This window comes from Amblyomma maculatum, chromosome 1, assembly GCF_055883805.1.
Source record: "Amblyomma maculatum isolate TAMU_Amacu chromosome 1, ASM5588380v1, whole genome shotgun sequence".
Classification (NCBI taxonomy): Eukaryota; Metazoa; Arthropoda; class Arachnida; order Ixodida; family Ixodidae; genus Amblyomma; species Amblyomma maculatum.
The window spans coordinates 259,370,296-259,442,384 of record NC_139344.1 but is presented as its reverse complement, the minus strand read 5'-3'; the positions used below and the strand labels follow the sequence as shown (position 1 = coordinate 259,442,384).

The 72,089-nt window shown below is 44.7% G+C and overlaps 2 protein-coding genes across 3 annotated transcripts in view; both read right to left on the bottom strand.

The window, feature by feature from the left end:
• Sec15 (exocyst complex component Sec15) overlaps positions 1-17,748 on the bottom strand; it is a 27,093-nt gene extending 9,345 nt beyond the window's left edge. The window contains exons 1-15 of the mRNA XM_084591020.1: positions 17,505-17,748; positions 16,880-17,045; positions 10,305-10,877; positions 7,166-7,212; positions 6,928-7,048; positions 6,787-6,858; positions 6,507-6,710; positions 6,331-6,440; positions 6,132-6,243; positions 5,987-6,066; positions 5,857-5,914; positions 5,725-5,797; positions 5,555-5,661; positions 5,106-5,247; positions 4,969-5,042 (exon numbers count right to left, since the gene is read on the bottom strand). Coding sequence (XP_084447146.1) covers positions 4,969-5,042; positions 5,106-5,247; positions 5,555-5,661; positions 5,725-5,797; positions 5,857-5,914; positions 5,987-6,066; positions 6,132-6,243; positions 6,331-6,440; positions 6,507-6,710; positions 6,787-6,858; positions 6,928-7,048; positions 7,166-7,212; positions 10,305-10,877; positions 16,880-17,045; positions 17,505-17,623 — 2,058 coding nt within the window. The 5' untranslated portion in view covers positions 17,624-17,748. The remainder of the gene's footprint in view (positions 1-4,968; positions 5,043-5,105; positions 5,248-5,554; positions 5,662-5,724; positions 5,798-5,856; positions 5,915-5,986; positions 6,067-6,131; positions 6,244-6,330; positions 6,441-6,506; positions 6,711-6,786; positions 6,859-6,927; positions 7,049-7,165; positions 7,213-10,304; positions 10,878-16,879; positions 17,046-17,504) is intronic.
• Positions 17,749-22,118: 4,370 nt separating this feature from the next.
• LOC146206342 (UV-stimulated scaffold protein A-like) lies at positions 22,119-57,047 on the bottom strand. Of its 2 annotated transcripts, XM_084591015.1 has the most exons (10): positions 56,747-57,047; positions 56,006-56,216; positions 55,811-55,930; positions 54,903-55,473; positions 54,666-54,816; positions 53,378-53,416; positions 53,129-53,306; positions 49,477-49,593; positions 40,383-40,618; positions 22,119-23,837 (listed from the first exon to the last, which is right to left on the bottom strand). In XM_084591015.1, the coding sequence occupies exons 1-10, from the start codon at positions 56,866-56,868 to the stop codon at positions 23,738-23,740; spliced, it is 1,845 nt and encodes a 614-aa protein (XP_084447141.1). In that variant the 5' UTR covers positions 56,869-57,047; the 3' UTR covers positions 22,119-23,737. The 2 variants fall into 2 exon arrangements, with proteins under 2 accessions (XP_084447141.1, XP_084447143.1); XM_084591017.1 differs by lacking the exon at positions 56,006-56,216.
• Positions 57,048-72,089: the final 15,042 nt, after the last annotated feature.

Here is a 72,089-nt window from a genome sequence, read left to right as displayed (position 1 = left end):
AGTATGTATGCACATATAAGCATCCTCCTCCTGTTTGCAAGGGGTGGTTTATTAGTTTCTACATAGATGCTTTTAATGGTTTGGTTTGTGGGGTTTAACATCCTAAAGCGACTGTTCTGTATGCACCATTAGAAAGACATAAACCAAGGTTATGTATTGGGTCTAGTCACTTTAGATATGATGGTCTCGCAGAGCCATACACCAATATAACCATAATCTAAACTGGAGCGTACAGCAAAGCGGTAGATGTGCAACAGGCATGTTTGATCAGATCCCCAGTGCTTCCTTGAGAGAAACGAGCATGTTGAGGGATTTAGAAGCTTTCTTTAAGGTTATATATATCAGGCAGGAATGTTAGTTTTTTATCAAAAGTGATACCTAAAAATTTGTTTAAAGGCAAAATATTCTAGTTTTCGTGAGAACATCACTGCCACCGTTTTCTGAGGGGAAAACTGGAATCCATTTTTACCTGCCCAACATAGCTTGTTGGGCAGCTTGTTTATAGTTAACTATTTGTCGCTGACATGTTGAAATGTTGGAGGATGTAAAAGCTATCTGAAAATCGTCAACGTAAACTGAATACATAATAGATTTTGGAATTATTTTGCAATTAAATTCATTTTCACAACAAAAAGTGTTGCGCTTAAAATACAGCCCTGGGGTACCCCGTTCTCTAGAACAAAGCTTCTCGAAGGTGTTGCGCCTAGGCGTACCTGAAAAAAAGCGGCTAGACATAGAATCTTCAGACAGTTCAACATTCTACCACGTACGGCTAGCTCTGCTAGGTCACGAAGAATTCCATACCTCCAAGTAGTATCATATGCCTTGTCAAGGTCAAAAAAGACAGCAAGACATTGTTGTCTGTGTACAAATGCCTTCTGGACGGCATTTTCAAGGCGAACCAGATGGCCAACTGCCGCGGATTATTTTTTTTAACCCGCACTGATGAACGTCAAGGTGTTTGCATGATTCTAGTAAAAAAATTTAATCGAATATTTAAAATACTTTCGAAGGACTTGGAGAGGCAACTTGTTAGAGCTATAGGCCGATAACTGCTGGGAGAGGTTGGCGGTTTACCCAGTTTAAGCAACAGAACAATAATGGCTGTTTTCCATGCTTGTGGTAGCTTTTCTAATACCCATATCTTATTGAAAAGTTTAAGGAATGCTTTAAAAGCTATTTTCAGAGGGGTGAGCCAGCATTTCATAATGCACTTCATCAGCCCCTGGTGCAGTGTTTTCTGGCAGAGAGTACTGTATGCATTTCTTGAGTGATTACACTATTATAAGGTTCATTTACACTCACTTGTGGGCAGTTTTTGTTTTTCAGCTATATTTTTGTACTTTAAAAAAGTGTCGGTGTAATGTGAGGAACTGGATACCATGGAAAAATGTTTGCCTAATATGTCTGCTTGTTCTTCTATGCTTGACTGACTACCAGGGCTGTCAACAGAGGAACTGTAAATGGGGAGCAGCTTCAGTCTGTAAATTTGCTCCCACATTTTTTTAGACTTCATCGTGCTATTTAGAGTGATGTCACATACCTCTGGACAAAACTTTTTTTCGGCATTTCGACAAATAAACCGTACTTTTGCTAGTTTTTTTAAATGCTATGAGCTTTTCATGTGTTGAGTACCTGCGGAAAGTTCCCCAGGCCTTATTTTGTTTCCTTTTTGCATCCCGGCATTCTCCTGTATACCATATCTTATGATCATGATGCACAACTCCCAAGGATTGTGGGATAGCTAAGCAGGCTGCATTTATTATACAATTTGTAAGTCTCATTTAATTCTTCTACAATCAGCTCTTCTGAAAATACTCTCCAGGCTGGCTTCAGACTGAAGAAGCGACCAGTCGGCTAAGTGGAGCTTCCACCGCCGTGGTTTGTTCGGGATGATTTTTGGTGATGACAAGCTGATTAGTACTGCTAGGTGACCACTCCCATATGGATTATCTAAAAGTCCCCACTTAACGTCATTAAAAACAGAAGGTGACCAAAAAAAAAATAGATCTAAAACACTAAATTTTCCCGTGCTCGGAGAGCAGTAGGTCGATCTACCGGTGTTCAGTAAGCAAACATTATTAGATAAATAAGATCTATAATTTGGCCTCGTGCATAAATTTTCTCGCTTTGCCAAAAAGGGAGAATGTGCATTAAAATCACCAACTACCACATAAGGTTCCGGTAGTTGATTTAAAAGGTCTTCGAAATCACTGAGGGTTATTTTTTGGTGTGGCTCAATATACACGCAGCACACTGTGAGTGTTTTGAATGTAATCAAAGTGGCTGCCACGGCTTCAAACGAAGTGTTAAGTCTGTGTTCAGTTGCTGGAATGTCATTTGTAACAATTATAGCAACACCACCGGAGAGCTTGCTGGCTTGCTCTCGGTCGCACCGGAAAACTTTATATTTTTTCAGTAGATTTGAATGTTGCGGGCCGAGATTGGTTTCCTGTAGACAGCGCTACAGGCGAGAGTCAAGCAAGAATATCTTTTATATCGCTGTAGTTTTTTAGAAGTCCTCTACAGTTCCATTGGACTAAGAATGCCATCTTTAGAGGACGGTAGAGAGTCTAGGTTTTTTCTAGCTCGGTGATTCGGGCCTTTTCCTTTCTATTTCGCTCCGAGAAGCTCCAACGCCTGTCCGGTGTTGACGGCCCCGGATGATCATTGTTCGTTGTGTCCATTGAACCCTCGGACGTGCTGAACGATTGTGCAGAACACACAGACACATTTGTGTTAGGCCTCGCAGTGATTGGAGAGACCTTAGGGCCGGCTGACCTTGCGGTTCGCACAGCCTGTTTTGGGGGTGGTAGAGCAGCCCCAGCTACTTCCACCTGAGGCGTAGAGGTCCCTACCTGAGGAGTACCATGTGCGGCCTGGGCAGGTTCCAAAGACTGCTGTGATGCCGCCCCCTTTTGAGTCACAATAGAATAAGTATTCTGAGTCTATGCGAGTTTCTTACGTGCTTCCCTGTAAGTTAAGTTTTCTTTGACTTTCAGTGTGATATCTTTTCCTTGTTTCCAGGTTGGACAGGTGTGTGAGTAGGCAGCGTGGTTGCCCTCACAATTGATGCAGTGATATGTTTCGGATTCACAGTTTTCGGCAGGATGCTCATGGGAGGCACATTTGTGCATGTCAGTTGCCCTCGGCAAGTCTGCAAGCTGTGGCCATACCTTTGACACTTGAAACAAAGACGCAGATTAGGTAAGTATGGTTTCAGTTTTAACTTTGTGTACCCCACCTACACAGCTTCGGGCAATGTGCTCAATTTGAAGGTTAAGACTATGTGCCTGGTTGGTATCTCCTTGCTTTCCCGTCTGATTTTGATCCTGAAGACGTTTATGACATTCTGTGCTTTGAGTCCGTCGAGGAGCTCTTCTTCACTCAGGTACTTAATATAGTCATCTGGAATAACTCCTTTTACCATGCTCAGTGAGCGGTGTTTACTTATTCTTACTGGGCATTGTACAAAGCTGGTTACAGTTGAAAGTTTTTCGTACTGGCGGTTACACAAGATTTTCAGAAAAGGGTCACCATTTGGGAGTTTCTTTACTTTGTAGCCTGGACCTATTGCTTCTGTCAGAGTCTTTGTCACAATGAAAGGTGAGGTATGTCGAGCTATTTTTTCAGCATCTTCACTGTGCACAAAATGGAATCTGTTTCCATTTTTCAAAAAGAACTGTGAAGTTTCGTCGGTGCGCCACCTTTTTCGGGAACGATCGTTGGAGAGCAAAAAAGAAGCCATAAGATAAGTTTGTTGTTCGGCCGGGGTGGCAGCGACCCACCACGGAGCCCCACCAGGGGACGGGACAGGAACTTGCAAAGCTGTCCTGCCCATGCCAGCCGTACACAGCACGCAAATATTTTTGTACAGGGAACCTGCGCTGCCCAGGGGGCGCGCTTAAAATCAGACACCCAGCGCCGCCCGGTTTCAAAATGAGCAAGCGTATAGTAGGACGGAGCACGCCGCTCGTCGTGCCGTGGCTGCGCCCAACGGCGGATTGTGAGCTTTATATTTCGTGCATAATGCTTTTATCGCAGATTTACGGGGTAGTCCACTGTCCAAAATTTTTTGGAGTGGTATTTAGTAATTGTCAAATATTTGGAAACTTCAAATATTAGTTTTTTGAATATGCACTGAATAACAAACATTCGATTCGCATTCGGAATTTATAATATTTGCACAACCCCCGTACATAACCAAAAAAATTGGCAGCTATGCTGCTTTAATTAACAAGATTAGTAAACAATAAATGATTAAAAACAATTCACAGCTAATACAGCAAGCCACTGACCACTGAATGGGCAGTTGTCAGCAACTTCTTTCTGACAAGCTCAGAATGTTAGTTCCTTTCTAACCTAGAGTCCTAATACTATCCACAAGCACTAAACGACAGCTGGAAAGAAGGTGACCATGTTCTATGACATTTGTAAGAATTGTTCACAAAGCTAAACATTAAGCCATCATAATAATTTGTGAGCTTAAAACATCAATTAAGCTAAATGTGCTTACACCTCTTTACATCTCAAAGAGTTTGTTGCAACATTCTACAGCTAGGCTCTGCTTTGCAACATTTGTCTATATTTAAAAACTATCTACACTTGCTGCTTCTCTCATAGCCTTAGTCTCCAAATACTCCAAATAAGTTTCCAAATACTTGGAAACTTATCCTTCATAAAATTTACCAATTATTCATGCTACTGACGCCACCGTTAAAGAATTTTAAAATGGGAACAGCAGTCATCACCAAAAGCTACCAATAAAGTTGCAGAGAAGCAGACACATTCACAGGATGACCTTGTTACAGCAACAGCACTGTAGCTGCTCGAGTGAGCAGCTATCTCGTAATCGTGTTGTTCTTACAAGTGAATGCAACAACTGAAAAAGCTGTAACAACAATTATGACATGCTTTGAACAGCACAATGGCCACAATAGCAAATGCATGCTTAAACTGTTTCCATACCTGACGTAGTTCCACAAAGAACATCTGCAGCACGCCCTCTTTGAAGCCTTTTACTGGTTCTGAACTGGCGAACTCTGGAAGGTATATAATGGAACTGTCAGCCTTAATTCCATCGCTGCAAAGCATTTGCTACCCACGTTCACACTGGATGACGTCCAAATTAAACTGCTGCAAGGCGCCCATTGAGATGTACTTGACATCTTCTGAAGTGAGGATATTCAGCAGAGACGTGGCAAGGTGCTGACAGGCAGTCATACAGGCAGTCTGAGCCACCTTGTCCTATGTTCAAGAAGGCAAAGTTGCAGGTTCATAACTTTCACTTTTGCACATCGTCGTAGATGGCCACACTAAATGTGCCGCAATCTTGGAAGTCATTTTCAGCACCTTCAAAAATTTAGTATTTAAGCACACAAAGCTTAGAAAGCTGACATCAGGTATGCATGCATCAAATTTACATAAAGATAGATATGCAAAGTAACTTTGAACCATTTTATCTAGCTCAGGGCTAGCTTTAACAATTTTTTCTTCCCTCAACACCTTCAATAATATTTTTTATCAGTGTAGCACAACACCTACTGACACCTACTGGCAAGTTTGTGAATGCCTGGAACACATTGTTCAAGAATGCAATCAGGTCCATCATGTAGTTACTTGCTTGACCTTCAGGTTCAACCAAAAGCCAGTCATAATGAGCTGAAAGTAAAAGAAGATAACATTTAGCAATGCCAATGCCATTAGCATATTAACCTTGCTCACCAAGTTCCAGAAACTCCCCGATTTTGGCCTTTAGCTGTTCATAAATTTGGTCCTCAGCGTCTTTTCGGGCATCCTGCATTGAAATTTACAATGCCTTCTCATTTAAGCATGAATATTCATGATAACACTCACCTTAAACATTGTCCTGCCTTGGAGTTTAGCTACATGATGACTGTCACCACAATAGCGACTGGAAAAGATGTGTGAAACTTGCACACATTTCCATATATACATACATCTACACTTCTAGTCATGTACTCACTTGAAGATAGAGGAGATGAACTGCTCCAAGTACACACTGGCATCTTCAAGGTAGTTTGTGTTTATTGTGATCTGTATTAGCTATTTGAGAAGGTGTAAAAGTTATTCTCTCGATGAGACCTAACAAAAAAGAATTTTGACCTTACCTGCAGTAGACCAACATTTGGCTTTTTTATGAGTGATGAAAGGCAACCACCCAACGTTCGAGTCAGTAGCAGGTTGGTGGCTTTCCGCACCATATCCTCAACTTCTGTCTGACTGCAAGTTCATCAACAAAAGAGAAGCAATATCCACACCTAATGCTGGAATTTCTTTTTTTTTTTTTTTTTTTCATTTCGCACAAACCTGACATTAAGGTCTTCAGAGAACTTCAGACATTCACGAATAAACTCCTTGACTTCATCAAAGATCCCTGGCACAAACCGTGAAAATGGAAACTTCTTTGGGAAAGGTGCCTAGAAAGCAATAACTTACAGCAATAGATACTAAAAGATAAAAAAAAAAAAATGGATCACACATACTTGCTCCAAGGCCTCATCTCGAAATGGAAAAATGGCCACTACTTTCTGATACTCTTGTTCTGTTGCAACTTCAATAGGGTGATAAGAGTCATCATCAAATATGCTGCGAAAAGTCTGAACACAGTGCTTCATGAGAATTTCGTTGTAATGCTCTTGGATCTCAAGCAGCAAGTTGTGCACTGGGTCCACATGGTATCCGTAACTCTGCAAAAATAAAAAAACCAAACTGTGAGACTAAAGTTTTTCCACGGAAGTCAGTGTTCCTCTAGGTGAGCCTCACCCGTAGTGTTTCACTGAAGAGAAGAATGAGCTTCTTAACTTCAAGCATCAAGTTGGCTTCTGTGCAGTAGGCCTGTAAGCAAACAATTATCGAACGCACTGTCTCAAACTAAACAAAAACAAATAACAATATGTTACTCACTGAGTGTGTCCTTAATGCAACTGTTATCTTTGACAAGGCATTCTCCCAAACTTGGTCTAAGTATGCTTGATTCACAAGGCCACTTGCTGTGTTGAAAACATGGTCTTCAACCACAAAAAACCTGAAGGAAATAAAAGATCAAAGGATTATCATTAGCTTAGTTACTACTGAAATACAGGACCAGTACTAGTTATTGAATATACGACAGCAGAGAATTTTTGAGGCTAAAAAAACTCACCCAACAATCTCAGCAAAATATTTACGATATCCATCACTTGTTTCATGCTGAAAATGATGCAAATAGAGCCAATGAAATCGGGCATATCAGGGCAGAGGAGTGACTCAGTAAACAATTACCAAATCAGCCCAAAATAAAATTCATCACACAATCTACTAACAAAAAAAAAATCATAATTACAACACTAATGTGAAGCACTGCTAACAGGCACAAATATAAATTATTCTCTTACATGAAGCTATGGCATTAATTTTTGGATACTGTTCACAGCTCCACAAGTAATGTTACCTAGTTTGTAAAAGCAAATAAAAACTAAGTTGCGTGCAGCAAAACCTAGCCAAGTGCCAAGATACCATATCAGCAAACTGTAGTGCCACCATATAAAGATGACAGCTGTTCTTTAACCTTTCTTGCACTCTGTTGGCAATACAGTTTGGTGTGTGCCACTATATAGATGGCATTTACAAACACAGGTAGATGCAAGAGCACAATGAATTCGGTTCTTCTGTTAAATCCCATCCATGAATAACTGAGTATTTCCAATCTTTTTGGATAAACCAGGCCAGTGCTGTCCCAGACATGGCACATTGAAGAAAATCCAATGCCAGAACTCCCTACTGCCTGAAATTTTCACACTAATAAACAAATGAGAGCTGAAGAAGTGTACAGTAGTGGGCAAAAGTGGTATACAACACTCAGCCAGTGGCAGAGCTCGAGAAAACTGCATCCCAACTTTATCTAGCAACAGCTATCTAAGATCGAGACAATAGTGGCGGTGCCCCATTTTGTCCACATGCATATATCGATGTCGCTGTCCCTTACGCTGTCGCTAGATGGCATTTTTATGCAGTTTTCCTGAGCTCTGTCACTGCCCGAATGTTGTATACCACTTTTGCTTACTGTACATCACTACTCACAACAGTGATACAAGGATATGTAAAACAGCATTTCTATGATATCTGAACAAATTACATTCACAATTTTCATTACTTATATGAAAGAGCGATAATAAGCACTTGTAGCATTGTGCAGAAACATGAAAATGATAAGACACATGAAAGTTGGACTGAAATTAAAAGATGAACTGTGTTCATTCTACAGCTTTCATTCCGGACTTCTTTCAAATATCCTTTCAAGTAGACTCCATGTTTGTTCATTGCTCCCTTGCAAGGTATACATTCCTTGAAGTCCTCATGCTTCTTCCTTAATTCCACCGTTTTCATCACTTTCATAAAAATGACATAAGCTCTCGATCAGCGCAGTAAGTTTAGCATCACTAACAGGTGCAGATTATGTCCTACCCATAATCAACTTTCACTCTGACATTGCACTTCCAGGTACAAAGACAAGCAGCCAGTACCCTTTTTAACATATATTAAAAATACATCTGCGCACCTGTGAATGCCTAGGTGCTCGGTTAACTAGTATTTGCATTCTGCTTCAATTCAAAGGAAGCCTTTAAAAGCAATGTTTCCATACAAAGACAAACCACCTTTGGAAGTGACTTGGTTAATTGGAGTTGAATGTGTGTCTCTGTAACAAACAAAGGCTCCTGGCATACCATCATCAAAACATATTTTACAAAGAAACCCTTTTTTTACACCAGAAGACACACATGCTCAAAGCCACATATGCTTAGACGTGTTGGAAAGTTTATCCCTCACTGCCATTTGCAAAACAAGACAAAAGTCACAGTAAACTTCAAAGGAGTATTACCAACCAATTTTTGGGTGCATATTTTATCCTTTTCAATGATGCATAAGGCATTAGAAATGTGCGAATACTCGAAATTTCGAATAAGAAGAATGGAATATGTTTCTTTATTCAATTCGTATTCAAAAACTGATATTCAGAATTTCCGAATACACCGAAAATATTTTAGTTCACCATGCTTCACCGCAATGCTTGACTGGGAAGATAGTACAGTGAAGCATCCTCAAAATGCGACGAGGCAGTTTTGTGAAGAGGGACCTTTTCTTCTGTGAAAAGGGCCTTCCCGAAAGTGTGCATACTGGATGAAACAGGGAAAAAACATTGTTCTTACTAGGGTTTCATCTCAAATGCAGATGACCATTGTGCAGGTATTCATCAGATGTGTAACAAAAAGTTTGACAGTTTTTCCAGGTACATTCTATAATTTGAGCCTTCGGTTATTTTGGCTTTTTTTCTGGTCGCCTGAATGCAGAATTAACTATACTTCGTCTCACAAGATATCTGCAGCACTGCGAAAAGGCAGAGGAATTTTTGCAATTGTGCTCCTAAGTGCCTCTTGCCCCTGCGCACTATAATAGAGAATTGTGCTCCTACTGTCACCCCCGGCCAATTTAGGGGGCGAGAGGCACGTAGGAGCACAATTGCCTATTGTAGTGCACTTGATCCTGATTGGACCGGGGTGCCTCTGCCTTTCCCAGTGCTGCAAACATCTTGTGAGACGAAGTATAGAGTTTGCTGTATTCAGCAGCAATTTGGCATCTCCATGCCGTTCCATAGTGTTCTTTGTGTACATAAACAGGTATACGGAACCCTGCCCAAAATTTACACTCGATTTGTCATTGTATTTTATTTGCAAATACCATGTGAATTTAATGTTTGCTATTTTCTCATTTTCCATTCTTTTTTCACTGATCAGATAATTTATATTTGAAAGAATTTTTTTTTTCTCATATTCATGTTCAATTCATATTAGAAAATTTCAATATCTACACACATGGTTAGTATAAATGAGTTACTGCGAGGTATCTACTTATGACAGCTAAATAATTTATTTAATTTCTCTCTCACGCTCTCTCAGTTATGGTTTCAACAGCCAAACGATGGCTAACATAAAAGTTTGTTTCTTCATTTTAATTCACTACAATGATAAAGACAGCCTGAGTCAGGAGCCGGAATGATAACGAATAAAGAAGCAGCAATTAGTTTTTTTCATGCCTCATGTTACCTACATGGAACTTTGACATCAGAGCTGTTGAAGCCAAAACTAGAAATGAGTCTTGAAGCAAACAGCCCATGGTGATTCACGTAGAGTACTGCCTTACATATCACTCACTGCAAAGAAAAAAACCATGCAACCAAGACTAGATGTCTATACTCCTTTAACCAAAACAGAAAAAGAAAGTATCTGTGGTCAAAAATGACGCACCATGTTTGTCGGTGGCTGCAGGGCAAGTCGAGCTTGGTGCTTTCGTTGCTGCCGGTAATAAGCCTCAAAAGTGTCCCGCGCCCCAAGCACACTATAGATGTGATGGCAGCGGTACACAGGTGAGAAATCTACCAGGTCCTGAGCGCTCATATCTTCATCTTGGTCCAGTTCTTGCTTGTATCCCTGACTCAATGCCACCTCACCAATGCGGCCCGAGTGCTTGCGAATGTTCTCGAGGAAGTCCTTTAGCTCAGACAAGGATGCCTCCTTTATACGGTCACGGAGACGAGGTATGCAGACGGCCATTGACTGAGCAAACCGGTGCTGTGATACTCTTGGCAAGTAAGTGTGCTCAAGCTGTTCAATTGTCTTTAGCGCAGGGTAATACCGACGTTCCTTCATTTGTTCCGTTAATTTGGCATAGACATCAAGCACTGGCAGGCACACGCTTAGGCTCCCAATTGTACAGGCAATATTACTTTGAATGTGACCATATTTCACCAATTCATCAGCCCTCTGTAGAACACGTTTTGCCGTTTCCTGCAGCTCTTGATCTGTTCGAGTTACTTCATTCTGTCAGAAAAGAAAAAGCAATTTTTGCATGTTTACACCACTGCGAAGCACAGGGCGGAAACATCAGCACACAGAATTGTAAGGTCACACGTAAAATCACACGTCAAAAGAAAACACATAATGCTGCTTTCACAACCAAACTGCAGCTACACCATCTTCCAGAAGCTGCTTGCAGCACTGTGAACACTGCAGAATCCTCAACTAGCAAAAGTGTTTTGACCTTATTCACCATTCCTCTGTAGCACTGAATAATGGCCAAATAAGAGTGTCAAGTTCACATGCTTGATTCCCAAGTGCCATGTGTTCATCCAACCTATTTCAAGAGTTGAAGCAAATTAGCCTCTGCTTAACCAAGAATCATGCACATGCATTGCTTCTACTGTCAAGGGCTTTCTGATTATTGCTCCAGCAGTTGGCTTCAGGCTATCTTATCCCCACATCTCCAATTTTAGGAACTGCTGATGCTGTTAAGTAATAAAACTGAAAATTTTTCAAAGTTTGTTGCCTTACTTCAGAATTAGCAAAGGCACAAGATGCTTTGGTTGACATAGCAGAAAATTGGTACTCATGTTCCTGCTTCACCTTGAGTGAGAAAAGAAAATATCACAGCCATGCATGCCCTGCCATGTAAGGTCTTTATCCTAGTGTTTAGTGAAATGTAGCAAGTTGCACTTCATAAATGCCACCTCACCAGTTCTAGCAATGATGACATCAGGGCATTAGCTCTCAGTCCCAACAGAGCAGTGTACACTTGGCATTCAATAATGGCGCTTCTGTGCAGCTATCAGTTTCACAACTATTCATTCAACAGCAATCGAATGTCTTTCCCTGTTATCTGCCTATTTTTTCATGCACATATCTACCCGAGATGCTAAGGATTATTTATTTATTTGTTGATCTGTTTGTTTATTTCAACCACAGGGCTTACAAAAGCATTGCCGAAGGGAAAGGTAGAAATAAAAAAAAGCGAAGAAAACAAAAAAAAGGCAGCAACAGCACTTATCAAAAACACAACGTATGTTGCAAAATACGCAACAGATTGGCTGTAACAGATCACTGCTGTTGCACCAACTTATCTAAAGAAAAAAAGGACAGTCATACCCCACATAATGAATGCCAACTGTGAGCAATAATCATAAAAAAAAATTTAGAGGGTCTCTTAAATGTCTCTTAAAAGGAAAAAGGCGAAACGCTACCCTTCCTCTGCTATCATTTCCCTTTTATCGTTTGCCTCTTGTCGGCATTCGTTGCAGTGCTACATATAATTATAATTGGTTTACAGGAAAAGAAAGGCGCAGTATCTATCACACTTTCTCCGGCAAGTGTGAGTTTGGACGGTACACCATCGCCCCTGTCCCCGTGGCGTTCCTTGACACGCGTTCAAGTGTGGCATTGCAGATGGCAGGGACGCATCCCGCCTCGGCCAATCAGAACGCCGCAAAAGCGGGACACACTTTGTCCACGACAGCAGGAGCCCCCCATTAAAGGCTTTTGCCTTAATAAATAAAATATGTTAGTAAGTGCAATGTAATAGCAATGGTTGCTGGTGACTGCAACCAGGGCAGCAGGTAAGCGATTCCAGTCATGGCAGGTTCTTGGCAGAAATGTTTTGGCGAGGCATGGCAACTTTGTAATGTAGGTCGATAAGTGTAGAAACATGACTGACATGTGCGATCAGGCATGATCTGAGTGTTCATTATGATGATAAATCTTATGAAAGGCCGCCGCAGTGGCTTAGTGGTCAGTGCGCTCGACTGCTAAACCCAATGACAAGGGATCAAATCCCGGCCGCGGTGGCCACCTTTCAATGGAGGCAAAAAGCAAGGCCCTGTGTATTGTGGATACCATTGCACGCTAAACAATCCCAGGTGGTCAACGACACATGGCAAAACAGAGAAAGTGTATGCACAATTCGGTCAGGCATAGGTAGCATGTAATTGCTTTTTCAATAAAGATGGTGCCAGTGAAAAGTTCTGTTTAAGATCCCCAAGCATGCAATTGGCTTTGGATGTGCTAACATGACTCTTCCAGAAGAAATTATAATATGCATATTTCAGTTTTGTGTTTCGCAGCGTTCAGTTCCATTCACCAAAGAAAGTACTGAGAAGCGATATGCAGTCAGCCTAAAATAATGTCACATCAGAAACATAAGATAATGACAGATTACACGGTCGTCGGCAAAGAGACAGATAGAGCTAGAAGCACAATTGGGTAGTGATTAATATAGATCAGAAAAAGTAATGGAGGCAAGACAGATCCCTGAGGAATTCCTTAATTGGATGGTTAAGGTAGTAGATCTCGTAAACGATGACACTTAATGGGTGCACTCAGTCAGAAATGCAATTATCCAGTTAAGTACAAGCGGCGGCAAAATAAGTTGGGGCATACGACAGGTGGCAAAGATCAGATAAAACTGCATCGCCGCGCCACCTGACATTGCACTTCTGGTGTCGAAACATAGCAGTGCGCACGTGCGTCCTTCCATTCTCGAAAGCGTGTTCTTCCTAGCTTGCAGCGTACAAGCTGATAGCATGCAGCGCTTGACACCAGGGATCGCGTTGCTAATTCCCTAGACCACGCACACAGTTTGGCAGGGTGAAGCGTATGTTGCTTGTTTGGCCAACATAAGAGAGATTTCACATAGTTGTGAGATTACTCTGCTCATATTTTGAACATTGCTGTGGCCTCCAAATTGAGCGGACGCGCATTCCATCGATAATGTGTGGGCGCCATGAAGTCGTGGCTGCCTAGAAAAACTTGTCCAGGACAATACCGGACACACTGTGGAATAGTGAAGAGAGGAAAGTTCAAGCTAACCGAGAATATGAGGTGTGACACAAAAGAAACGAGACTAAATGTGTAGCTTGAAAAAAAACAGTGGAATTGTAATGATTGAACAGGTTTTCAGTAGTCAGACTGTTAATCAACACTGCTGCATTGAAGTACTAAAAAGAAATTGTGAAAAAAATTAGGAAAAAAAAAAGGTCACAGTTGGGGAGTGATGGATGCCTGTTGCACGCAGGGCAATGCACCCGCTCACACGGCCCTATCTGTCAAGCAGTTTCTGACCAGCAAAACATCACTGTGATGGAGCATCCTCTTCATTCACCTGATTTGGCTCCATGAGACTTTTTTTTATTTCCTAAAGTTAAATCTTGCTTTAAAGGGAACCCATTTTACCTCAGTTGAAGAGGTTCAGGCAAAAATGGAGAATCTCCTGAAGAGTCTTCCAAAACCCTCGTTCTAGAACTGTGAACAGCAGTGGCAGCACCGAATGCAGAAGTGTGTGAATGCTGAAGGAGACTACTTTGAAGATGATAATGTCACAGAGAACCGATTCTGTAAGTACAATAATTTATTGGACCAGCCGTTTTTTTTTGTGTCAAATCTCGTATGTTGTCTCGCTTTAGAACTTTATGCCTAGGAGGATGTAAGAGATCATTTCCACAGGCGATCATACCACCCGCTATACTAAATCAACAGGGGACGCTGAAGACACATTTCATTGATGCTATTTGTGTGAGTGTGTGTCACTAATTGCTGCTTTCGATTTTGTTCTTTCATGTTCAACCTATGAGCACGCCGATATCGGCATGCGTTAATATTTATCTAGTATACTTCGTATCACCTGTTAAGTCGACCTTTAGGCTCAATGCCTTTTCGTTTTCGGTGTGCTCATGTGTACTTTAAGATCACACGATATGATTGAACCGAACTGAGAATGCAAAGAATGGAATAAATTTGTATGCCGCACTGGTTTGTCACTGCGACACATAAAATATGCCATCTCTTTAATCAGGGAAAACCGAGCAGCGCGCGCGCTTCGCTTTCGCCGTGCCCCGCCGAATTGAATGCGTGGCATAGTGAATTAACAAAGTGACCCCTCGTGCGAAGCTTCGCGTGTAATCAGCTCGTACTCTGCAAGTGAAGAAAAAGACACTTCTGCGAGATTGAAAGGACGCGCATGTGGACTGCTATGTCTTGACACCAGAAGTGCAACGCCATGCGGCGTGGCGATGCAGTTTTATCTGATCTTTGCCGCCTGTCATGTGCACAGACTTATTTTGCGCTGGCTGTACAAGACTATACAGTGGTGAGCAGCCTTGTACAGAGTGAGCTGACGGTGCTCCAAGGAGCAAGTCAGCTCTATCTAACGTCAGGCCATGGGTTTGAATTAAGCGTCCTGTGCGTATGCGTGGCCAAAAAAAAAAAATAGTGCCTGCTCGTGGGTTCTCAGCTTCATTTGCGCTAAGTGCTTGCGCTTCATGCCATCAGGTACGTGCTTAATGATATGTAACAGCGGCCAGAAACCCAACGCATTTCGCGCAAATCACTAAGCGGCTAGGCAAGTGCAATGTGATATCGGGTGACCGCTCGGCTCAAAAACAAATTTTGCAAGTGATAGCGGGTGATCGCGCGGTTCACACAAGCACCAGGCTAAGAGTGCGAGAACTGGGCCTAGTTGGTTTCTTGGTATCTGTTTGCCGCTGGCTGTACAAGACTATACAGTGGTGAGCAGCCTTGTCCAGAGTGAGCTGACGGTGCTCCACGGAGCAAGTCAGCTCTATCTAACGTCAGGCCATGAGTTTGAATTAAGCGTCCTGTGCGCATGCGTGGCCAAAAAAAAAATAGTGCCTGCTCGTGGGTTCTCAGCCTCGTTTGCGCTAAGTGCTTGCGCTTCATGCCATCAGGTACGCGCTTAATGATATGTAACAGCGGCCAGAAACCCAACGCATTTCGCGTAAATTATTAAACGGCTAGGCAAGTGCAATGTGATATCGGGTGACCGCTCTGTTCAAAAACAAATTTTTCAAGTGATAGCGGGTGATCGCGCGGTTCACACAAGCACCAGGCTAAGAGTGCGAGAACTGGGCCTAGTTGGTTTCTTGGTGTCTGTTTTCGTCTTGCGTTACAGGCGTATTGTTTGATGGCATATTATTGGACTGGATTATCAGCTATATATGGACACAGCATTTGGCATCCGTACAGATGTAGGAACTTGACTTCCTCCACGATAAAGCACAGGGGCGGCAAGCGGTGAGTATGCAGGAACGCACTTGCGACTCGCGAAGGACGCGCGACAGACAGTCGCATGCGACCAGAGAGCAATCGATGTTCACACTTGCGAATGCGACTTGTGGGTTGCTTTCCACATCGTGTCTACCTTGACTGTTCACCACATAGAGTAAAGCTAAATTACGTTCACGTCAGCTGAGCCGCTGATTGGTTTAACAGTTTGCGACCAGCAGTCGCGCGACTGGAAATCGAGCAGTGCGCGAACGGCCCGCGACAGCCACTTTTCGACCGATGCGACCATTTGCGACTGTCGCTTTTCGACGAAAACGGTCACGCGACCGCTACGGGTTGCAAGTGTGAACGGGCCTTTAATCCGCTATCACTCGAGAAACGCGGTGGCATCACGACGCTCTGGCAACCGTCACAGCCTCACAAATGCAACCAGTGTGACACTAGCGGCATGAAAGGTACTCGCAAGACGGGGGCTGGAAAAGGAAGCAATGAGCAAGAATCCATCTGATTTGCCGTGCATGCGTATGGGACGCATAGCTCAAACCCAGAACCTAGGTAGATGTCACTGACTTGCTCTGCAGAGTGCCGTCAGCACGCTCTAGACAAGGCTGCTCACCATTGTACATACTGTACATACTAGCCTTGACATGGTGCTATCATAAAAATGTTTAGTCAGTTGGTTAGTTTGAGAGGTTTAACATCCCAAAGCAGCACGGGCTATCGGGGGGGGTACTGTAGTGGAGGGTTATGGATAATTTCGACCACTTGGGGTTCTTTAATGGGCACTGACATCGCACAGAACACAAGCACCATTACTCAAGCCTCCCCACAGTTCTTTCATAACAATGATACTGCTGCTGCTAAAATAAATATGACAAATATTCACAATGCTGCACGCAAATATGTGGGCTGCTATGTGTCTACCTTAAGACACACAACAGCATCCAGGCAAACAGCAAAAAAAACAGACTTACTTTCAGTTTTTGTGCTTTGCTTCGTACTTGCAAAAGTTCTCGGATGCAGTCAATAAAACCCTGGTAGTGGAAATTGCACATTTTTTCAATCTCTCTGTCGTGATCACTGATGCGAGCATCCAATTTTTCCAGAAATTTTTCGTGTTCGTCTCCATCATAAATGGCCCTGTGCAGAGATGGCAGAGAAAGGAATGAACTACAGTTCCTAGTTTATGCACAGGTTCTATAATATACCCAATATACCTACCAGAGCTTGGATCATACGCACACACCCCCTTTTTGAAGGAACTGCCCGAAGCCGGTGGCAACACAGATATTGCATGCATCATGACATTTGAGTCAGGAAAATTCTCGATGAACTAGCTACGATATCAAATGAAGTAACAATAGCATTCTGAGCAAGCAAGAAGGTGTAGCCTTAGGAAAGTACGTGAGACATTTTTTTTAGGCGATCCATAGGTGAAATCAACGTGCAGAGCAAGCGCTCCTTATCAGTGAGCATCTGCATTACAACGAAAATGTAAAGGAGAGCAGCACGCACGCACACACAATCAGGCCAGGCTGAGAATGTTTCCAAATAATGAGCACACCACAATGAGAAGTTGCAAACTTCCAGAAAGTCTACCTGAGCACCAATCCGACGCTGCTCGAGTCGCTCGTTTCGAGCTCGAAAAGAAGATGTTCATGTTCAAGCCGTCCGGTTGTGCATGACTCCGCAGTTGTGTCAGCTTTGTTCTCGACCATCTGATCAGGTCAATAAAAACTATTCACTCATAAAGATGGGGCCGACTCAAAGGAAGTAGAAAATTGCAGAAACGAGACCACCACGGGGCAGCGACGGCAGCGACGACGCGACGACGCCGGCAGCGCCAACAGCGCCGCGTCCCACGTAGCTCAGCTCCATTGAAAGTCAGATAACGCTACAAAAACTTTGCACAGTACCGGCTGTCGACAATGTACAATGGCAAGAACGTGTTTCTCGAGCGTGCAATAGGTTACATTATTTCCAAATTTCTTCGTTTGTGTTACGTCACCGACTTCCGAGCGCGAAAGTCAAAGCAGTTGAATGGCGTTCGCGCGGCTTTCTCACGAACTCAGTAACAATACTGACTGGGGAAATTTGCCTGTTCATCCACTTGAAATACAGGTCTCTGCCACCGATGCCTGCCAGGACAACACTCCAGTGCCGTGGCTGTGCTTTATTTTAATACAAAGCATCCTTCCTTTGCGAGCTCACTTTCATGTCTTTGGACATTGCTGTGGGCTCACAGTAGCAGATAGTTACAAACTTTAAATGTTTTATATAACATACAAAGTTTGAGCAACATAATTCGAGATTTTTCGATATTGTATTTGGATTTTAGAGGTTGTAGGTTCGGATCCCACAAGCTGCATGTTTTGTTCTACTTTGTGTTCAATTAATTGTATTTCAACCATACAACGATAAGCAGAAATAATAAAAATAAAACAATCCTAGCTTTGTGCTTTTCTTCGCCTCGCTGACTATTGGGTTCATTGAGTTTTGCTGTAGAGAATTTATGAGTACAGCATGAAGATGCACATGTGCAGTGTCATCTAAAAAATGGTGGTTACCCCTGATAACTGTAATGTTGCTCTCACTTCTTTTAACTGCACCAAAAGAATGGCTGCCTTGGGCAAATATCTTTCTTAAATTTTGCTCAAGTACAGTCTTATTGCTCTGGTTGAGCCTCTTTTTCACCAGCCATTATTGTCTATTTTTTTTTCATGGAGCTTTAAAATGCACAAGTTCATTTGTAGTGCACACTGCTTATGCTATTTTAAAATAAAGCTTAAAAATAAAGAAACTGCTGCTTAAGCACATATATGTTTCCAAGGTTGTGCGGAATTTGTGCACTTTGATTTGCATGTTGCTTATCAATGCTTTGTTGTGTTGTTAGAAGTAAAGGAGCCATCATAAAACTTGACAGCTGTCACATGGTTACCTCTACTTGTTCACGACAAAGGCACTTAAAAACAGTGCGTAATCAAATTTTTTAACACACATGCTAACCAGACTTGACACACCAATGTTGTTGGTAAATGTATGCGCTAAATGTGAGGCCCTGCGAGCTGGTTTGGGAAACGTAAATTCACCAGACATTCGTAGGACAAAACAAACAATGAGAAAAATACTTCAAGACCCCTGCGCGAATTCTGAAAAGCTGATGGAAACAAAGTTATGGCGGTATGCTGACACCAGGACAAGTGACTCCCCGTTTTTGCCGTTACAAGTTTGTAACTGAAAACATTTCACTCTATTGGCTAATGTCTGGCTCTAGCAGAAGGATCTTGGGGTCATATATGACCTCCTATAAAATTCACTGCCGTATATGCGTTTGCAGCACGATGATGTCCCACATTATTTTGGGTCACAATGTTACTGCAGTTAATTGTCTTTAATTACTTCAATTCTTAAGTGCCACAAAAGTTATTGATATTATTTTTGTTAACTGATGATGGTCCCACGTTTTTTGGGTCACAATGTTTCTGCAATTGTTTCTTTAATTATTTGAGTTCTTAACTTCTGTGGCACTCAAGTTAAGAACTCAAATAATTGAAGAAACAATTGATTGCAGAAACATTGTGACCCAGTAAACGTGGGACATCATCATGCTGAAACAAATTTTATAGGAGGTCATATATGACTGCGAGACCCTTATGCTAGAGCCACACATTTGCCAAAAGAGTGAAGTATTTTTAGTTACGAACTTGTAATGGCAAAAACGGGAAGTCCAAGTGATCTGAATCCATTGCTAATAGCACATTTTATTTAACAAACCGCATTAGTCTACTCTGCCATATTTGTGTCAACATTATGCACAGCCAACCTGCCCGATTGTGAAGGTTCACAGTAAGTTACCTGTTAAGAGCCGCAGTGATGTGCATAGTGTAGTTCTCATCATATTGCAAAATTCATGCCAAGTAGATGTCTGCTGCCAGATGGTCTCTTGCAAACAGTCATGCAGCTCTTGAGGTTTAATGAACGTCAGAAGACGATGTCTGATATCGAGACCATATGTGGACATCCCCTAAAAAATTCTGGTTCTGTATGCAAATGATCTCACGCGTGCCATGCAACATTCAGAGGCAGAATTTGCATCAACGATCGTTGCAAGGCACTGGGATGGCAATTCCAAAAATCGTTTGCAAATTATCAGCTTACTTCATAGAACTTGTATGCGTCATACTTGCTTGGTGGCATTTGCTCTACCTAGCAGAGGCTACAGACAACCTGCACCACCAAGACAATGATACAATAGCCAATTATGTTGCAAAAAGACTGAGACAGCATTGAATGCAAAGTGAGACATTCGATTCGCAGTGTTTCTTACCTTGGCACAGCCAATTCCTCTTTGTCATGCCGATCCATGCTATATGTGACTGGCGCAAAATAGACATTTGCACCTTGAGATATGCTAAGGAAGTGACCCATGCCGATCCATGCTATATGTGACTGGCGCAAAATAGACATTTGCACCTTGAGATATGCTAAGGAAGTGGCCCTATAAGTGGCCCATGGTTGCTAGTGTGCAAGTTTTGCCAATATGATGAAAACCAAATCGGCAGCACAAAAGAGACGTAGACATAAGCGTAACGAACAAACAAGGCAGGACAGGTACTACTGCAGAAAACCGCACCTGTCCTGTCTTGTTAGTTCTTTATGTTTGTGTCTACTACTCTTTTGTGCTGCGAAATTTTTTCTCCATGGATAGCGACCAACTAGCCCAAACCACTATGCTTCTGCCACTAACGCAGAAATCTTCAGCGAAGGGTACCTACAGCCACCACAAATTTTAGAAAGTCAATTCCTCTCAATATGAACTCAGTACCTGCACTTGTAGTGAATTCAAACGATGTTCACAATTTTACTTGCAATCGGAGGCAGCTTTTCTGTGTAGCTCCACAGCCACACTCAGGTGAATGTTAGCTGGGATTTTTAACTGTGGGAGGTGTGAGAACCAAAAAAAAAAAAAGAAATTATGGTTTACTCTTTTTTTGAAGATGTTGTCCAGAAAAGGCTGTTGCAAATGAGGAGGTCTTTAGTATTGCATAAGACTATAGCAGCAGCCAGTCGTGTACGTAGACGTTATAGGGAATCGACTTCAATGCATTAGAGGAGAACTGTGACTTAATTCTGCATTGTTTTGGTGCCTCATTGATGAATGCACCTCTTAATCTATTCTTTATCATTTTTTCCCTCATTTATTTATCTAGTTTTAACAGCAGACAGTATACTGAGCTTGAAGCAGAGGCAGAAGCTTAAAGCTGATGATGCCTGATAAGGTCTTTTACACTACTTAGTTCACAGGGATACCATTACAAAAGTATATCTGATAACATATTGAAAGCAGAACTTTTTGGCTTGCTGGAATCATACTTTTTTTTGTATGTGCTAGTGTACATTTATTTTGTGATGTATACATACAATTTTAAGAAAGCGACATGCATTGCACGATTTGTGGCTGTATGTGCTCTTTTACGTTCAATACGTTCCTGTGCCACTAGGTCGGCGTCAAATGTCGAATGGAAGCTTGGGCGAGTTGGTGACGGTTCACTTGCCACATAGCGCTAAACAGACACGGACACAGCGAGACTGCTTGTCTCGCTTGTCTTTCTGTTTAACGTTACGTGGCAAGTCAAATGTTGAGTTTTGTACTGTATGATTCCAGCAAGCCAAAAAGTTCTGTTTTCAATATGTTATCAGATATACTTTTGTAATAGTATTCCTGTGAACTGCGTAGTGTAAAAGGCCTTCGCATGAACAGTTTTCAGCTTCTGCCTCTGCTTCAGGCTCTGTATAGTGTCTGCTGCTAAAACCAGATAAATAAATGGGGGAGAAAAATGATCAAGAATAGATTAAGAGGTGCACTCATCAATGAGGCATCAAAACAGTGCAGAATGAAGACATAGTTCACCTCTAATGTACTGAAGTCAATTTCCTACAACGTCTGAATACACGACTGGCTGCTGCAACAGACTTATGCAATACTATAGCACCTCCTCATTTTCAAAAGCCTTTTCTGGTAACATCTTCAGAAAAGGATTAAACCACAAATTTATTTTTCTTTTGGTTCTCACACTTCTCACAGTTAAAAAACCCAGTTAACCTTCACCCGAGTGTGGCTGTGAAGCTACACAGAAAAGCTACATCCAACATTTATACCCAAAGGAAATGCTACACTATTCAGTATTTGCCCTGGCTACATTAGTCAAGCAGTTCGTTATTTTTTATTTATTTATTTATTTACCAAATACTGCAGGCCCTAACTGGGTCCTAGCAGGAGGGGCAAAAAGAATACAATGCAGTGAAATATGAATTCATCAACAGTAACACAAGTGACAAGCAAATTACAATGAGACATGTTCAACACTAACAAGAAAATATCACCTATGTACAAGTATTGTATATATACAAGTATTGCCATGCCATGCAGTACCTACACATTTTTTCCATGGTTTATTTTAAGCAAATAGCTGCCATTTTAATAAAAAATGGAAGCAGAGCACAAGATTTCCTTGTTGAATCCAGTAGTCGTCATTTTTGGGTGCATTAAATAAACTCAATAAAAGCAAAAATCGACGATGAATGCAAATTGCATATGTTCAACAATCCAATATTGCTGCTATGGTGCTTTGGGAAAAGCCACCACCAATCATGAGAGGTATAGTTACGTTACTAGTACACTCTAACTGCAATAAAACTCAACTAAAATTGGGTACAATGATTCCTGCATCGCCTTCAGCACCAAAGCAGGCCAAAAGTAAGCCACTGGAAGCCTTTGGTCAGCTAGGCTGGTTTCACCACACAATTGGTGCACCGAATGTCGGCTGGCCTAAGTGACAGCAGCGTCCCAGTGAAAACAAGCATGCTAGACCGAAGGCCACTTTCAAGAGGACTTCATGTCCACCTTGTCATGCTGTTTTAGCACTGCCCACGGGAGCGTCATTTTGGGGAGCACCCTTACATGGACATGGCACATAGTTCGATATATCAAACGTTGCATTAGCACCCAGTTCGATATATCAAATGTTCCATTAATGCAAGTTCAATAAACACTGTTAACACTGCCATACTTCTGCATGGGATTTTCAAGAGGACATTCAGACAGTTTGATATAAGCAATAATTTGATATATCTGGCTCGAGCCATCTGGAATCAACTTTGTACCAGTTGTGCAATAAGACTTGTTAAAAGCAATTTAGCAGCCAAAGCAACAACTGAGAAGCTTGTTTAATGAACTCTGCAACAGCAATCTTGACAATGATGTACATAGAGGTAATAACCAAGGCACTTTTCATATACAACATATCAGGAAGCTTTCCATGTGCGACATTTATTTGGGCATGAACCAACTGTCAACATGCAAGGTATGTAAATACAAGACAGAGGGAAACATGATCAGTGTGCATGTGGTACTGGTAGCCAGCATAACTGCACAAATAGAAGCTAAAAATTTAGTAGTGCAAACTATGGTAGCGATTAAGCTCTCCACTGCAAGTGATTTTTTTTTCTTTTTTGTAAACTAAATGGGTGTACCATACAGCCTACTGCATATCAACAAAAAAATGTTGCTCACAAAGACTGAACCACATTAATTTATCTGATTAATATATTTACTCGCACAATAAGCATCATATTAATATAGCCCTGAAGTGCTAGTTAAGCGCACCAAGCATCACTATACCTGTGTGCTGAGGCCATGCTCAACAGCAACGTAGCATTACTGAAAATCCATATGGCCTTTTGTGGTAGATGCATATATGTATATGTACAAGGTTTGATGGTGGAAGCATACAATGAACATGGAAGCCTCATTCACATGATGATCAGTACTTTCATGTCCCCAATGCATAATTCCACTGGTCACTGAATTTGTCACGAAACTTCTTGCCATCAACAGCATTCATGGATTGAGCCACTCTTTTTGCTGCTTGCCTGCACACAGAAACATTGTACGACATGAGACACAACTAACAACACTAATGCACAAGTCTGCAACATCTTTCACCATATTGCCACAGGTGAAAATACTAGAGGAGCAGCAACACCCCGTTAGGCAGCTTGCGATCCCCACCACACTTCAATCTCTTCGTCCCACAAGGGGCCACACCAGTTCCACAATACACGTGGAACTTTAGATTCCGAGGCTTAAGATAAAAACATATTCCTGAAAACCATAACTCCTGCTTTCAAGAAGCAGGCAGAGGTTAACCACAGCCACTAAGCATAAATTTGTTCAAGCACTTACTCAATGTACACTCGAACTTCGCTATAACGAAGTAATACGGGGGTGCGAAAATAATTTGTTATGTCCAATATTCGTTATAAAAGTGCACACCCAAATTCCTGTAAATAAGTTTGCTAATAAAATGAAACAAAATGGCGCTAATGTGGACAACACAAAGCACAATTTTTTTTCACTAGAAACTAGGTAAAAGCATGAAATCTCGCTTTTCGTTCTGTATTAGAGAGGAAAAATGAATACTAGGAAAGGATGTTGCCTCCGCGCACAATTTGCTCGACGGAGCCAAAGGACTCGGGGAGTGTAGCGCGTGCGCGCGCAGGTCGGTCGCAGTGGCAGAGGCACGGCAGGGGCTGATGCCATTACGAGGCAATGGTGATGGCATGTTAGTCACATGCCTTTCAGCCGTTGCATGGCCAGACTGGAGCAGCGACAGTGGTGGCGGCGCCGCTAGAGTCCGGCCATGGCCGTTCGTGACCTCCGAGATCACCGCGCGTGCACGCTCGGTGATCTCGGAGGCCCTTGGTCATAAGCGCTAGTGTTTGTCGCTGCCGCTAGATGACGCGGCCCGCAAACGCGCAGTAGGAAGCCTACATGTTGCGCGGCGGTGCCCGGCTTAGGGTGGTGCCATCCTTTGAAGGGGCACTTGCCGCTGCCCGCTAAAGACCAGTGTTGCCAGTTGAGCTAACGGCGCCATTTTGGTCCCCAAAGGAACCGGCGCAGCCAGGCACTCTGCATGCAGGAGAGAGTTGGCGCTCGTACAATGCGGCGGTTAAAATTTCCTTCGCTGCTCACTGCATGAAATTTTAGTTGTGCACTGCGGTGAATATTAAGTGATTGCCGAACAGCTCGTTTGGTCGAAAAGCCGTTGGCGTAGTAGTAATAATAGTAGGAGCAGTAGTAGTAATGTCTGCACCGCGTGTTGGAAATAATGGGGGGCTGCGTAAAAATTCTACCATGGTAATTTGCGATTCTAGTGATTGATGACTGATTGGTGTGTGATAAGCGATGACGTGTTAAGAAAGGGTAATTAATTGATGAATTAAGAAATGAAAAACAACAAAAATTGAAAAATGGGGTTCAAAGGTGTCAAAATGCTCCCAAAGAAAAGCCAATGCTTGATGCTAGTTAATAAAATTTAGAGCATATAATTGATCTATCAATTACCTGAAATAAATACAAATTAAAAAAAAACAGGAATTTAAAGGTACCAAAATGCTCATAATGAAAAACGATGCTTGGAGAGGATAGTTAAGAAAATTTCGAGAACACAATTGATCAATTAAGTAACTGAAACAACTGAAGAAAATGAAAATTTGTTGATGGGGTTACAAAAGGTGTAAAACGCTCAGTGAAAAGTGGATGCTTGGTGTTGCTCATTAATAAACTTAGAGTGTGTAATTGATCAATTAATTGAAATTATTAGAAAAATGGAAACATGGAAAAAGGGAAATTCAGTCATAGCTCGTGACTTGCAGTCATAATGCGAGATATCACGACTAATCTTTTTGCAAGTAGAATATACTGCAAGTGTGGAGTCTGCAAAACCATGACCTGTAATCATGACTGGTAGTCAAAATCATAATTCATGACTCCTAGTCACATGCAACATAGCATATACACATCACTTAGAAAGTAGCATGCTCTAACGAGGGGAGTCTAAAAAATTGTGCAGTCAACTCACTCATAAGCATGAATCATGACTTGTATTTTTGTTAACGATGATTAGCTGACTGACGGTTATAAACAAAGGCCGACAATGAGAGAACTGCAATCGCACTCGATAATAGCTATCCCATGATATGACTTCATGCAGCCTAAATGCTGATCACAATTAACTAATTAACGGTTCTTAAATAAGACCAGCAACTTGCGTACTGGAATCGTACTCGACATGCCATCTCGTGACTTGCCATTGGTACCTGAAGTTCAATTTTTGCTCACAATCAACTAATTAACGGCTATTAATTAACACTGGTAACTAGGGTATTGCAATCATACTCTATACAAGCTAACCCGTGATATATGTCATCACGTACCCTAAAGTTAAAATGTTAATTATGAATAACTAATGAATGGATATTAATTAGGATCAAAATTAGTATACTAGAATTGACTTCAACATAAGCTGTCTCGTGATATATGACTTGACAATGTAGTCTAAAGTTCTAGTGTTAATCACAAATAACTAATTACCAAGTGTCAACAAAGTTTTGCAATTAGTATCTTGCAATCGTACTCGATATAAGCTATCCTTTGATATATCACAATTAACTATGTAACGGTTATTAACTAAAACCAGCAATTAGTGCAGTGCAATTGTACTCGGTATAAGCTATCCAATGATATGTGACTTGATGCTATAGCCTGAAGTTCAATTTTTAATCACAGTTAATTAAATAACGGCAATTATTTAAGACTTGAAAATAGTCAAGCGGAATTGCACTCGACATAAGCTATCCAATAATATATGACGATGTTGCAGCGTAAAACTGATTTTTGTTCGCAATTAACAAATCAATTACTTGGTTGGTTGGTTTGTGGGGTTTAACGTCCCAAAGAAACTCAGGCTATGAGAGACGCCATAGTGGAGTACTCTGAAAATTTCTACCACCTGGGGTTCTTTAACGTGCACTGACATCGCACAGCACACTGACGCCACTCCGTTTCAGCGCCATCGAAACGCAGCCGCCGAGGCCGGGATTCGATCCCGCGTCCTTGGGAACAGTAGTCGAGCGTCGTAACCACTACGCCACCCCGGCGGGGCTAATTAATTACTGAATAGCTAGTACATACAATAAAGTTAGTGCAATTATATTCTATATAAGTTTTCCATTGATATAACAGGCCTGGTATTGTACCTAAAATAAAACACGGCTACTGCGGACACACTGTACAGGTTCTGCACACGATGCTTATCAGCCAAGTAACACTAAGCATTAAAACAATGTGTCGGCACACGATACTTCCTGCTAAGAAACGTCATTTTGATTTAATTACAAAGCTGTGATCCTCCCAAAAAAGGCACATAAGGTTCCTAATCAGCTAATACGGCCGAATTCTCCTTTTACACCAGCCTGGTTCTATACATACAAAGCATGCCACTCGTAGGCTGGGGACCAAAATGGCAGCCCACCAAAGCTTGACGGTCGATTTTGACCAAAATAGGCAACCCTGCATGAGATGTCCCCTCTCTAAGGCGGGCGCCACGCAACAACATGTAGGCTCCCTAATGCGCAGGCGATTTAAACACACTTCAGCTGCGCCGCCTGAGTCTGGGCATGGCCGTCCATGACCTCCATGATTACCGCGCGCGGGGCTATGATCTCGAAGGCGATAAGCCATTGGTGGTAGTTTTTATGTCCGCCGCTACATGGCGCGGCACGTGAACACACGGGCGATTTAAACACACTTCTGCGGTGGGCGATTCCATTGATTGAAAAATTGCGTTGTTTATTTCCTGCTCCTTCACGTATTTTTTGCTGTTTTAATGCAAAAAAAACTGCTTCGTTATAACCAATATAGCGTCCAATTTCGAAAGTTTTCTTTCGTTATACAGAAAGAACTCATAGAAACAAACCATAGACCAACCAAACTTTGATTTTAGTTCGTTTTATCTGATAATTTGCTATATCCGTGTTCGTTATAGCGAGGTTTGACTACTAACAAAACAACACCTACAGCTTAAATACTATAACGGCTGGTAATTAGTCAGTATGTTGCATATATGTGGTTGTCACCGAAGAGCATCATGTGCTATCAGTGTAAACATTATGTACTTGGGAGCCAGTTGGTTAGATGTAATATTGGTATAAAGAATATAGCTTTAAAACATGTCCCTGAAGAAAAAATGAAACCAGAAAACATATCAGTAGTTATATTGCAGTTTTGCAGTACACACTAAAACTATGTGTGTACGCTCCTTTCAGAGGATTTCCAAATTCCAGCCCAAATTTTGGAGCAATGAGCGAATGCCTGAGGGCTACTAAACAGTCAAGGTATGCTGAAGCCAAGAATATTAGCCAAAGAGGCCCACAAGAAAAAAAAATTTTAAATATGTGAACCGACTACTAGTGCTTGGTTGATCTGTAAACAAGTTTCCATTAAAATATGTGTTGGATAACATGCCAGTAACCAGCACAGATCATGACTACTGTTATGGTTCACAGATAAAAAATAAACTGCTTTTGGCTGGCACATATATTTTGCAAGTGGAAGTTTGAGATGATGATGAGATACAGATGCATATTTATCCATCCAGCTCCTTTTCAACTTATATGAAGGTGCCACTAAAGAACAAAAATTTCCAGGAAGGAAACAATTTATGGGCAGGTGGAAATCCTACACAATGCTGCAATTACAAGTCCCCAGTGTTTTCTTTTCCAATAAAGCACGGGATTCCTAAGCTGTACACCAAGTGAAACCTCATGTTGCTCACGGAAAATGTACAATGGCTTTCAGTATTAATACCATTTCTTGAGCTAGTTGGTTCATATTTGTACTGCGAAAAACTGCGGCCGAAATAAACACACCACAAGAAAGAAGACGGGACAAAGGCGCTTACATGTACATGCAAATGTACCTTTGCATGTACATTGCGATTTTGACGAGTATGTATTTGTTTTAGTTATACATTGGCTTTCAATACCTGTGTGTGTACATTACGATTTTGGCAAGTAGGTATTTGTTTTGATTGATATTAACCCTGTAACGGCCAAACAACAAAACATCAGGTAAAATCTATGAACTTCCAATATTTTCAACTATCCATATACTGCACTGGTATAGAAAACCGGACAATTCATTAACTAATAAAAAAGACTCTAAATTGAAGTCTTGCAGACCTTCTAAGAACCTCTAGCCCAAGGCCTGTATGGGAACATGTGCACTGTCATCAGTCTATGATGACCTTCCAGATGCTCATTAAACTGGGCTGCCTCCCACTGCTCCGTTGTGAGCTTTGGTAAGTGAGCAACTGCCTTTATATGTGTTGGCAGCCTGATGTAATGTGATAAAGCATTGGTCGATTCCCGAAGCAATTTACTAAGAAAATATAATAAACAAAAAAAAAATACTCTTACTGACTGTTGCTCTTGTTGTAGAGGGGTAGCGGCCATTGTGAAGCCCTCTGTTGCTGTTAATGTTTTAGACAAAATACCTGACCACGAGAGCTTATTTTTGCAAATGTCCCATGGGGTACGTCACTTTTGCTTTGTTCTCTTCACCGTCCACCTGACACTGCAGACTCGTACCTTTAAACATTGTATGATTACCTGTTGGCAAAGAATGAATCTAATATCATATTAACAGGCAATTTCAGCTTACCTAGTGTAGACTGGAAATGTTTGCCATATGGCCAATGTGAATTTAATAATGTGACCTTGGATGTAATGGTAGTTCTTAATTCAAATCAAAAAGTTGGACAACCCCCCACAAAAGTGATCTTTTTGGCTTATTTTTTGTCGGTGAAATCGTTTCTAATGGTATTTTCAGTGTTTAAAAAGGTCACTTCCATTATGAATTGCCATTCTGTTGGTCTTTTCAGTGTGAAGAGTTTTCTCAGAATATACCACCCGCAAGTCCACGATACTTAAATCGAGCTGATGACGCAGCATAGTTGACTACCTAGAAGCTTTTCTAATTAGTACCGAGAGCGATAATATTTATGTTCTGTGAAATAGTTTAAAAAAAAAAAAAGAATTATTATTTCTAATTACAAGTTTTGTCCCTCTAAAAAAAAAATCAGATCGTATCAAAGGAATCTTTGGATCACCTTGGAGATTATACACTTGAAAAACATAATGAAACGATATCATAGGTAACACAAAGCTCTATGGCCAGCTTTCAAGAATTAAAGCACGCGTTAGCACAAAAGTTAACAATGGCAAAAAAACAGTACTACAAAGTTACACTTCTTTCATTTTTAAATATTAATTCCAGCAGATTTTGGCGGCTCATCAGTCAAAGAAAGGAAGTGATTGATAAAGTTTAGTTTGGTTTGGTTTGGTTTATAGGGTTTAACAGCCCAAAGCGTTGTTGTGTTGTGTTGTGTTGGGTTTTTTGGCGCATAAGCAACTAAGGCTATCATGCGCCACGAGCAAGGTGAAAATTTTGTTTTGCGAAAAATGGGAAAATGAGTATGTTAAAAACTAATTTGTTTAAAAAGTCTCCTTTTAAAAACTTGGGTTTTACACAATTGGTTTTACACAATTTGCTTCCCTTATGAAACTGAAAACACAAGATAAATAAAAAAGTTCAGCATCTTTTAAAATCAGTTTAGGTGAAAAGGAATGTATTCTTTGTAAAATTTGGCAAAACATGTTTTCCTTATCCTTTCAAGACCTGTGCATGTGAATAAAATGTGGTTAATAGTTAGTTCCTCTCCGCATTTTTCACATCGGGGTTTCTCTTCTTTTTTTCAACAAAAAATTGTGTGTCAGGTGTGTGTGTCCAATGCGGAGACGGCATAAGATTACTTCTATAAAACGCTCCTGATGCCGGCACGACATCCAATCTCCCAAAACGGGCTTTACTAAGTGTAGTTTGTTTCCCACTTCACTGTCCCAGGCAGACTGCCATTTTTCTTTTAATTTGCATAAGATTACTTCTATAAAACGCTCCTGATGCCGGCACGACATCCAATCTCCCAAAACGGGCTTTACTAAGTGTAGTTTGTTTCCCACTTCACTGTCCCAGGCAGACTGCCATTTTTCTTTTAATTTGCGACGTACAAGTTTCGTACAGTCTTTGTAAGGTACGCTTATACTCTTTATTTGCTTGTCGTGGGCTTTAGCAGCACATGTGTCTGCTCTCTCATTGCCTTTAATGCCCACGTGACTCGGGACCCAGCAGAATTTCATGTTGTATCCTCGAGCTATGGCTGTTATATTGTGTATTATGTTGCCGAGTAAAGGAGCGACTGCATTTCTGGAATTTAGAGCTGTGAGAACACTTAAGGAGTCTGTAAATATAATGCTGTTTATGACATTCTCTTTTAATATTTCCTCTACAGCAACAGAAATGGCATGGGATTCAGCAGTGAAAATAGACGCACAGTGTGGAAGTCTTATGATTTCCTCAGAATCTCCTCGCACAACTGCACTTCCAGTGTACACAGCGGTTTTAGATCCATCGGTATAACAGCCTGTGAAGTTTGCGTACTTTTCCTGCAAATTTAGGAATTCCTGAATAATGTGCTCCTGTGGGGTTTTAGTTTTTGGAAACTATGTGAGAGTGAGGTCACAGACTGCAGGAAGACTGTACCATGGAGGTAGAGGGCTGTTGTTCTGTGCGACATCAAGCAAGATGTCCAGGATCTGCAGCTCACTGCACATGCCTTCGAATCGCATGATCAGTGGCCTTGTTGCTTTGGGTTTATTTGTGAAAATTAATCGAGAGGGGCAAGTTGTGACAACTGGATAACAGAGGTGTTTTTTCTGTGACCTTATTCTGAGAATGTAAGCACATGTGAGGGCTATTCGTCTGTCTTCCAGTGATGGCTCACTTGTTTCTACATACAGGCTGCTTATAGGGGATGTTCTGTATGCCCCGCATGCAAGGCGCAGGCCCAAGTTATGTACAGAGTCCAGTTTTTTGAGATATGAAGGCTTAGCTGAACCGTACACTATGCTCCCATAGTCCAAGCGGGAGCGTACAACAGAACGGAATACATGTAAAAGACATGCCCTGTCGGAACCCCAATGTTTCCGCGAAAGAACTTTCAGTATGTTAAGAGATTTTGAGGCTTTCTTTTTTAGTGTGTTTATGTGAGGTAGAAATGCGAGTTTTTTATTGAAAGTAATGCCTAGGAATTTGTGCTCATATTTTACTGGTAATTCGGTTCTATTTAAGTGCAAGACAGGGTTGTTCTGAATACCCCGTTTGAGTGAAAACATAACTGCCACCGTCTTCTGTGGGGGAAACTGAAATCCATTTTTGTCGGCCCATGCCACTAGTTTATTTATTGTTATTTGTATTTGTCTCTCACAAGTAAATCCATTTTTGTCAGTCCATGCCACTAGTTTATTTATTGTTATTTGTATTTGTCTCTCACATGTTGATATATTGGAAGAGGTGTAGGCTATCTGAAGGTCATCTACGTAGAGTGAACACATAATGGAATTCGGGATTTCATTGGTAATGGAATTAATTTTTACAACAAAAAGCGTTGTGCTTAGATGCACCCCTGAGGTACCCCATTCTCCTGAACGAAGCTTCTTGACAAGGTGGTACCGAGGCGCACTTGGAATGAACGATGTGAAAGAAAGTCTTTTAAAACACTAAGCATTCGACCAAGGATGCCCAAAGCTGCTAGATCACGTAGGATGCCGAATCTCCAAGTAGTATCATATGCCTTTTCTAGGTCGAAGAAAACAGCAAGACAATGCTGCCTATGTATAAACGCCTCGCAGACAGTGTTTTCGAGACGCACTAGGTGGTCTGTAGTTGAGCATCCTTTCTTAAAACCGCACTGATGAATATTAAGAAGTTTACATGATTCTAAAATAAAGGTTATTCTAGTGCTTGAAATACTTTAAAAAGATTTTGCTAAACAACTAGTTAGGGCTATAGGCCTGTAACTCCCAGGACAGGCCGACGGCTAGCGGGGTTTTAGGAATGGCACAATTATGGCTCTTTTCCAAGCTTCCGGTATTTTAGCTAGTACCCAGATTTTGTTAAAAAACTTCAGAAGCGCTTCTACAGACGCTTCTGATAGATAGACGAGCATCTCATAATGAATCTCATCAGGACCAGGTGCAGTTTTTTTACCGCAAGCGAGAACATTCTTCAGTTCTTGCAGCATAATCAACCTATTGTATGATGTGTTCGTGATGCCCCTTGTAGGAAGCCTATATTTTTAAGCCCTGTCCTTGTACTTTAAGAATGCTTCTGTATAATGTGCAGAACTCGAAATTTTGTGGAAATGTTCCCCTAGTATATTAGCCTGTTCTTCGATGCTTGTCTGTGTATTAGGAGCTGTGAGGATTAGAATTGTGAATGGGGAGAAGCTGCCATTTAGTTTATGAATTTGTTCCCACATTTTTATTTTTATGTTGTGGAGCTGTTTACAGATGTGACATACTTCTGCCATGATTTTTTTTCGGTATTGCGACGAATATATCGAGCTTTAGCTCTTGCTTTTTTAAAAACTGTCAGATTTTTATAGGTTGGGTATCTCTGCAAAATACCCCAGGCTTTATTTTGTTCTTTTTTGGCCTCTTTACAGTCCTGTGTCCACCAGACTTTGTGGTTTAGGTGCACTACTCCTGTGGATTGGGGAATAGATAGACGTGCTGCCGCAAGAATGCATGCTGTAAACATTTCAATAATATTGTCTATATCACATTTCTCTAAAGCTATTTCATTTAGACTAACTTCTTGTCTGAACAAAGACCAGTCAGCTAAATGCAGTTTCCATCGCCTGGGTTTCGTCAGGATGACTGGTGGTGAGGATGATAAGCTGATCATGACAGGAAGATGGCTGCTTCCGTACGGATTATTTAAAAACTTCCCATTTAAAATCAGTAAAAATAGACGGTGAACTAAAAGACAGATCTAAACAACTCGCTTTGCCTGTGGCTGGGGAGTAGTATGTTGGAAGAGACACACATTGCTGCATAAAATAAAATCTTCTATAAGCTGACCACGAGTATCTGTTTTCTCGCTGCCCCAAAGACACGAATGAGCATTAAAATCACTAACTAAAAGATATGGCTCGGGAAGCTGTTGTAAAGGGTCTTCTAAATCATCTAGTGTTATCTTGAGAAGTGGTTGGAGGTATACTGAACATACTGTGATGGTTTTATGTGTTAATAATGTGGCTGCTACAGCTTCAAGTCTGGTATTAAGAGTCAGCTCCAGAGCAGCGACTCCACTTTTCACGATGGCTATACCACCCGAGAGTCTGCTGGACAGCTCCCGGTCCCAGCAGATAATTTTATAATTCTTAAGGAAATTTTTGTTCTGAGGACCTAAGTTGGTTTCCTGGAGACATAAAGCCAATGGGGAGAATGTAGCCAGGATGTCCTTTATGTCGCTGTAATTATTTAGTAGTCCTCTACAATTCCAATGTATTATATACATTGGAATTTTTTCACGGTTGCGCTCGTCCCGTGATACGTGTTCCTCTTACTTTTGTGTCGTGTTTGTTGCGCATTTCACCATGACTACAGTAGACATTCACCAACTAGCCCGCCAACAGCTCCTGTTAAAGCATATTATATACACAATCTTATTTTATGAAAATGTGAAAACTAGTTTAGGTTTTTTTTGGCCCAACGACTCGGGGCCTGTCTTTTTTTTTGGACGGTCTAAGCTGTGCCGCCGTCCGTCTGACGTCAAAGGCACAGCCCTACCAGGGCTCGTGTCCATTGCCTCCTCTTCAGAGGCAGTGGAGGACCGCGCCCCAGATAAGTGTTCTTTAGTGTTAGGCCTCGCCTCGTGAGGAGAGACCTTCAGGCTTGTCAACTCAGAGGGCTGCATAGCTTTCTTTTGAGATGGAGGTGGGGGAGCAGCATGAGCCACTTCCACCTGGGGCGCGGGTAGCCCTGCCTGAGGCTCACTCTGTGTGGCCCGGGCAGGTGCTAAATACTGGTGTGGCACCCCGCACCGTTGCGCCATACCAGAATAACTTGGTTTTGCAGTGAACTGAAAAGCGGGAGTAGTAGCCAGTTTTTGTCGCGCTTCTTTATATGACAAGTTTTCTTTTGTTTCGATAGTGATTACTTCTTTTTCAGTTTTCCACGTGGGGCAAGACCTTGAATAAGCAGGGTGTTCTCCTTCACAGTTAGCACACTGCAATGTGGTTTTGGCGCATTCATCAGTTGAGTGTTCTTTTGAAGCACATTTCGCACAAGTTCGGCGACCGCGACAACTCTGTGAGCCGTGGCCGAATTTCCGGCCGTTGAAGCATCGTCTAGGATTCGGTATATAATGTCTTACACTTATCTTCAGGTAGCCTACTTCAATGGTGTCAGGGAGAGCACTGGAAGCAAATGTAAGGACAATGTGCTTCGTCAGGATTTCTTTGTTTTCTTTTCTTATCTTAATCCTCTGGACATTTACAACGTTCTGATCGGCAAGTCCTTCTAACATTTCTTTTTCTGTCAAGTGTATGAAATCATTTTCTGAAATCACACCTCGGACAGTGTTCAGTGATCGATGAGCAGTGATCAAGACAGGTATGTCCCCGATAGACTCAATGTTGGACAGTTTCGAGTATTGCACGTAGTCTTTCAATTCTAGCAGTAGGTCTCCACTTGCCAGTGATTTCTCAACTATGAATGGGGAGATAATTCTCGCTGATTTTTGCTCTTCTTCACTATGTACAGTCGTGCCTCGTTAATATGGACACTTTGGTTCCCGACCAAAACTGTCCATAAAGCGAGTCATCCATAATAACAAGTCATGAATAAAAACAAAAAGGATTTTATTGAGAAAAGAGAATTGTAATTAACGACTGCTTTTGTACATAACGGTGTGCACTGGACTCAAAATTTCACACAACACCGGCACATTTGAGTGCATTATCCTTGTCATTGTTGTCTTCGAAAAATTGTAGTGCAGCCTGAAGCGACTCGCTTACCATGACACCCGTGATGTTGGGCTTTGTGTTGGTCGAACTTTCGAGCACGGACTCCCCACTGGGCGATGAATCAGCGTCTGATTCTCTACTCACCGCCACTTCCAAAATGTGCTCTTCACTGAGCAAATTAGCCGCTAAGTAGCTGCTTGAGATTCTTCTGAGGCAAGGAAACAGCCGAGCTGTCGATACTAGTCCCTCGCAGCTTGGATTGACTGAGATGGCTTTTGCCGCTTGTATTCACAGATTTCTTCGCGCCTACGTTCAGCTCTGTTCTTTTGCGTTTAACTCCCGCCATGCCAAAAGCCAGACTCAAGTTCAGGGCTACAGGCTCCTGATGCTGTGCACTTTTTTGCCTAGTTAACCTTTCTGCCTTTCCGTTCTTCTGATTCTTTCTTTTTTTGCCTTGTACTGTTTCTGTAAGAAAGCGAAGGAGTCAAGCTGGCAAGCTGCTATGCAGAGGGCTATCGAACATCCCATCTTTTTGTCGCCGTTTTTATGTGTTCCCATAAAACAAACACTGCAAGCTGAAGTACAGTTTAGAGCGACAGCTAGCCGACTACGAAGAGCTCAGACCTTGTCAAGGCCGCATCGTTGACTCAAAACGGAGCCGACATACGGACCGCCTAGTGTGCAAAGTTTGGCCGTTCGACAGCGCAAAAAGGACGAAAACCAGGAGCACGAGAGGGAAGCGCGTCCAGGACGGGACGCCCGGTCCCGGTTACGTGTTCGTACATCGCCTCTTTTGTCGCTGTACTTTGTGAGCGTGTCTTAACTCTCACCGAAAAGCGTTAACGGCTTCATGGAACACACATTGCGCTTTGGGAAAGAAAACTTCAGTTCTCACCGCCACTGTAGGCACTTGTCTTTCTTCCTGTCATTTCGTTTTTACGCTTTTACCGGCCTCTCTGTTCACGTTCAGCAGAATTTATTGCAGCCACATGTTGCTGTTTTCCCGACTGCGGCGGCACTTCCGCTGCACCCAGAAGCCTCCTGGTTCCCTCTTTCGGGGTCTTTCTTACGCTGGCCCTCGGTTTGCTGTGTACGCTCCTCTCCGCTCTTGCGCTCCCCTCACGCCCCCCCCCCCTCCCCACCTCCCCCCTTCCTTAAAACGGCGACACGCCGGCTTTGGTTCTTTCCAACCCCACAGGACTTGTTCAGGCATCCCGCCGTATTGGCTGTTGCGTAGGTTCGCGGGCAGCGCGCCCTTCTTTAACTTGCGTTCGGACTACTCTGCTTTTTTTCAAGCACTGTCCATATTAACGAGACAAAAATACATGGGCCCAAATGGGGCGCGTGCATTCTTCCCCTGTCCATTGTCCGGACAGCGAGTTTCCATATTAACGAGGCATAAATACATTGAAAAGGTTTCGTCCCCAGAAAAACTGTCCATAATTCGGGTCGTCCATATTAACGGGGGTCATATTAACGGGGCACGACTGTATCACATAGTACTTTGGGAAAACTTCGTTTTTTTAGAAACATTCTTGGGTTACATCGGTTTGCCCTCTTTTGAGAGGGCGATCAGTTCCAGAAAGAGAAGCAGCCATAAAATGTGATATTTTTCGGCCAAAGTGGCAGCCACCCACCATGGAGCCCAACAAGGGGCGGGAAAGGAGCTTGTACAAAAAATCCTAGCCACGTCAGCTGTACACTCTCACTATAACCAAATACAGCGTAACACAGGGTGGTTAGCCACACAAGATTAACCCTCGCCGCCAGGAAAAAGGAAAACGCGAGAAGGGAGGAGAAGACAGGAAAGTTCTTAGCAAGAAGATAGGAAAGTGAAAGATGGAGGGGAGGATAGGAAAAGGCGACTGCCGATTTCCCCCGGGTGGGTCAGCCCGAAGGTGCCGTCTATGGTAAGCGTGGGCCAAAGTGGTGTGTTGCCTCCACTAAAGGGCCTTACAGGTCCAAACACTCCGCATCGGCTCAACCACAAGGATCCCCTTTTCCCCAGACACGGCGATACCACGCACGGCTAAGCGTGGGTGCTCGAGGTCCGTGGTGTCACACAGTACACACAAACACCTGCTTTAACAGGTGCCCCCTGCGGGGTAACAGTCCAAAGCGACTCAGACTATAAGTAAAAGGTAATGAAATCTTGTCAATAGACGGCCAACAAATTGTGAATTCCTTTAATCCCTACTTTCAAAGTGTTTTCATTGCGAAACCGATCCTTAGGAAGCTGAAAGAATGTGCAAGTCCCAGTAATATTCCATTACTCTAAGCAGAAGCAGGGTCCTTTAATACCGCTATATGGTCGTGAAACTTCTCTGTCACTCTATGAGAGAGCTTAGTAAGTTGTCCAGAGCAGCTGGCGTCAATCGAGGGGCGTTTTTGCAGCTGGAAGAGCGGGCGGCTTTGTGTGGAAAGCAATGTGTTGCACGTCGGTAACAGCTTTAGGACAAGCACCCCTAACGAACCAAACAGGTGTGGATGTGGATGTGCAGCTGCATCTACACTGCGTCCTTTTTGTAGTGAGGGCCTAGTGTTGCTCAGCCAACAATAACACTGTGCTAAATTTGACACTGTATACTTGCAAAAGTAATTATATTGCACAATATACCATTTCAGCACAGCTTGGCATTGCAGGTCAGATTGGCTCAGAATAGTGCAATTGGCGCAGCACTTCCACCCCTGACATTGTGTTTCTTAATACGAAAACTTAATCGCACTCCCTGCCCAGTATTAAGCTTTTGGCAATATAATACTTTCCTCCTGACTAACCCCAGGTACACCTATATTATTTGCGATCTGCAAACAAAAAAGTACATATTTGCTCTTAAAATCATTCAAAGGAAAGCAGTCAGGTTTATTTTCCACAAGTAAAGCAGATTTCATTCTCCCAACAAAGCTAATGAATCAAAATAATATTCTGCTTGTTTCAGACCATCACAAAATAAGTCTGATTTCGTTCCTTCGAAAGATTCTCTCATAAGAGGTGAGAATTATGTTCAACTTTCCACTGCCAGATGAGCATAACAGAATAGGGAACATACACTGCAGTAGTTGAATGATTTGGGCGAGTTGGTAACGACCCATCGCATTGAACAGCATGAGAAAACAAGCGGACTGAAGGAATGACGACACAGGACGAGCGCCCTGTGTCGTCCTTTTTTCAGTCCCCGTGTTTTCTTGCACTGTTCAATGCGATGGACACACTGCAGCGTACCTTAGCCCGATAAATTCATTCAAGGATAGTTTTTCTCTATGGAACCACCTCCGATTGGAATCTGCTACTGTTCAAAAACAGCAGTTTCAGGAAGGCTACGGAAGATTATTTCTTTGTTTAGGATGTCCGATTTTCTTGTTTTTACTTTTTTGTTCCTTTGTTCTCAATGAATTGTGCTACATCATTTCTTTTTATTTTTGTTTTTTTGATGTGAAAGCATCAATATGTTCACAGTGCAAAGAAGCATCTCCAGAACGTGTCCGTAGAATGTCTGTACAGAAAGTTTCTGTCCGCATTCACAAAACTGGTCCTCAGGACCCTCGAAACTTGATATCACCAGGTATGACAAACTCAATGGTGACCTACAAATCTGATTGGCCCCGCCAGGGTGGAGCAGTGGTTACGGCGCTCGACTACTGTTCCCAAGGATGCGAGATTGAATCCGAGATTGAATCCGGACCTCGGCGGCCGCTTTTCGATAGAAGCGAAAAGCAAGGCCTCCGTGTGCTGCGCGATGTCAGTGCACGCTAAAGAACCCCAAGTGGTCGAAATTTCCGGAGCCCTCCACAACAGCATCTCTCATAGCCTGAGTCTCTTTGAGACGTTTAACCCTACGAACAACAACAACCAAATCTGACTGGACCACCTCCCAAAATTTAGCCCCATTGGACCCTAAAATTTAACTTATCCGAATTTGACCAAATAAAGTGTCCAACATAATTTGACTGGCTAACTCAGTGGTAACTTCCAAATTTAAGTGGGCCATCCCCAATACTTGGCATGCTTATGCAATCTCCACAGGTGGAAGGTTATGTGCACTTTCGTAATTTTTTTTTTTTGCATGTGAATCAGATGGTATAATAGTAACATGATAGGTGAACACTATTTTGGCTTGGCCGATACACACTGCATTAGTTTCTCAAGCTTGGTTATATCTCAGTAAACATCCCCTGCTGAATATTAAAATGCTTATATACCCTATAGCCTGATATAACTCCAAAAAAAGGCAGCCCTCAAGGGCCCTCTGCAGCCAATGGCATCAAGCATGGTGTCATGGATAACCTCCTTGAACATGCTTGCATGACAACATGGGGTGTGGGTAATGAAAAGAAGTTCATTGGATCAACCGTGGCATTCTGAAAACAAGTAGATGCCACTGGTTGAAGAGGGGTATCTGCCACGTTCTTCTTGAGCTGTATCCGATGATAGCAAGACAACAACCCAAGTTCCAAACCACAACTTTTCTTCAATAATTTGGCACAGCTCAAAATAACATGTTCTAACTGCACACATCTTACGCTTTACCTCATCAAGATTGTCTGTTCAGTTATATGGGCCTTGTGCAAGCACTATATCTGCAGAGTTAGCATTGCTCTATCCTCATGAAGCCTGACCTTGTACTGCGCGAAGCACAGTGTAAGCATACAGACAGGCCTCTGCACCTTGTCTGTGCCAAGATACATCTACTTGCACATCACTCACCTGTTGAACACTTTCTTTTCGAGGCGCGCCCTAGCAGCACCTCGTGTATGGCACTGACCACGCTTTTTCTGCCGTGCCGGTCGGCCCACTTTTAGCTGTGCACCAGTGGCAGCCTCCAGGTCTCGCAGCAGTCCAGGTTCCTGCCAGTCAGGCAAGCTTGGAGCTGGCTGTGCCAAACTTGGGTCCCGTGGGTTTCCAAGGTCATCTCGGGCTACCACAGGGCCATGCAGGGGACACTGCATGTCCACGAGAAAAATGCACAGATTTTTTTCTTTACTGAGCAGTAAGGCAAACAATGTTGCAAACTTTTGCTCACACTTAAGTCCAAGATCCTGGGTTTGCTGGTAACTGTCTCTAACCCTCCCTTTCGACCCTATTAGAAAACATATCTCGCTGGAAATGTGGTTATATAATTTGTTCAAATCCACAAAACTACAGGGCACTGTAATGCTGTCTGCTGGGATGAAAATTGGCAAGAACGTTTTATGCTAATCTAAGCCTACTGCGTGTTATCGTTTTTTTTTTTTTTTTTTTGTTCTTGCTACTTGAAGCCCAAGAAGAGAAAATCTGTCACAGCTTCCACTTCTTGTCCCTTGATGCTCCAGGACTTGATAGGGCAAGACGCCATGATCTTTGTCTTTTTAATGTTCAGTTTAAGCCCAACCTTCTCACTCTCTTCTTGTACGCGCATCAGAAGTCTCTTGAGTTCCACTTCACTTTCTGCCATTAAAATGGTATCATCCGCATATCTAAGGTTGTTGATACGTTTTCCAGCAATCTTCACTCCAGCTGAAGACTCGTCCAGACCGGCCTTCCTCATGATGCACTCTGCATATAGGTTAAATAGGCAGGGCGACAGTATGCAGCCTTGCCTCACTCCTTTCTCAATCGGAAACCAACCAGTAAGACCATGCCCAGTTCTAACTGTGGCCTCTTGCCCTTCATACAGGTTCCTGAGGAGACAGATGAGGTGAATTGGAACTCCCATCTCTTGGAGAGCTTACCACAATCTGCTGTGATCTACGCAGTCAAACGCTTTCGCATAATCAATAAAGCAGAAGTAGATGGGTTTCTGGAACTCTCTTGCTTTTTCCATGATCCAGCGAAGGTTGGCAATTTGGTCTCTAGTTCCTCTGCCCCTGCGAAACCCAGCTTGCACGTCCGGAAGCTCCCGATCCACATACTGCTGCAGCCTACCTTGGAGGATTTTCAACATCACCTTGCTAGCATGCGAAATAAGCGCGATCGTGAGGTAGTTGGAACAATCTTTGGCACTGCCTTTCTTTGGAATGGGGATGTAAACTGACCTCCTCCAATCCTGTGGCCTCTGCAGGGTTGTCCAAATCTTCTGACATAATGTATGCAGAATGTTAACAGCGTCATGGTTGAGGTTTTGAAGCAACTCAGCTGGAATGCCATCAATTCCGCTAGCTTTGTTCTTAGCAAGGCTGGCTAAGGCCCATTCAACTTCACTCTTCAGGATGCCCGGCTCGAGATCAGTAATCACAACCGTCTTATGTTGGGTTTGCACATTCAGGTCCTTCTTGTACAGTTCTTTTGTGGATTCCTGCCACCTCTTCTTTATCTCTGAGGCTTCAGTGAGGTCCTTGCCTTGTTTGTCCTTTATCACGCCCAGCTTAGCACAGAAGCTTCCTTTGATATCTTTGATTGTCTTATACAAAGCTCTTGTGTTCCTTACTTGGCGGTTGTCCTCAACTGCTTGGCACTGTATGTTCAGGAAGGCATTCTTATCTCTCCTTGCTATTTTCTGAAAATCCGCATTGAGAACCTTGTATCTTTCTCTTTCCCCCATAACTTTTGCCATCCTCCTTTCCTCAGCTATCAGTTTGCTTTCTTGCATTTCTTTTGCTTTGGAACTACCTTAGTAGCAACTTCTTGTATTATATCACGAACATCAGTCCACATCTCTTCGGGCTCTTTGTCTTCTAGATCTAATTCTTGAAATCGATTCCTCACTTCCACAGCATATTCTAATGGCATTTGATCCAGATCATACCTGAAAGGCCTTCTAGTTTTCTGTGTTTTCCTCAATCGAAGCTTAATTTTGGCAACAAGAAGCTGATGATCAGTGCCACAATCGGCCCCAGGCCTTGTTTTTACTGCTTGTATAGCGCTTCTCCATCTCTGCCGGCAAAGAATATAATCGATCTGATTCCTGTACAGACCGTCTGGTGAAGTCCATGTGTACAGGTGCCTCTTGTGCTGTTGAAAATGAGTATTCGCTATGGTCAGGTTGTTTTCTTGACAAAACTCTACTAGCCTCTGCCCAGCTTCATTTGGCTCACCTGTAATTCTGGATATTTCCTCACTCCCGACCTTAGCATTCCAGTCTCCTATGAGAAAAACGACGTCTGATGATGGGGTGCGGTCTAGAAGGCATTGTAGGTCCGCATAAAATCTCTCAACGTCAGCTTCTTCAGCAGTAGTGGTCGGTGCATAGACTTTGATAACTTATGTTGAAAGGGTGACCTTGGATCCGAAGTGAAATCATTCGGTCATTTTTGGGGTTGTACCCTAGCACTGCTTTGCCCATTCTTCTGTTTACTATGAGAGCGACCCCATTCCTTCTCTTGGATTCGTGCCCACAATAAAAGACATAATGGTCGCCGGAGCTAAATTCTCCCATTCCGGTCCACTTGAGCTCGCTGATACCCAAGATATCAATGCTCAATCTGTTCATTTCTCGCTTGACGACATCCAGTTTACCTTGCGTCATAGATCTTACATTCCATGTTGCTATGTGATATATCTCCTTGCAACATCGGACTTTCCGGTCGCTTCCCGACACATCCACAACTGAGCGTCCTTTTGGCTTTAGCCCAGCCGCTTCATTCGTCCTGGAGCTACTAGGAATCGCCCTTTGTTCATCCCCAGTAACATGTGGGACGCCTTCCAACCTGGGGGGCTCATCTTCCGGCGCCATATCATTAATGGTATTGTGACTGGCCATAGGGTTTTCTTGGCAGAAAATACTGGAGTGGGTTGCCATTACCTTCTCCAGTGAATCACATTTTGTCAGAACTCTCTGCCGTGACCTGTCTATCTTGGGTGGCCCTACAAAGCAGAACTCACGACTTCATCGAGTTTCGCAAGCCCCTCCGCCACGACAAGGCAGTGATCCATGTAGCAACAGCGAATTATGAATTTCGTACAGGACGTCACTACTGATACCAAAGCAGCAGATTAGGATGGACAAGGCAAAACATATGCTAGTGATTTCTAGGCTTTTACTAAGTTCAGAAAACAAACAGACAAAGAGCTAAAGTGGCACCAACATTAGTGCTACCCGTGTTTTCAAAGATTCTTTGAATTACAGGAGTATTCGAAAGCACAGTGAGGCTTAAAGAGTGCATATTTTCACTGTAGCTTCTCTCTCGCACATTAACAGTACATGACAAATGGCGATGTCAGATAACCCCAAAGCAGCATGTGAACAGTTTCAGCACAACAACGTGTAGCTGCATGCCGATAGCTAAAGACATCTGACATGTCACAAAGTACTGCATATTGCCGTGTATAAGTCGACGTATATGCGGAGTCTTACAGTCGGCCTATATACGGGGTCAAAAGTAATTTCGACCGAGTTGAGGATAATATCACACCCCGTGCGCTCGTAATTCCACAATAGTTGTCAAACATGGTGCGAAAGTGGATCTACTTAAAAAACTTGAATTTAATTGAGATATGCATCAAAGGTTTGTTTTAATATGATGGCAACTTGTTATCGACAAACTGTGGGCGTTCCACGGAAAAACAGCCAAAGCTGAGCAGACTGGCAATGTTGGATACAAATGGGACAGCTACAAATCTAATCCAATCCAAAACAAGACCGCACGTGACCAGTCACATAAGCCGAGAAGCATTTTCGCGTGTTGTGCAACCGTGCCTTTAGCCATTTCTGCACGTCGCACCGCCTACACGACAGCTAACAGTGTATGTGGTTTGTGTCGCTGCCCGACGGATGCCTTGCAAGATACCGCCACAACCTCGGCAACATTACAGCATGGCTTTCAAGCGGCAAGTCATCCTCTACGCCGAGTTGGAAAACAGCGTCACAGCGGGGCGGAAGTTCAACGTCTGAGAAAATTGCGTAAGAGGCTGGAGAAAACAAAGAAACAAACTTTTTGCGTGCACTGCTACACGCCGTTCTTCTCGCGGGCCGAAGTCCGGACAATACCCTGCCTTTGAGGATACGGTTCGAGATTGGGTTCACGACCAGAGAGCTTCTTTGAGTGAAGTGGTGCAATGGGTCAACGATGCCTGGTATGGACTACCAACAGACATGGTCTCTGCGGCGTTTTCCACATGCGGAATCTTGGCACCACTTCCGACAACCAGCGGCAGCAGTGGATCATAAGATGATAATTGCGACAGTGTCCTCATAAGCGACGACGAGTCAGAGATGTCTCGTGAACGAATAAATGTTTCTTTGTGACTAGGCCATCTGAAAAACTCTTTGGACGAGCTAGGACTGCAGGGTGCGGCAGCGTCAACCTAAATTCAGAGTCTAACTTTTTTTGCCCAAAGGGGATCGCGAGTTGGAGGGTTGACTTATCATCGAAGTCGACTTATTATTGGCAACATACGGTAACTTCAAGAAGCACAGAATAGCTACAATGTTTATGGACACATAAAAAAGACAAGGTGCAATGCTGAAAGCATGCACAGCACGGTACCACAACCACGAAAAGAGTATATAGTCAAACCTCATTAGGCCCTCTCGCTTAAGCAAAAGTTCCACTTAGGATGTAGTTGCATAAAATCCCTGACTCAGAGACACCAAAATTTAAGGCTATAAAAACCCTGTTGTGGGGTTCTTCTGTATGCAAGAACCCTCATGGCCAAGTGTTGGACAGAACAAATGTTTGAAATATATCTTGTTTCACTTGCAAAGAGTGCCTAAATGATTTTCTCATAATCAAGACCCATTACTTGCGCGATTGACGCTAACAACACTGTGTTGGATGAGCAAGCAAAGTTCTAGTGATGTCATACCACAATAAAGTGATATACAATAAGCAGCAAGCCTAGGTAAGCCTAGAGAACCTAGAACGCAGTTGACGCATCAGCGAGCTATATCTGCTCTGCACTGTCGCTCACTTGCTAGTTTTTCTCAGCGTATTGCTGAAATAGCCAAGCTTGCTGGCATTTCGCAAAGTGGTTCGCATCATCACGCAAAGCTGGGAAAGCGACATTCAGTGTGTGATTGTGCTTCAGTGTTCAAGGCGTCCAGATGGTTGCTCATGCAACAACCACCATGCCATTCATAGATCCATTAAGTTTCCATAAGTTCCCTCGAGAAAATGCACAAAGAGGCTTCAGGATAGACTTCACTCGGGCTACTAGGCAGCACTACTGGACGCGAGACAAGTTGTGCAGCACTTTGGCTCAGACTCATACCAGGCCAGTTGATTTTACCCCTCTGTTGAATTTATCGCTATTGTTGATGGCCTCTGACATGGTATATGCCTCTTTGTCACAGTCAGCTAGCAGATAAAATATGAATTGATTGTGCAGACTCTGAATGAAGTGCATTCATCATCATCCTTGCTGCTGCCATTCGAAAAAATAAAAATTACAGAAGACGCTTTGTCAAGACTAAAGTGTGAAACGGCGGAAGCCTGACGCCATCGCCAATGGCAATTTGTTGCGTCGGAAACACCACGGAAGCACACAACTCGTATACAGTTATGTGGATGTTTGTATGTTAAAGGCCTGCGATGTCCTCTACGCCCATGTCTGTCGTTTCGATGTCTTCTGAGTCCACCATTTCAAAGCTGTCATCTGGGAGGATGTCCACAAAGCAAACTGCCGCCACCGCTGCCATACCGCACCCAAGTAGACGGCCGCCACACACGCCTCACGACAGTGACGACAGGCCACACAATGCCCAATCGGGAGGCCACCTCAAGCGCCTGACGAAAGTGACGTTAGGACACGCTGTAGAGCACATGGCAGCTGTGCGCGCCGATGCAATGAGTAGATTCCTACACAGCGCCGAACCACTTCGACACCCACGCCGAACGACAGTGACGCCACGCGTGCGTGCCAATCAGGAGGCCCACATCTGTGCCTAGCGACAGTGATGTCACCACACGGAGGAAAGCAATCAGGAGGCTGGAAAGCTGTGACAGTTTCTGCTAACGGCAGATGACCTTGACAATGAGACATTGAAAGCTTCCACCTTAAAAAGAGTCGATGTCCTCAGTTAGGGTTAGATGAAGATGTGTGATGGTCGGAATTAGAGCTGCTATAGCTAGCCATGCCAATTTTTGGCATTTTTTGTTTGACTGCGCTTGGACCGCATGTGTGTGCAAGAATGCAGCATTGTGTGCGTCACATATTTTGGGTCAAGTAAATAATGCGATAATAGATTATTCACTGGGCATATATAAATCTTCACTCATGTATCACAATTCCTGAAGTAATAAGAAACATCTGATACAAAAAAATGCATGAACCACAAATTTGGTCCCCCCACCCCTTTAATGCACATGGTGCACACTTATGACACAGTGGTTTAACACGTGCATCAGTCAGTGTGTAAACACCATCACACATATGAGGCCGTAAAGGTCTCTCATAAAGCAGCCATGAACTACATCACACATTGCAGCAACCTTCACTGATGCTCAAGTACTGCAGTAGGAATGCTGCATAGTACTGGGAAAACTCTTCGATTGTTCAGAGACATAAGACACTGCAGTTGAGATTTCTCCAGCTAGGCTTGATAGCGACATTGTTGCCTCCACATGGGCGAAACGTCATTCAATGCAAATGACCGAGACAAGAAAACTGAAGGCAGCACAAGCCCTACTGTTCGAGAAATTGCATGCGCTAAACATGCTTTGCCTGGTTTACCCAAAAATGAGGCCTTACTAGAGGAACTGGCACATAGTTTAAGTGCCTTAAAGGCTGCAATCTGCAGCCAAATACAGCTCAAGAAAAAGTGGTATTTGGCCCTCGTAAAATCCTCCCACAGCCAATGGCATCGAGTGTTTTTCATGACATAATGAATAATTCCTTTAGACCTACTAGTTAAGACAATGCAGGATGTGGCACATGAAAAGGGGGTTTGCCGCAGCTGCATGGTATTAACTGTGGCATACTCACACTCAGGTTCACCCATGCTCACATCCACTAACTCAGGGGTTCTCAAACTGGGTTCCGCGGAACACAGGTGTTCCGCGGGCTGTCTTCTTGTGTTCCGCGAGAATCCTCAGAGCTCAGGGCAAGCACTGCTCTCAAAGAAAAATTTAATGGTGAAGGCTTGGTGAAATTTTGGATGGGGACTGCTCCGCTGTTTCCATGCCTCTTTGAAAGGGCAGTGGACATTTTGCTTCCCTTTGCAACTACATATGCATGTGAACAGGCATTTTGAGCCCTTGCCTATCTGAAGAACAAGCACAGGAGCCGTCTTGACCCAGCAGCTGATATGTGACTGGCTCTGAGGTGGAGGGGGGGAGGGGGGGGGGGGGGGGGGTTCCCTGGAACTATTTGAAGGCTTTTGGGGTTCCTCCAAGCAAAAAAGTTTGAGAACCCCTGCACTAACTCATTCACAGTGACAAGAGATTAGTTACAATGATGAGTGAGCAGGGGCAGGTTCACGGCAAACAAGTGTCATTTGCGCTTTGTTTCCAGGCCTTCAACTTTCAGGTGTCAGCTTAGAACCAAGGACGGCCTAGATCCGAGTAAATATGGTAGGTCAGAGTTTCTACAGACAGGTAAGAGAAGAGGCTGCCTGCTCCAAGTCAGTTCAAAAGAATCAAAACTAATAATTACATCCAGTGCAGAGCTCTATACTGCACATACACAAACACAGAGAACACTAAGCATCTACTGCAGTAGTCAGAACACACCTTAGACAGATCAGTGCCAATAAGCGAAGAGTCATTTCAGCTGCAAGCTTTGGAACTCTGCAGTATATCAGCTCCACTCACGTAGAAGGCATGACAAGAGACACCCAAATTGTAGCAGTGCCATTGCGAAATTTGATCGAAGGGCCCAACACAGCCCGTTGCGGCTCAACTGCATCTTCGAAAGGCCTGTGCTTATGCTAAAAGCTAATAAGGTGAACAAGAAAAAATGACGGCTGTTCCTGCACCAGCAGAACCCTCTGCTTAAGTCATCCAAAGGTGCCACCATGCTGCTCTGCCCTAAGCTGGCTGAGTTAAATGCTGGGCTAGTAGTAGTTGGTCGTCAGACATTTTAAAATAATTTAAGCACCAAAACTAAACACAAGAAAAAAAACATGTGCACTTACTCAACTGTTTAATGAAATGAAAGCAGCTGACATGACATAGCCCTCCCAAAAACCTTGCGCACATATACAAAGTAACTAGAAAATGAAAGCAAAAAGCCTTATCGGGGTAGGCATAAAAGGAATTTCTTCTCAGTTTCAAAGAGAACTGTCACTGACACTGTTAGAATGTGGCTTTCTGATTCAGAAGGTTTCCAGAGTTTTATCTGCCCCCATCCACTCTCATCCACTCGCCACTTACACCTACCTCCACTCACACGCTTACACTATGAACTTAGGCAAAATGAGCCCACTCATGAGTGCATGTGCCAACCTGCAGCTGATATCGCACTTCACATGGGTGCCTTTTGTGTTTCACCTTCATCGAAACGTGGCTGCAAAATATTTCAACTCTGAAGCCGAGCACACCAACCACTGAAGTCAAATAGGACTCTGTGATCGCACTATGGAAGTTAATAATGGTGTAGCCTAACCAGAGAGACTCATCCTCAACAGAACTGTTGTGAGGTGCTGCTGTGTACTAGAGAAAATGGTGGTGGTGGCGGAGCCTACATTATTTGGCAACCTTTCCCATTTTATAAAAGCTCTATTACCAGGTAAAGTAACATTTCTGCCGTTGGAATGTGGTAACCTATCAAAATAAATCCAACACGAATTTGCCCTCTGTATTCTATAAGAAAAATTAACCAGTGCTATTTCAACGTCTTGGTTTGTGGTGTGCCACAGCTACCAAAATGCACAAAAAAAGGCCTGTAGTAGATATAGCACAATAGATGCAATTATAAGTCGCTGGTCTGAAAACAGTTCACTCACTTTGAAGCGATCACGTCGGGGGCACAGCTTGCCACTAGGAAGTGGTGCACGGCAGGCCCACTTCACTGGCTCGAATCTTCCACTGAAATCGATACGCCTCTCCCGAAATGGCAATGCCTGAAAATAAGAACCCAATTAAAAAGCGATCAACACTTTCCCTTTGTCCTCTTTCCCTTCTAGTGTTTATTTTTGCTGTGTCACTATACTTCTGCTTCCATAAACTGAACAGTCCTACTGCAGATCTCTTTTGATCATGAGAAACAGTAACCAGTGATAGGTTGCATCAGAGCTGAAAATGCTTTAGGACGTTCCCCAATGTAACGTTCCGATGTATCTAACATATTCTTATAAAGCCATCAGGCAACTACCTACCGCACCACCCACTGGGCGCTATAAAAGCAGCTGTAAGGCCTAGCCTCCCTCTCGTTGCTAAAACATCCGACAAGCATAATCAATGTCTGATAAGAATTGTTTGCACGTTTTGATGTGCCTGAAACAGTTGTCACAGAAGATGGCCCTCAGTTCATTAGCAGCGACTTTCAGACACACCTTAAGCATCTCGGAATAAGGCACGTGACCTGTGCTTCGACCCCCCCAATACGAATTGTACAGCAGAACGTTTTGTTCAATCCTTGAAGGTGGCGTTAAAAAAAGGACAACCCAATAAGTGCCTTGACGCCACATTGTAAACCTTCCAGTTGCAATACCGATTGCAATACCGAATTCTCCTCAGCAACAACAAAGGAAACAACGGCTGCATTGATTCTTGGAAGAAATCTCCGTACATGGCTAGATGCAGTCAAGCCTTCGGTGGAGGAAACTGTTCAGCAAGAACATCTTAAACAAATGGCTCGTCAACTGAGTCAGACTGACACGTTTGCAGTAGGTGACCTTGTTCTTGTGTGTAATTACTGACTCGCCATGTTGGGTCCACAGTGTCATAACCACAATTAGACCTCTTTCTAACAGCATGGATGTCACGTCATCTGAAGGATCATTCACCTGGCGAAGAAACTGCAATCGAATAAAACAGCACAAAGCAAGATGGACATGTGAAGGACAGATATATACTCTGTGTGCCATCTTGCCTCGCACTGTTTTACTTTCTTCTTCAAAATGTACCAACAAGCCCACATTCGCACTCTTCTAGAATCTGGAAGAGGCCTCAACAGCAGGCTGTGACGCAAGCAGAAAAGCAATTGTCACAAGCACTGGGTACACCAGCAGCAACCCAACCAAGCACATCCCCAGTACTGTAGTACCATCTGCAACGAAAGCACCAGCCTATGAAGAGCTAACCGTCTGACTAGGTGCACAGGCTGTTGTTCTATGGTGGCTAGAAGGAAGCAGTGTGATGGGCACCGTATCCGCACCTTGTGAGGGGGAGGCGCAATCTGCGAAGAAATGTAACAGCGCCACAAGGGGCGCTGAAGCATTCTGGTGTGCAATGAGAAGCTACCGATGCAGCAGCGCGGGCGCGGGTGAGACATGCTGGGGACGAGTAGCTGCCGTAGGCTGCTGCATGGACTGTGCTTGTCTGCACGTGGATCGCGGACACTTCAAAGCTGGGAAGTGTCGCACATGTGCCACAGTGAACCTTTTGAGGTGTGAAGTGGGTAATTTTTGTGTTGTTCTTGTGTCATGTAGTAGATAACGCCCTGCGTGGACTCGGCGTCAAAAGCGCAAACATGTTTTGTACCACAGTGCAGATCGCTTACAGAACGTGCAAAGCCAAAGCCCCTCTAAAGATGCAGCTCAACGCGAACTGTGGTCGCGAAATATCAAATGTGCTGATAAGAGAGCTGACGATTGAGTGCATTGTTTATGAACGCAGGCTAGGTCAGATCTTTTTCGTTAGACATGTACTCGGGACAAATCATCACCCATGCCAGGCACAGTTTCTCACAGGTGTCAACTGCCCTATTTTCTATAACCTTGCCGTCCGCACAAGCAGGAAAAAATTCAATCCCAACTTAATTGTTATGCTATATCTTAGCTCACCAACAGTTGAAAATAATATTTTTAGTTACCAGGATATTTCAGGACATCTTGGGAACATACTGTGATGCTGGCTGTCTGATTCAGCTGTACCTTTAACAGTTCAAATCATAATAATGTGGTTGAGACAAATATAATAGCTGGCTTATCTTTTACATGGCAGGATGTGTGACAGAAAAGTTTGGCAGCACAATGACTTGCCAGAATGGTGCTTCTGGCCTCACAATCACCCGATCAGCAGCTGAACGCAATTTATGATACCACAATCATGCAACAATTCGAGGATAGTGTTCCCTAGAACTGTGTTGGCCGCCCTCATTAGGGTAATAAAGAATGCATTCATATTTTTGTTCAAAGCAGAAGTTCATGCTTTCAGTGTGCATAATTATTTACAGTTTCTCAGCAGTCTAACACTTCACCAAGTGGGATGCGCGAGCTGTATCGCAAATAGCTTACTGCAACATTTTTCCAGTTTGTGGTGCTAAGTACAGCTTCATTTTTTAAAGAAATCTTTAAATAAGGACAATGCTTTTCAAAGGGAACACCAGACACATTGGAAGTAAAAAGAGTGAATTCAAAGTAGAATCCAGTTCATTGTTTCGCTCTGCGATCTTATGTGTGCATCTAGATTACGTATACTGTTCTATTAAAAAAAAAAGAACATCATTTGTGTTCTTGTGGACATCTTGTGCATATGACTGCTTTGCTGTGTAATGAATAATGTTTCCTTTGGTCTTGTGGGCTTGTACAACAAAAGCAGTGATGGAAAATATTTAGTGCATGATGAGGTTCGCCAGAACATCCACATGCACCTATTTTTTTTTAAACTATAGCTTTTAAGTAATGTTGCCATAAATGGCATGTTGCTGGCACAAGATGAGGCGAGCAGTAAACAGAGCGATGAAGACGTGGTGTCACTGCCCCAAGTCATCGCACGCGGCTTTGTTAGTATGTCAAAGTTGAGAAAGCCAGTGTTCCGAATTGTCCATGCTCATTGTCCACGTCCACTTGTGCTAACATCAAGCCTTTAGCAAAAACCAAATGCATACTAAGTGAGTATTCTGATGTGCATTCAAATGTAAAATGAGATATTCCGTTTTTTAAATCGCATTGCTAAGCTCCTGTTGCATGCTCTGCTGGAGCAAACAATGCATCTTTTCATCCCCGAGTTGCCAGCATTTTGTTATGTTTGTGTCGTGTATCACTCTAAAAACTTAAACACCAAGCAAAGTTCACATGACGCGCGTGCTCGGTGCCCTGTGCCGCACCCTTCAACAGCTGCGACGGCTGCACACCAGTTGCAAGCAGCCCCATCTGCAGCTTTCATTGCTCCCCTGTGCGCCTCGCCAGCTCCCGCCCGTCATACTGGCCCCTTCTAGACACATAGTTGTTTTCTCCACAAAAAGAAGGGAAAGGTGCCATGTTTGGCTGTATCTAACATATGCTTATACAGCTGTCGGGCAATTGTGGCCGCTTACTGGGCCCTATAAAACCAGCTGTAAGGCCTAGCCTCCCTCTCTTTAGTATAATGTCCAACAAGCATGCAGATGCACTCATCTTATAAACGACCAGTTTGCTATTGTTCTCTACTCAAGTGCCGGCTGCGCCTCAGTTCCCCGACTGCAAAGCACAAGAACATAACCCCCGCCCTCACCTGAGCCTGCACATTATCATCATCATCCTTGGAGGTTCCTTTCCACACACAGTTCAGGTCACTGAAGCCACTGCCAACTGTTGCTTCAACCTTGTCTTGCTCCCAGTATATCAAGTCTAAGTCAATGTTGCGCACTGGAGCTACGCATGATGTGCTGGGACCGGCCTCCTCAAGGTCTCTGTAAAAGAAAAGAATGCTGGTCACACCAGAAAAAAAAATAATGTAGAGAAGAAACTAGATGCAACTTACTTAGCACTGGGAACAATTTTATTGGTTGACTTCCCACACCTGGAAAGGCAATAGAAAAATAAAAATTACAGGAGCCCAGCACCATCTGCAGAACATATTATGCTAGAGCACCTCTTGTGAAAAAACTCCAGAAAAGATTATTCCCTTTACTGGAACCTGCAAATCTACAGCAGAACTGCATGATGCTACACAACGTCAAAGGAAAATATAAGGAATGAAAGAAGGCAAAAGGTACTCGTGACAACACCCCCAAAGCAAGAAATTATATGCAGAAAGAACGCATGGGCCTTTTATTTTTTCAACCAAGGTTCTTTAAATGCACTGCACTAGGGTGCTCACGCTCTTCAAAAGCTTCCTATAAATCTTGCTCTGCTTCCTATTTTCTTTCTCCTCTTACTAGTGACGTCGGAAGTATATATTCAGTAAGGGGGGGGGGGGGGGGGGTGAAAAACTGTTTATTTTGTTTTTATTCATTGCTTATTTACTTGAAAAGCACTCAATCAATTCATGTCCTTTCTCGCATTTTTATCGAGAACGATATGCCAGCGAGCAAGTCACGCTCAGCATGGTACCTGTGCTAGCCTGTTTTTATTATAGAAGTTGCTGTTCTATGAAGCCCAAACTGATGTCAAGCATCTATCATCTTTGCCTGTTTTCGTGTTTTGTGCAGGCCACCAAAGTAAAATTGCCTACTGTGGCGTTGTGATAGGCGCCAATTTTATGGAATCGAGGTAGTCCAGTGTTAGGTTACATCAAAGGAATGTAAATAAGACATCAAATCAGGTCACTATACGACGTCTTTGTGCTTCCTTCGCCAGCATTTCTTGTAGCTTTTCTGACAGTGGTTCTTGAAATGCAGAACACTGAAGAGGCCAACAGTAACTGCTTATTATCCAAAATGTGCAAACAGCTACAATGCTGTCAATTTGATTACTACTGTTGTTTCTCATTACTTCTTTCTCTTTCCCTTACATCAATGAAACAAGATACATAAGCGTCAACAGAATCAGACAGCTACCAATGCATTTTCCTTTTCATTTCTCTCTCTCTCTCTCTCTCACTACACGCAAACACACACAAATTAAAAAGCCATGAAGAATCTTGAGAATCAGCAACAAGAGCAGGTTAAGGCACGCAATCAATGGAGTGAGGTTCTGTGGCAATCATAGGGCAATATATCTTTCACTGCTATGTTCGCCTCCAATTTCGAATCTGGGTATGCATACTTAACATGTTTCAACATTTTCAGAGCTCCTGTAAGAAAGAACACAACATAAGTAGAACATACCCGCCAAAGCCATCTTGAATAGCAAGCTCCCTCCTCAGCCTAAGCAGCTGCGCTTGCCTAGACGTTGGGTCAGAGGCCTCATCAGGCTCTTTGCGTCGACAAGCCTTCCCAACCATGTTTCCCTCTGACCTTTTTTCTGCAGGCCCAACTCCTGTAATGAAGGCAAAAAAAGTTACTCTGGTGATCAGCACGACAAAAAAAAAAAAAAAAAAAAAAAAAAAAAAAATGCAGACTCACCATACTCGGTCTGTCTAGAAGTAGGAATTACAGGTTCATAACCTTCTTTCTCCGGAACCTCTTCGAGCTCGCTGTCAGAAGAGTCCTCAGGTCCCACATTCAATTCTTCGAACTTTTCATGAGCAATTTCAATACGGTGCTTGAGGTCAATGGTATTCCTCAATGTTTCCATAGGATGGGTAATCTTGGCTAGTCCTTTCAGCCATTTTTTTACCATTGGGAAGGATATTTCCATAAGCTCTTGGTGGAGTCGCCGAACTGTGTCCAGAACTTCTTCATTATCTGCTGTTTTGCACACATTCACCTTGCGTGACACCTGTATTTCAAGTCTGAATGTTACAGGCATGGCATGATCTCTTAGACGCTCTGCCAAAGATGTTCCTGGCAATGGAGCAGTAGATGGTATGGTTGCTTTGCATGCTTCATCTTCAGCCTCAGATGGGACCAACAAACGAAAGCAATTTTCCATTTGCGTTACAATGAGTTGAATATCCGGGGTTCGATCAGCAATCTCGTTGAGAAGCCTATCAGCCCAGGCAGGTTGCTGCTGCTGTTCTGCTCGCTGTGTCTTCTGCAATGGAGAGGTATGCTATGTTACACAGAAGTGCAGCTTTTACAAACCTGTTTTTCCATAAGTACATTTAAGCTTGCTGCCTTACTAGGAAGCAAGTGATCACTGAAATGCGTGCTTCTGCTAGGTCATTCATTGCTTATTTATGTGAAATTAGCTGTGCCAAAGCAACCTATTCGTTACCAAAAATGAAGTACTGAAAATGTAAAGAAAAAAAAAAGAAAACTTCCGATTTTTATATGCATTTATCAGTAGCACTTCAAACAATCCCAAGTTCCTTAAACTAAGAAAGCAAAAGGAAAAATTCAGCATGCAAATCAGAAGCAGTGCACCTCACCTGTTTAAAGCACCTTAAGAAATTCATAGCAAGGGAGAGAACTCTGTAGTTTGCCCCAAATTTCTCGTTCCATTTTTCTATGGTTTCCCAGGACTTTTCCTTCAAATCCTTGGACATCGCCTAAATGCAAATATCGTTATCCAAACATCACATTTGCAGCAAATCAGAGATGGGAAAACTCGGAGGTATACGCACAGGAGTGCCTGGAAGTGGTAAATCGGGGTTTGTTTCAACCAGGAGCTCGAGAATTCGCTGGAAATCTTCTAAGATCAATGTGCGAAACAGATGAGACCGCACGAACAGCTCACTGATCACAGCCAAGGTACTTAAACGGACATCAGCATCGTCTTCTTCCAACCTTTCTCTAAGCAATACGCTCGCCTCCTTCACCAGAGCATCAGATGAACTGAGAGAAAGATATATAAAAAAAAAAAAAAAAAAAAAAAAAAGGTGAACACAACTTTTCCACATTTTCTCTGCCTACAACAGAAACCTCATCTCACTGAGAACAACAGTGGGCAGCGCATATGCCCAATAAGTGTACACGATGCCCGATTCGGTTTCGGTAGAGCGTTATTTGTTCTTACGCACTTCTGTGGCACTGGTACACACTCTGAGAGGCAGCTGTAGCGTAGCCTGCATTTAAGTGATATTTTCTGTACTGAGTGAACTTCGCACGATTGAGATGAGCCTGCACTGCAATAATAGTAACAGCAAAGGGAAGAAACCAAAAGAAACACTTCTGCGATCTGCAGCAAATTTTTCTGCCAGTAAAATCTAATCGCCTGCACCTTTTCTACAGCGCCTTCCGTTAAGTGACGCCTACGAGGAGTTTGCCCGTACACGAGCGAAACCTACACCCAATCTATCCTATAGACAAAGGCGCTTTAGTTTCACCCTTTTAACACATTCCGGACCCGAAACCAATCATCTTACCGGCAAAGGCGCTTCAGTTTCACCATGCATTCCCTTTTAACACGTTCCGGGTTCGAAGATGTAAGAGCTTTTATGACCCTTAATATCTCACTCTCACAGTTCCTCTTGTTTTTCTGTGCCATCAGATATGAAGCTCACAGCTTTTCGTTACGTGACTTAGCTACCACGGCGCTTTGCTACAGACTTAAGTTCGCGTAGGCTGTTGATGTTATGGCTATGATTAGCTATGATATAGAGCACTATAGCTATGATGCACCGTTGTGTACCCCTTTCCTTCCGTAGCCCGTACCAACCATCTGGATTGGACTGGGTTGATCCTGAAGCTCACCCTTTTCAACGCCGGCCCTTTTATATCGATTGCATCTACATTATTGAATAGACAATAAAAAGTCCTAACTAATCTTTCCAGTTTTCTTTTTTTTTTTTCCAGTTCTCAAAATGTAGTTATGTGGTTATGTTGTCTCTACGGTGGCGGCGCCTAGCGGGTGCAGGGTGCCTGTAGCAGATTATGCAAATTACAGTGTTCTAGTAGGCTTTGTAATGGCAAGAGCGGGGCGTTAATAACCATTAATTGGCTCACAGGAAGGGAAAGGTGCAGTATCTGTCACACTTGCTCTGTGGACACCTGAACCGCGTCCGTAAGGGAAGGGAGGAAGGTGGGAGTGAAAGTGGAAAGAGAGAAAGGGGTGCCGTAGTGGAGGGCTACGGAATAATTTCGACCACCTGGGGATCTTTAACATGCGCTGACATCGCACAGCACACGGACGCCACTTCGTTTCGCCTCTATCGAAACGCAGCCGCCGTGGTCGGGTTCGAACCCGGGAACTCCGGCCACGGCCGGTCTCGAGGGAGAGCGAGCTTCTCTTGCTCTCCCTCGAGACCGGCCGTGCTCCGGCACAGTAGTCGGGCGCGCGCCCCGCCGGGGTGATGCAGTGGTAAGACGCCCGACTACTGTGCCGGAGTAGCCGGGTTCGAACCCGACCTCGGCGGCTGCGTTTCGATGGAGGCGAAACGAAGAGGCGTCCGTGTGCTGTGCGATGTCAGCGCACGTTAAAGACCCCCAGGTGGTCGAAATTACTCCGCAGCCCTCCACTACGCCTCCTCTTTCCCTCTTTCCACTTTCACTCCCACCTTCTTCCCTTCCCTTACGGCGCGGTTGCGGCGTCCACAAAAAACAAGTGAGAGAGTTACCACGCCTTTCCCTTCCTATAAATAAATCAGTCGGGCGCGCATGGGGCGCGTTTCGCTTGGACACTGCCGGTCTCGAGGGAGGGCGCGCGCTCTTTCTTACGGCCTTCTCAATCGCCGCGGGAACAATGGGAAATTTTCTCCTTTAGTTACGCTCTCCGCTGCCGCAAGGGGCGCGACCTGCTCACTGCTCGCTCCGCATCTGCTTCAGCGCGTGAACAGCGGTAGCAGAAGTGCAGCAGTGGGGCGGTGGCGACCCCACCGAGGCGCGGCGGGCGGTGGAAACGGACCCCATTGGTGAGGCCGTAAGAGAACAGAAGCGCGCTCTCCCTCGAGTAAAGTGAGCTTTACCTCGAGACAGCAGATTGTGGCAAGCTCTCCAAGAAATGGGAGTTCCAATTCACCTCATCTGTCTCCTCAGGAACCTGTATGAAGGGCAAGAGGCCACAGTAAGAACTGGGAATGGTCTTAGTGATTGGTTCCCGATTGAGAAAGGAGTAAGGCAAGGCTGCATACTGTCGCCCTGCCTATTTAACCTATATGCAGAGTGCATCATGAGGAAGGCCGGTCTGGACGAGTCTTCGGCTGGAGTGAAGATTGCTGGAAAACGTATCAACAACCTTAGATATGCGGATGATACCACTTTAATGGCAGAAAGTGAAGTGGAACTCAAGAGACTTCTGATGCGCGTACAAGAAGAGAGTGAGAAGTTTGGGCTTAAACTGAACATTAAAAAGACAAAGATCATGGCATCTTGCCCTATCAAGTCCTGGAGCATCAATGGACAAGTGGAAGCTGTGACAGATTTTCTCTTCTTGGGCTCCAAGATTACCTCGGAAGGAGACTGCAGCCATGAAATTAGGAGACGCCTGCTTCTGGGAAAGAGAGCAATGGTTAGCCTTGACCGCCTAGTAAAGAGCAGAGACATTAGTCTGCCAACCAAGATCCGTATAACTCGTGATATGGTCTTTCCAGTTGTGATATATGTATGGATGCGAGAGTTGGACTGTGAAAAAGGCTGACCGCCGAAGAATTGACGCGTTTGGATTGTGGTGCTGGCGAAGACTCTTGAGAGTTCCTTGGACTGCCAGAAGATCAAATCAGTCAATATTGTCGACCATAAACCCTGACTGCTCATTGGAGGGTCAAATTCTAAAGTTAAAGCTCAGCTACTTTGGTCATCTGATTAGAAGAGAGGAGTCGCTGGAGAAAGATTTTATGTTGGGAAAGGTTGAGGGTCGCCGGAGAAGGGGTAGGCAGCGAACGCGATGGTTAGATGGCATCCTCGAGGCACTGCAGATGAAGTTGTGATGTTAGGAAGATAGTGAGAGACCGGAAAGCGTGGCGTGACATGGTCAATAGGGTCACGAAGAGTCGGACACGACTGAACGACTGAACTGAACTGAACCTCGAGACCGGCCGTGGCTAGGAGGCGCTGAGGCAAAAAGAGCGGTTGGCAACTCGCGGCGCTGCCGTCGAATAAGTTGACCGTCTGCTTCGCTGAGCGGCGTAGGAGAGAGGCGCATCGCAGTGAGTTCGAGCGCTGCCGTTGGAAAAAAAGCGACGAATTCGGCTGGTAGCCGTGTTGAAGTGAAAAAAAACAAAACAAAAAGAAACAGGAATATGCATGGGGCCGAGAACACAGGGAGATTCACTCACACATATGGCACCACATATATGAGCCGCGAACATGCAGCCTGAACTGGACGCCGCGCGGAAGCGGTGTCCCTGGCGCAGTGAAACCGCATATCAGAGCGTTTGTTTTTGTTTTTTATACCCACTTTTATTTCTTACTCTGTCTTAATTGCTTCGTTCCTACGGTCGAATACAGTTCAAGAATTAACTATAGATGACCATCAAAGGAGGCCTCTCGAGCTAGGTTTTTCCATTTCTCGTGCTTCGCTATCTGGGGAAATAAACAAGTTGAAAATCAGAGCTTGTACGTGTGACCGACGGCCCTGTGTCTGCTCGTCCTATTCTATTTTCCCGTCGCTGATACTGACTATAGATTGCTTTACATCGTGAATTTCTGTGGAATACTGGGCTCATAGGCGCGTTTCCTTTTTTATTCGTTTATGTTAGCGCTTCCTGTGATAGAAAAACAAGAAAAACGCAGTAGGAGAGTATTGGCTGTTCTAATCACTCGGAATCACTGAGTACTGAGAGGATGGCATTTTGTGTGATAAAAAAAAAATAAGTTGTACCGTTGTACATTTAAGCTTAGTCGCCAAACGTAAGCCGATCGCACCTGACTTTTATATTTAATGAGTTAATTACGGGATATTTGCCTGTGCCTGTAAGGGCTTAAATCTAAGTCAGGACTCGGAGGTCTTAGACCCCCCCCCCCTCCTCCCCCCCTCTCCCTTCAGTAGTATTTGACAAGGATCTGAGGTCTTCCGCGCACCAATTTAAAGACTGCATGAATATTAAGTCGGCAATAATTTATCTTGTTGTCAGTGGTGGTTTGAACATTAACATTCCTTCTCTATCGTTTCAAAAGCCTCGCAGCGTTTTAGTTCGATCGTTTCGCCGCAAAAAGACTAACAGATTCTGCCACGCGCCAAGTCTCCAGGCATCGACTGAGCGAAAAACTGTCGATATGCTCGCAGCTCGCGCGATATATGGTTGTACGTCGCCTGTAAAACAGACCAACCATACTGTTCGAAATATATAAATAGAGAGAGAGAGAGAGAGAGAGAGAGAGAGAGAGAGAGAGAGAGAGAGAGAGAGAGAGAGAGAGATTTTCTTCCGTTCACTTGTGCAGCGAAATTAGTCATATTTTATAATGCCGTGACTCGCATACTTTTCAGACGCTCCTCGATCGATGGCAAAATAATATGATAGTGGTCTCACGAAAAATATTAAATATGTTGCAAGTGGTAAAGCTTCGTTTAATTGGGAGCTGGTTTACGTCACATACTGTCAAGCACAGTGGCAGGGCGTATATATCACATCCCTTGTTCTAGTATGTGTCATGAACTGAGCAAAAACCCACATTTAAAAATTTCCCCCTTAAAACAAATTTGTGCGCCAGCCGCTTTCTCTCCCAATTCCCCTCTCTATTTCCTCTCCATCCAAGCTAGAATTACGAGAGACTCCCCCCGAAGGAGCCAAACTTGCACCAGTGCCAATTGTTTTCAAAGTGTGTTGTCATGTATGTTCGCATGTGTGCACACTGTCAAGATAAAAATATAATCTACTTGTGTCTTGATATTTTACATGCGTGCATTTCTATGGCGTATGGAACAAGATTTGGATTAGATATTCATTGTTGCTGTGAATAAATGTCGGCGAAAGTATATTTTGCACTGGGTTTCCTGTTTTCATTTGTGCTCAGGTAATTGAGCAAAGTGCCATATTACGTCTGAATTGATTCGTAGTTGTGTGTTACTTCTTTCCATTTCACGGAAATCAGCCCTTGAATAGACTGAATAGACCAGCAACACCGTCGGTCGTGTCGCAGAACGCGTTTCAGCTTGCACCTAAGCTGACCAGACACGCCCGGGCAAAACTGATCTCTCTATTTGAAGGAGTAAAGTTTATTTCTATCCCGCCGGGGTGGCGCAGTGGTTACGGCGCTCGACCACTGTGCCCAAGGAAGCGGGATCGAATCCCGGCCTCGGCGGCTGCGTTTCGATGGAGGAGAAACGGAGGGGCGTCCGTGTGCTGTACGTGCCCGGAGTCCTCCACTACGGCGTCTCTCATAGCCTGAGTCGCTTTGTGACGTTAAACCACATAAACCAACAAACCAATCTAACGTTTATTTTTCTCCCTCAGTTGTGCAGTTTTACTTCATTGTCGTGTCTCAAAGCCGCGATAAATGCTTGTATAGTTGGGCCATATGTAACCATATAATATATTGGTATTGTTCTCCTTATTACGCCACAGTCAGAGTTTCGGTATGCTTGTATGTTTATGCTGCACACAACATAATTATACCAATTAAATACAGGAAGTAGTATTTATGATGGCCTGTATTGGTCATTTTAACGAGTGCCGGGAAGTCGTATATATTTCACGTAGCCACCGATCTTGAAAGAAATTAAAATAAAATACCTGCTGCAGTCAATGATTTACTAAAAAAGAGTAGGAAGCAAGGACCCATTTTGTTTTATGCATCTTCATTGCCAGCCAGGCGGAAAAAAAAAGCGAGAGTAAGTATAGGAGACGCTTGCTCAAGCGTTGTTCTTTTTTTTTTTTTTTTTTTACCTGATAGCACCTTTAACACCGCCTTCAATCTGCATTTTTTTTTTTTAGTTAATGTTGGGTTTGGGGAAAGGAAGGTGCAGCATCTGTCTGAATTATTCTCGGTGGACGCCTACACTTGCGATCACCAGCATGCAGTCGGGGGTTCGTATATATATATATATATATATATATATATATATATATATATATATATATATATATATATATATATATATATTGTTACGGACGACATCAAGGAAGAAAAAGCGGGCAGTGGCGCGGACAGGAGCGCTCGCGCTAGGCCCGGCAACATTTTCATTAAACATCATCTCACTGTCATCGAACATCTCTCTGTCCTCTGTTCTCCTGTTTTCGTCGGCTTGCCGCATCGTAACATTTGGTTGGAGGTGCTGGTACTTCATCATCACCCCCCCATCCTGGTCCGGAGCATCAGCGCCGTGCGATTTCTTGCGCCGTCGGCGAAAGGTTAGGAGGCACTGCATGGCTGTTCCCCAGCCTGCCGGACCTAGCAAGATTTTGCCGTTCCTCCGCCCCGTTCCCCCCGCCCCGACCACAAGACACGACGAAGGAGAGACTGACCCGAGACGCCACACATGACCACAAGACACAAGGAGAGACCCGAATGACCTAATGTGACCCCACTGACCTGATGTGCCGACCAAGGACCCTACGACCCAAGACACCGCTACACTTCAAGACATTCTCCCCTGCCTATGCCATGCGGTGCGTGCCTTGGCCTCCGCCATCGAGTCGTGGCAACGTGTGGCCCGAGAGTGTCCTGCCAAGGTTCATCGCGAATCACCGTGCCGGCAAGCCATTCTATACTTCCTCTTCTTTTTCAAGCATCTAGACACGCCCATCATCATGCCATGGAATCATCAACATCGTGCATTTCCTCGTCCACGATCGGGACGATCGCTCGGTGGCCCCGGGTCATGTTACGGACGACATCAAGGAAGAAAAAGCGGGCAGTGGCGCGGACAGGAGCGCTCGCGCTAGGCCCGGCAACATTTTCATTAAACATCATCTCACTGTCATCGAACATCTCTCTGTCCTCTGTTCTCCTGTTTTCGTCGGCTTGCCGCATCGTAACAATATATATATATATATATATATATATATATATATATATATATATATATATATATATTAAATGGGTCTACTATAGGCTATTTTTACTTTTAATTTTTGCTTCCCGCTGATTTGCGCGTTAAAAGCACGGCCAGCCACGGCAAAGCCGACGCCGGCTTTTCTGTGACACGAGGGCTTTACGTTAATGCGTAAAAAGGTGGATGTTTATGAGATAACGCCACAACGAACGCCGCGATTGTCTGATCAGCCCTCGATCGTAGCTGCGCGTCGCGCGTACCGGCGGCGCGGGCCGGCACCTGCTCCGGATGGATCTTTGAAACGGGGTGGTAGCGGTTGCTAACTTGCTATCATATGCTCATTTTTCTCCATATATCTTAATTATTGTTTAAGATTGATTAACTATACCATCATTCTATTTATTGCATTTTTGTTTCTACATTACTAACATTAAGTCGCTTTTCTGCTTTTAAGCCACCAATCGTCCAGTCGCTTTTTGCTAGCTTCCATCGCCGCTTTATTCACCCGGCCACTGGTATCTCTAAACCCCAGAGCTTCAGGAACAGTGACTGCGCCTGCATCGACTTCCGGATGGATACCATTACATTCGAGTATATTATGGTCAATTGTTTCACTGGAGTTACCACATACAGCACATGCGTCATCTTCATTGTTAAATTTCTTTTGTAGCTGGGTGTTCTAATTCACCCTGATCTAGCTTCAAAAAGTAGGGCACTGCCTCTTGAGTTATCAAAGAAAGCTTCCCTCCTGATCTGCCTTTCTTACTTTCGGTATAATTCCACACTGTTTCTTTTCCATCGAATTTATCCAATTTTTACCTTCTGTGTTTTCCACCTGTTGCTTAATGCTCTTTATTTCTTCGTCTTTGTGACCAGCATACTTACTGGTTAGTTTCCTAGTTTTTTTCCTCCATTGTGAGTGCGCTTTTTAGGTACAGGTATTTAAATACTTTAGCTGCCCATCTGTTACTGTCCAATTTCCTGAGGCGTTCCTCATATAATATTTTACTCTGAGCTTCCCGTACTTCGTAAGATGCCCAGCCCATATCGCCTGTACTGCCTCATTTGTGTTTTTGCCGTCCGACGGCTCTCTCATTTATTTCTAACGTCGACTGTGCCTCTGATTTTAGGCACAAAACCGCATTTCCGAAAGTAAGCCCGCGCACCATAATTCCTTTCCAAATATCCCTCAAAATCTCATATCTGTTGCTGTTGTATCCCCACAATGCCATATGCTTCATTATCCCGGCAATTCTCCAGGAGTTGACGCCGGCGCCACGTCGCGGCAACCACCTAAACAGCTTCACCTGGAGGGCGCCGCTTTTCCCACTACAAAGCTTTCTAGAACACTGTAATGCAAACCATCGGCCACCACGACGCAGTTCTTTCGCAGTGACGACGTGAGCACGTTTCACTCAAGCATGCAGTAACGCTAAAGATAAGCAGATGCGCGAATCAATAGATGCTTTTCGCGAGCGGAGCGCCATATGGCAGAATGCGAAGCATTACAAACTCAGCTTAAATTTGCATGCAACTGCTGCTCGTGAGGTTCTCCCAATGCTTAAGTTTATATAGCATTCTTCTAAAGCACACGCAGTTATGACAACTGGTGTGCGCCTGCCGAGAAAGGGCATTGTAAAAATATCCATGTACGGGCCCGGGTCGGAGTCCAATATGCATGCTTGTCGCCTGGCACTTGCGGGATGCCATCTCAGCTGGTCCATATGGCGGCAGGGAAGCAGCAGGCATGACGGGACTGTTCCGGCGGGCCCCTCTCCGGCAGCGGCCACTTCCTCGGGGTCACGGCGCTGCTGGGCTCGGCCGCGGGTACGTCCGGCAGTGGTCCGGAGCTGTTCCTCTACATCGCCGTCGACAACTTTCCACGTGGCGCCGTGCTGGATTCACCGGGACCCCTTTGCAGCAGGCGTTTCCGCACCGGGCACTCCTGGCTCCCTGAGACCCGTACTGCCCGTACTCCAGGCCTGGGCAGCGGGCTCCAAAGCCAGCCTCTTTGAAGACGGCCAGCATGGCCGCGCTGGTCACGATGATGGGCCACAAAACACGACAAACTAGGGGATTGCCCCCCGTTTAAGTGGCCCTGCTTGAACCATGCGCCGGGTGCGGCCTCCCGCCCCAGCGACGGTGTACCTCTAGCTGCTGCAAAATCTTATCAGAATGAATTCGAAAGAAGCAAATACATAGACATTAGACGAAGTAGTGCACTACCTTGATCTAAGGTTGTAGCGTAGGTAAAGAAAGTAACAAAATTCCGATAAAGAAAGGTGTTAGGCAAGGAGACACCATCTCCCCAGTACTATTACAGCTTGCTTAGAGGAAGTATTCAGAGACTTGGAATGGGAGCAGTTAGGGATAAGGGTAGATGGAGAATACCTCAGTAATCTGCGATTTGCTGATGACATTGCCTTGCTAAGCAACTCGGGGGATGAACTGAAAATAATGATTGATGACCTAGACAGGAAAAGTAGAAAGGTAGGCTTGAAAATCAATATGCAGAAGACTAAGGTAATGTTCAACAGCCTCGGGAAGGAACAGCAGTTTACATTAGGTAGCGAAGTACTGGAAGTAGTAGGCGAATATGTCTACTTAGGACAGGTAGTAACCGCAGATCCGGACCATGAAAAGGAAATAACAAGAAGAATAAGATTGGGATGGAGCGCATTTGGCAAGCACTCGCAGATAGCGACTAGCAGCTTACCGGTATCGCTCAAGAGGAAAGTATACAACAGTTGCATCTTGCCTGTACTCACCTATGGGGCTGAAACGTGGAGGCTAACCAAGAGAGTTCTACTTAAGTTGAGGACAACCCAGAGGGCTATGGAACGAAAAATGGTAGGGGTAACATTAAGAGATAGGAAGCGTGCACAGTGGGTCAGAGAAATAACTCAAGTTACCGACATTCTAGTGGAAATTAAGAAATGGACATGGGCGGGACATGTAGTGCGAAGAGAGGATAACCGATAGTCGCTGAGGGTAACAAACTGGACTCCAAGGGATGGAAAGCGTAGCAGGGGGCGGCAGAAAGTTAGGTGGGCGGATGAGATCAAGAAGTTCGCAGGGGTCAAGTGGATGCAACTAGCACAGAACCGGGTTAAGTGGAGAAATATGGGAGAGGCCTTCGCCCTGCAGTGGGTATAGCCAGGCTGATGATGATGATGTAGCGTCGGTTGCGAACCGGGTTGCTACCTATAGCTGTACGCCTTACTTGGGGGGAGATCGCAGCATCGCCTTGAACTTCCACCGCTTCGCAGTTATCGTCCTTGCAAAGGTGATAAGCCTTCAAGTCTGCGACGTGCACCGAACTGGCGGTCTCACCGCTCGCCAACAACCGCAGCTGGCAGGTGAGCGGCGTAGACTGTGCCGTAACTTCGAACGGTTCAACCCACTGGTGCGCTAGCGACGCGGCGAAACCACGCGCTGCGTTACTAAGCGGGTGCGTTCTTTTCAGTGTCAATTCGCCCGTGTTGAAAACGACGTGACGACGACCTTTGTTGTACTAATCCGCTTGCTCCATGCGCGCGACATCGAGGTTTTTACGAGCCGCGCGCTGCGCTGCCTCAAGGCGCCCTCGCGGAGCTTTGCCGCGTACTGCGTAAGCGGAGGGGGCGCGGGCCCCGCCGCGTCAAGTAGGGCTTTCTCTAGCGGAAAAGCGATCTTTTCCTCAAAATTCAAGCAAGCGGGTGTCATACCCACCGACCTGTTCACGGTTGCATTTAGTGGCGAACGCCAGTTCGGACAGCCGTGCGTCCTAATCTCTGTGCTGCTCGGTCGTCGCGACCCGCATACTCTTAACATTCCGATTCACTCTCTCGGTTATGTTGCTTTGAGCGTGGTAGGGACTCGTTTTCCTGCGACGGATTTGAAACGGCTGACAGGAATCCACAAAGACTTTAAAGACTTTGCTTGTGAAATACGAAGTATTGTCTGTAATCAGGTCGGAAGGGAAACCGAAACGAGTGAATGTCTCCAACAGTTTCTCCCAAATTCTCTCCGACACAAGCTTCCTAAGTGGAAATACCTCAACCCACTTGGAATAGTGGTCCGTTATTACCAGAATATATTGGTTTCCGCGCGCAGAGCGAGGGAGGGGTCCGATGATATCGCATGCGACCACTTGCCACGGATAGTTGTTAACTACCGGCTTCATCATGCCAGCGGACTTCCCCGCCCGAGGCTTGGCTACCTGGCAAACAGGACGTATGGGCGTAACCCAGCACATTCTTTCTCATACCTGGCCAGGTCGCGACACGGCATAACTTGTCGTAAGTCTTACTGCCGCTGTCATGGCCTGCCAGCGCTGAGTCATGGAAGTACCGGAGGAATCGTTTCCACGATTCCTCCGGACCACAACTCGGAAAGGGGGGTGCAATCGCCTCTTCCTCGTCAAGTTGTGGGATGCAGCGGAGCAGTAAGCCATAATCGCCCAGTAGACACGCGTCGTACTTGCCCTCAGCGTTCCCGGTGCCAGCTTTACTACTCGCAAGCTGTCAGCACCCGCTGTCATAGACCGTCTGCTTTCTGGGCCTCAGTCAGCTCTTCCCTACTGACCGCTACTCCCCAAGACAGATTTCTCTCTGCCTCGCTTCTTGGCAGGCGAACAGTCGCCGCCACCAGCTGCTGCGCCTTCTCTTTCTCACAGCACAGCGCGGGACCTGTCCACCTCCTTTCTCTCTTTAACTAAGCAGGGCGCGACACTCATGTCTGCCCTCTCCTCCTCTCCAATAGCGGCGACTTCTGCGCCTCTGATGCGCTTCTGCTATCCTTCCACGGTGCGCGCGATAAAGCATAGACCACCTTATTCATGGAGTTCCTCCATGACCTTATTCATGCTGCCCCTGCGGTACTCAATGGCGTACGCGTAACGTTGCAACGTCAGCGCCCATCTCGCGAGTCTGCCTGCGGAGTTTTTCAGCTTCTTTAACCACGAAAGTGCCTGGTGATCTGTCTGCACGGTGAAAAATGCTCTGTCTAGATACATGTCAAACTTTGACAATGCGAACATTATCGCCAAGCGTTCCGTTTCGGTCACGGAGTAATTCCGCTCCGCCGATGTGAGCATGCGGCTAGCGAACGCGACAGGGCGCCGCTTGCCCTCGTGTTCCTGCAACAAAACAGCTCCAACACCAGTGTCACTAGCATCTGTCTGCAAGACAAACAAACTGCTTGTTCAGGTCGGGGAGGCGCAAACTAGCGGTATTCGCTATCGCGTGAGCCAAGGCAACAAATGCGTCGTTCTGTTCCTTGCCCCGGACCCACTTCGAGCCTTTACGCAACAGCTGGTTCAACGGCCTTGCTAGCTCTGAACGAGGGATGAATTGCCTGTAGATAGCAACCACTCTCAAAAACCTATGCAAGCTTTTCACGTCCATCGGGCAGGGGTAGTCCAGAATTGCCTGCAGTTTGTCATCATTCGGTTTCAAAGTGTCATCATCAACCACAAAGCCCAAGAGGTTCACTCTCTTTGATGCCAACTGCACTTTCTTTGGGTTGATCGTTAGACCCGCACGTCTCATTCTTTCAAGAACGGAATTCAGGAATGAGGTGCTCCTCGAACGACTGTGAGAATATCACGACGTCGTCGAGGTGCGCTATCGCGTAGTTGAACCTTGCATCGCCCAGCACGATGTCCATCAATCGCGTGAACGTGCTCGGGGCATTAGACAAACCAAACGGGAGTCGAGTAAATTCGAAGAGCCCGCGGTGCCAGGTGAATGCGGTTTTCTGCATGTCACCTTCCTCCACCTCAATCTGCAGGTACCCTTTGCTTGCATCCAGGACTGTGAACCTTGCGTTCCCTAACGCGTACATCACAGCCTCGATCGACTGGAAGGGGTACGCAACCATAGGCGTCAGAGAGTTGAGCTTTCGATAATCAACACACAGCCTGCACGAACCATGTTTCTTTGGCGCTAGAACCACTGGGGACGCCCAGGGACTTTGTGAGGATCTCACCGCGCCAGTATCAATCATCTCGTCAAGGGCGCTATCGAGAAGCTATCTCTTATGCGCGTTTAACGGCCGCGGGTTACACCTGAAAGGGCGCGCATCACCTGTTTCGATCTCGTGCTGAAGCGCGTCGGTTCTGCCCGGTTTCTCTGTGAAGCGAGCGTGCACGCGCACGGTTACATTTTCCGTTGGGGAGACCACCGCATTCACCCTCTTCGCTTGATGTCGTACGCACTTATCGCTGCGGGCCGTGAGCGCGAAGCTACGCCACGCGAGCAGACCACTCCTCTCACTTCCTTGCGTGTGCTTCCCCATTAGGTGGCTTATTTCACCCCCGTACGCGAACGGGACGTTCGCTCGCTTCGGCGGTTGTATTTGAGTGCTGTTCTCTTGCCGTGTGCTCGAGCAGAATAAACTGTTCGAGTACGTAACTCGGTGCTCCCTCTGGCCCGAACCCGCCACAATAGCGACTTCTCGCACCGCGGGTTGGGGGGTCACAGCTGCCTGTTAGCGCTGCACGCCGGGGCAAGGAGGAGACTGGCGTCTAGCCCCCCCCCCCCCCTCCCATCCTGTGGCGCATTCTTGCGAGAATAACCCCCATGAACTTTACCATACAAAAGTTACCAGGAAGTGGAAGCTCCGTGCGCAGTTCCAGATCCCGTCAGCGGTCCAACTCCCGGACCCGCCAAGAACGCAGCCCCCGCCGCCGCTCTGTCACTTTTCCGCCACTGCCGAGCCAAGACACCCCATCGACTTCTTCCCAAGTGAGCCAGCCTTTGCAGCCTCCCACCCCTGACCCCGAAAAAAAAGAGCTCAAAGCTCAAGTCGCTGCCCAAAACAGGGAGATTGCCCTGCTAAAACAACAGCTGCAGGCGTTGTTGGGGAACCCCCAACTCTCCACCCCTTCCCCACAATGCCCCCCACCACCTGTCACTCAAACGCCCCCGCTGCCCCTTCCCGCCACCATGTCCATCTCCTCGAATGCTTCCTCCCGCGCCACCTCCCCTTCCCGCAGCCCTCCACAAAAGAGGCGATCCACCAACGAGTCCACATCCACCCCGGAGGTGGAGGCCGTCATCCGCCACACATCCTCGTTTCTTGAAGTCCATGAGCAACGCCTCACGGCCGCAATTTCTGCCCTGCGTACCGACACGAAGAAATGGATGGAACAAATTGATGAACACGTAGCCAGAATTGAGGCCCGCCAAAATGCCCACGAAGCCGAAGTTGCCCAGACGACCCTAATGGTGGTATCCCTCCTCCTCATCTCCCAATCCCACTGCACCAGCAGGGGCACATAGGCCTCCTGATGGCCAGACACCCCACACACCTTAATTTCTGGCAGTGGAACTGCCGTGGTTTATGCGGAAAGCGGAACGCGCTGCAGCTCCACCTCCAGAACATCCCTCCCTCCGACCTCCTTGCTTTAATTGCCCTCCAAGAAACTTTCTCCCCAGTTAAGCTGCGCGACTTCACTGATTTACACTCTCCGTCCGCATCCCCCCCCCCCCCGAACATTGCCACTCTGGTTCACCGCAACTACACGGCGATAGAGCATCCTCTCGACGTTCCAGAGTGCACACACCTTTTCTTAGAAGTCCTGCCCCGGCGGCGACCGGATGCCATTCTCTTTGTTCTTAATGTCTACAGCCCTCCTCGCACACCTTCAGCTCCTCTCCTCCTCCTTCTACGCAAAGACCTTTCTCGCGCACATCGCAACACGTTCCTCATTCTTGGGGATTTCAATGCACATCTCATCAGCTGGGGTTACCCCAGGAACTATAGGAAAGGTCTCGCGCTGTGGACATTCGTCCAGAACGAACAGCTATCGGTCCTTAATGATTTTTCTGACCCAACCCGCATCGGCTCCAGCGTCCAACGCAACACTAATCCGGACCTTTCCATCTGCAAAAACGTCTCGGACGCAGCGTGAACGAACACCTGGGTCTTTCTCGGCAGCGACCACTATATCCTGCCCATATCTTTCTCTCTTCCTACCCTATCCTCCCGCCAGCGCCTGAGCCAGGTAGTCGACTGTGATCGGTTCCGCCACACACGGCAACATTCCCCCACCTCCATCTCAGACCTTTCTCAATGGACTGCTACCTTGCTCAAAGATGTTTCATCCACCACCTATACCGTCCCTACCCCTCCTCACTCCTCCACGGCTGACAGCCGCCTCCTTCACCTATGGGAGGCGCATCATTCCCTTCACCGCCGCTGGCTTTCACAAAAACACAACCGCTCACTACGCCTCCGCCTTGCTCGCCTGGCTATGGAAATTGAGGAGCACTGCGCATATCTCACCAGGCAGCAGTGGGGCCAGACCTGCGACCGCACGGCCGGTAACCTTGGGCTGAGGGATACGTGGACGCTCCTACGTGTCCTCCTTGACCCGTCGCATACCAAGGCCACGCAACGCAGGGATGTGACGCGCCTCCTACAATCCTCACCACTATCCGATTCCGATTTTTTTCTTGCATTCCGAGATCGCTATCTCTGCAATTCCCCTCCGTCCCCCCTCCCTTCCTACATCGGCAACCTTAATTCTGCGCTTGACGCAGATATCACTTTGGGGAGGTTTGTGCGGCGCTACATAAGCTCCGCACCACTTCCGCAACAGGAGCAGACCAAATTTCTAACAAGGCCCTCCGTAGCCTGGACACATCATTCCTAGAGGCCATTACGGACCTTAACAAACATTGGTACGAAGGCACTCTGCTTTCTGAGTGAACCCACGCTAAGGTAATTTTCATCCCCAAGCCTGGCAAACCCAGACATTCAAAATCTCCGTCGTCATGTAGGCGCGCTGAACTTTAACTCGAGACAATTCACTCTGTCTCGAGTTAAAGTTCAGCGCGCCTACATGATGA

Bases quoted from the DNA above. Each gene is read 5' to 3' on its own strand.
- LOC146206342 (XM_084591015.1), bottom strand. From the start codon at position 56,868: ATGGCACAGAAAAACAAGAGGAACTGTGAGAGTGAGATATTAAGGGTC. The intron at 54,817-54,902 runs GTGAGTCTGCAT...CCTTCATTACAG, and splicing joins TTCTAGACAGACCGAGTATG to GAGTTGGGCCTGCAGAAAAA. The intron at 23,838-40,382 runs GTGAGTGATGTG...TTCTGTGTGCAG, and splicing joins GAAAAGAAAGTGTTCAACAG to GCAAGCAGCAAAAAGAGTGG.